The 72089-nt window shown below is 40.1% G+C and overlaps 2 protein-coding genes across 6 annotated transcripts; both read left to right on the forward strand.

Moving 5' to 3' along the window:
* The first annotated feature begins 23760 nt into the window (after positions 1 to 23760).
* Positions 23761 to 46846, forward strand: LOC311285971 (glycerol kinase). Of its 4 annotated transcripts, none has more exons than XM_084401905.1 (20): positions 23761 to 23978; positions 30098 to 30171; positions 30442 to 30548; positions 30654 to 30731; positions 30870 to 30949; positions 33194 to 33331; positions 33833 to 33942; positions 37498 to 37564; positions 38537 to 38572; positions 38800 to 38867; positions 39037 to 39079; positions 39176 to 39256; positions 43377 to 43455; positions 43551 to 43647; positions 43904 to 43988; positions 44383 to 44503; positions 44657 to 44800; positions 45043 to 45129; positions 45712 to 45798; positions 46397 to 46846. In XM_084401905.1, exons 1-20 carry the CDS (start codon positions 23886 to 23888, stop codon positions 46408 to 46410), a joined length of 1689 nt encoding a protein of 562 aa, XP_084258031.1. In that variant the 5' UTR covers positions 23761 to 23885; the 3' UTR covers positions 46411 to 46846. The 4 variants fall into 4 exon arrangements, with proteins under 4 accessions (XP_084258031.1, XP_084258033.1, XP_084258032.1 ...); XM_084401904.1 differs by having other exon boundaries at positions 23789 to 23978; positions 46400 to 46543; XM_084401907.1 differs by lacking the exon at positions 45712 to 45798 and having other exon boundaries at positions 46400 to 46846.
* Positions 46847 to 64672: 17826 nt separating this feature from the next.
* Positions 64673 to 66528, forward strand: LOC311286001 (nicotinamide N-methyltransferase). 2 transcript variants are annotated; one of them, XM_084401967.1, is made up of 3 exons: positions 64675 to 64932; positions 64999 to 65206; positions 65511 to 66528. In XM_084401967.1, exons 1-3 carry the CDS (start codon positions 64773 to 64775, stop codon positions 65929 to 65931), a joined length of 789 nt encoding a protein of 262 aa, XP_084258093.1. In that variant the 5' UTR covers positions 64675 to 64772; the 3' UTR covers positions 65932 to 66528. The 2 variants fall into 2 exon arrangements, with proteins under 2 accessions (XP_084258092.1, XP_084258093.1); XM_084401966.1 differs by having other exon boundaries at positions 64673 to 65206.
* The last annotated feature ends 5561 nt before the right edge of the window (positions 66529 to 72089 follow it).

Here is a 72089-nt window from a genome sequence, read left to right on the forward strand (position 1 = left end):
CACACAGAGACACAGAGAGAGGGAGAGAAAATTCTTCAGAATATCCACATTCAAACCAAAATATCTCTCTTCCTGTTGGTCAGAGATAGTTCATGTAAATTAGAAAGTTGTCCGTCTTGATGAGAACAATACACATACCAAGTTTTGTTGCTGTTGATAAAACTAACCCCCCCACTTATGACTAAAGGTGGCGCTACTGAGCCCCTCACCACGCCCGTTTCTGAAACTTTGCACATGTCTACTGGCTAATAAATGTGATGTGTCTGTCGAGTTTCATCCAATTTCAAGTATGTTAAGAGTCTCAAAAGCATCAAAAAAGAATATTAAAGTTTGAAGCGTTGCCATGGCAACAGTATTAAAGATATCAAAAATCCTTTCACAGGTCTACATCTGCCGTGTGTTTACATTATACACATAAAGTTTGAAGCAAATCGGGTAAAAATAAGAGGGTGATTTCAAAGCATTTTGAAAGGGACACACTTCCTGTTGCCAGTTGGTGGCGCTATAACTTTGACTCACAATAGTCACATCCATGTGATCGACCTCTTACAACGAACACACTGCTGAAGTTTAATCAAGATCAGTTAATGTATGCAGAAGTTATAACACACTTCCTGTTTCCATTATTCGCCATAAATCCGTGTCCTCGCCACAGCCAAACCGTTCGAGATATCAAAAATCCGTCCGCAATTTAGCATCCTCAATGTCTTGACTTCATGCTGACTGAGTTTGGAGGCGAATGGATGAATTCCCTAGGAGGAGTACATTAAATTCCACAGCATGCGTTTCCAAACAACCCATAATAGCCGACTTCCTGTTGGGCTGGCGTAAAAAGTAAAAGTACGAAAGTTGTTTGGCCCGATGAGATCTATATGTGTACCAAGTTTCATATTATTACATGCAAGCGTGTTTGATTTATGGACCAAGTTTTCGGACCCCGTTCCAGGGGGCGCTGTCGAGCCTCCCTGCCACGCCAGTGTCCCAGCTTCAGCCCGGCCCTAATGGCCGCGGGTTCTGACCTGTGTGCAAAGTTTCAAGAGTTTTCGAGCACGTTAAGGGCCCCAAAAGTGCCCGAAAGGTTGAAAAAAAAATAATAAATATATATATATAAATATAGCTGCGAGCAGCGATTACGGGCCCAAGCCGGTGGCACCGCAACCCCGGTGCCTTTAGTTACCTAAAGGCACCGGGGTGGTGGTACCGCCGGCTTTGGCCCTCCATCGCTGCTCGCAGCTATATTTATATATATATATATATATATATATATATATACATACATACATACACACACATACATATATATGTGTATATATATATATATATATACATACATACATACACACACATACATATATATGTGTATATATATATATATATATATATATATATATATATATTATTGTTCAAAAGTTTGGGGTCAGTAAGATTTTTAATGTTTTTAGGAGAAGTCTCTTCTGCTCACCAAGGCTGCATTTATTGATTAAAAATACAAACAAAAACAGTAATATTGTGAAATATTATTCCAATTTAAAACAGCTGTTTTCAATTTTAAAATATTTTACATAGTAATTCATTTCTGTGATCAAAGTTGAGTTTTCAGCATCATTACTCCAGTCTTCAGTGTCACATGATCCTTCAGAAATCATACTAATATGATGATTGATGCTCAATAAATATTCATTATTATTTTCAATGTTGAAAACAGTTGTGTACAGATTTTTTTTTTTCAAAATGCTTTGATGAATGTACAGTTCAAAAGAATAGCATATATTTCAAATATATATATTTTTAACATTATAAATGTCTTTACTGTAACTGTTGATCAGTTTAACTCATCCTTCATAAATAAAAGTACTGATTTATTTTATTTCTTTTCCCCAAAAATAAAATTTTAATTATTACTAACCACAAACTTTTGAGCGGTAGTGTTTAACGTTACAAAAGCTTTAGATTTCAGATAAATGCTGTTATTTTGAACTTTCTATTCATCAAAGACTGTACACAACTGTTTTCGACATTTAAAATAATAATGAATGTTTCTTGAGTATCAATCATCATATTAGAATAATTTCTGAAGGATCATGTGACAGTGACGACTGGAGTAATGATGCTGAAAACTCAGCTTTGATCACAGGAATAAATAACAGTTTAAAATATATTAAAATAGAAAGCAGCTGTTTTAAATTGGAATACTATTTTACAATATTACTGTTTTTGTTTGTATTTTTAATCAAATAAATGCAGCCTTGGTGAGCAGAAGAAACTTCTCTGTTATGTGCGCGCCACAGACTGCACGCACGTCCGCTTAGAGTTCCGCCTTTTGCCTTCCGTCAATATTACGTTATTAGAAAAATATTTTTTTAGAGAATCGATTTTTTGACATTTGTGAATCGATTCAGAATCGTCCACGTCCGCATCGCGATGCATCTAAGAATCAATTTTTTCTCCCACCCCTAGATTTCATACAACAGGTTAATAAACAGTTACAATTAAGTCACTTACATTTTAGATGCAATGTTGACTGTTTTTGTTCTGTTTCAGCAGCGAAAATAGTTAAACAAAGATCACGGCAGAACCATCATTAGTGTTGTTTAAAAGCATCATTCTTTCCCACATGTGTGTGATTTGTGTGTGCAACATTATCATTATTTTTCTTTCACTATTATATTAGCGATTTAAAAGCACCCACTCGTGTCACACGTCGATTAACCGGTGGGAAAATATCCTCAGACACATACCTAATAAATGTATATTTAAATACAATATTGGCCTACCTGGTAAAAAGTTTTATATACTATTTTGATGTCCTTTTGGACACAAGAGGGCAGTATAGCCCTATGTTTGCTTTTTTGTTGAACCAAATAGCCCTAAATAGCCTGTTTTTAACTTTTTCATTCTTCTTGAATTGCAAAAACAGAATAAAATGGGTTTAGTTGTGATATTTGTATACTTTTATATAGAAATAAATGGTATATAATTACATTTTTAGAAGATTTTTACTTTAATCCCTCGCCATAGCAAAACCGTTTGAGATATTTATTATCCATTCACAATTTAGCATATTTAATGTAGTTTCATCATGTTGAAAAAGTTTGGTACGAATAAAATAAATAGTTTAAGAGGAGTGGCTAAAAATTCAGAGGCTGATTTTGCAATGGCCAGAGCTATTGAATGTAAATTAGAAAGTTGTCCGGCTTGATGAGAACAATATACAAACTATTTTTTCTTTACTGTAGTTAAAAGTAACCCCCCCACTTTTGTCAAAAGCATGTTGAAAGTGACACACTTCCTGCTGCCAGTTGGTGGCGCTATAACTTTGACTCACAATAGCTACATCCATCTGATCGGCCTCTTACCACGAACACACTGCTGAAGTTTCATCAAGATCAGTTAATGTATGCAGAAGTTATTCCACTTCCGTGTTTCTCTTTTCTCGCCATAAATTCGATTCCTCGCCACAGCCAAACCGTTCGAGATATCAAAAATCCGTCCACAATTTAGCATCCTCAAAGTCTTGACTACATGCACACCGAGTTTGAAGGGGACACGGTGAATTTTCTAGGAGGAGTATTTCACATTCCACAGCAAGCATTTTCCAAACAACCCATAATAGCCGACTTCCTGTTGGGCTGGCGTAAAACTTGACCGGGGTAAAGTTGTTCGGCCCGATGAGATCTATATGTGTACCGAGTTTCATATTAATTCATGCGAGCGTGTTTGATATATGGATCAAGTTTTAGAACCCCGTTCAAGGGGGCGCTGTTGAGCCCCCCAGCCACGCCCGGGTACCAGCTTCAGCCCGGCCCTGATGGCCGTGGGTTCTGACCTGTGTGCAAAGTTTCAAGAGTTTTTGAGCATGTTAAGGACCCCAAAAGCCCCTGAAACCTTGATTAACAATATAAAAGCAATAGTCAAATCCCCCCCCTCCCCTCACACACACACAGACACAGAGAGAGGGAGAGAAAATTCTTCAGAAAATCCACATTCAAACCAAAATATCTCTCTTCCTGTTGGTCGGAGATGGTTAATGTCAATTAGAAAGTTGTCCGTCTTGATGAGAACAATACACATACCAAGTTTTGTTGCTGTTGATAAAACTAACCGCCCCATTTATGACTAAAGGTGGCGCTACTGAGCCCCTCACCACGCCCGTTTCTGAAACTTTGCACATGTCTACTGGCTAATAAATGTGATGTGTCTGTCGAGTTTCATCCAATTTCAAGCATCTTAAGAGTCTCAAAAGCATCCAAAAAGAAAATTAAAGTTTGATGCGTTGCCACGGCAACAGTATCTAAGATATCAATAATCCTTTCACAGGTCTACATCTGCCGTGTGTTTACATTATACAGATAAAGTTTGAAGCAAATCGGGTAAAAATAAGAGGGTGATTTCAAAGCATTTTGAAAGTGACACACTTCTTGCTGCCAGTAGGTGGCGCTATAATTTTGACTCACAATAGTCACATCAATGTGATCAGCCTCTGACCACGAACACACTGCTGAAGTTTTATCAAGATCCGTCAATGTATGCAGAAGTTATAATACACTTCCTGTGTCCCATTATTCGCCATAAATTCGTTTCCTCGCCACAGCCAAACCGTTCGAGATATCAAAAATCCCCTGGCAATTTTTCATCCTCAATGTCTTGACTTCATGCACACCGAGTTTGGTGCTGACCGGGTGAATTCCCTAAGAGAAGTGTTTCAAATTCCTAAGCATGCGTTTCCAAACAACCCTAAATAGTCGACTTCCTGTTGGGCTGGCGTAAAACTTAGAGCATGAAAGTTGTGCGGCCCGATGAGATCTATATGTGTACCGAGTTTCATATTATTACATGCAAGCGTGTTTGATTTATGGACCAAGTTTTCGGACCCTGTTCCAGGGGGCGCTGTCGAGCCCCCCTGCCACGCCCGGGTACCAGCTTCAGCCCGGCCCTGATGGCCGCGGGTTCTGACTCGTGTGCAAAGTTTCAAGAGTTTTTGAGCATGTTAAGGGCCCCAAAAATGCCTAAATAGTCGTAAGAAAAATAATAATAAATATAGCTGCGAGCAGCGATTGCGGGCCCAAGCCGGTGGCACCGCCACCCCGGTGCCTTTAGTTACCTAAAGGCACCGGGGATGGCGGTGCCACCGGCTTTGGCCCTCCATCGCTGCTCGCAGCTATATTTATATATATATATATATATATATATATATATATATATATATATATATATATATACACACACACACACACATATATATATTTTATTTTGCGATGTATATTTATATATTTTTTTTGCAATGTATTTGGATGCTAAACTATTCTTTATTATAGGCTTTGTACTTCACTCGTGTTCCAATATCGATGGAAAAAATCATCCTCTTCACGCGCGCAAAAATGTGCTTGGAAACATCACAGTGGAGCTCTGCTTACTGTGAATGGTACAGATTGTACTACTGACTATTTAAACAGAGCAGTGTAATTCGTTTATGTTAGGTTGACTATTTTTATTATTATATTGTATTAGGGCTATAATGAATGTCAAGATTGCAATTCTGGAATGTGTGTGTGAACACACATTCCAGAATTTTGCGGTTGAACAGTGGACACAAAAACATAAATAAATGTTTAATTAACTAATGTTTAATTAATAAATTAATAAATTAACTAAAACATAAATAAAATGTTTTAGTTAATTCCTACATCCATAGGAATACATTGAAAATGCTCGCTCTACTCCGCACCATTATCAATGTCTGTGCGGACGTCTGTATTTTACTAGTATATAGTATACTATAGTTAGCGATTTAAAAGCCCTCAGCGGTGTCACATGTCGATTAACCGGTGGGAAAATTTTTATCACAGTCACATCCCTAATATATTTATATATAAATACAATAGGCCTACCTGAAAGAGAATTTTACTTGCCCGACCAAAGTATAGCCTGATTAGAACGTCAATAACAAAAAAATAACTTATCAATTTATTAATAAGTTATTAATAACTTAATCACTAAAACGAGAGATTATTCTAATTTCATTACATTCATTTTAAGTTGCAATCAGCAGTTAATAATAAATGTATTACTGATCAATGGTAACAAGGTTGCACTGCTGAGGCTCATGCTGCTTCTCCAGGAGAATTGTAAATAAATGAGCGCAGCACACAAAAAAGCAACCCAGTTAACAACATACTGACTATAAAAATTACAAATATGGAGTTTTTATATATTTTATAACATATGATAGAGTTAAGCAACCTCACTTGACGAGTAGGCAACTATTTCCTGAATACAATCACAATTGAAACTGTGACATTGATTTCATACAACAGGTTAATAAACAGTTACAATTAAGTCACTTACATTTTAGATGCAATATTGACTGTTTTTGTTCTGTTTCAGCAGCAAAAATAGTTAAACAAAGATCACAGCAACTTGTTTTCTCATTACTGAATGATTCAGCATTTTGAAACGAATCGCTTGACTCAAAGATTCAATGGTCAATCCATAAACATCTGTCTCAATCATGAATGACTCAGTCATTGGAATGAATCGTTTGAACGAATGAATCAATGACTCGCTCATTAAGATGGTCGCCTGGCGACACCTAATGGCGGTTTAGTGTTATGTTTAAAAGTATCATTCTTTCCAACGTGCACCATTATCAATGTCCGTGCGGACGTCCGTTTTTTTACTTTCACTTTTATATTAGCGATTTAAAAGCACCCGCTCGTGTCACACGTCGCTTAACCGATGGGAAAATATCCTCACAGTCATATACCTAATAAATTTATATTTAAATACAATAGGCCTACCTAGTAAAACGTTTTATATACTATTTTGATATCCTTTTGGACACAAGAGGGCAGTATAGCCCTATGTTTGCTTTTTTGTTGAAACAAATAGCACTAAATAGCCTGTTTTTAACTTTTTCATACTTCTTGAATTGCAAAAACAGAATAAAATAGGTTTAGTTCTAATATTTGTATAATTTTATATAAAAATAAATGGTGTATAATTAAATTTTAAGAATATATGAGATGTTTTCTGATTCCTTTTTTGACATTATTTTAATCCCTCGCCATGTCAAAACCGTTTGAGATATTCAATATCCGTTCTCAATTTAGCATATTTAATGTATTTTCATCATGTTGAAAAAGTTTGGTGTGAATAAAAAAAAAAACACTTAGCAGGAGTGGGTAAAAAGCAGAGGCTGAATTTGCAAATAAATCCACATTCAAACCAAAATATCTGACTTCCTGTTGGTCCAAGCTAATGACTGCAAATTAGAAAGTTGTCCAGCTCGATGAGACCAATATACTTACTGATTTTTGTAATTGTGGGTAAACCTAACCCCCCCACTTTTGTCAAAAACATTTTGAAAGTGACACACTTCCTGCTGCCAGTTGGTGGCGCTATAACTTTGACTCACAATAGTTACATCCATCTGATCGGCCTCTTACCACGAACACACTGCTGAAGTTTCATCAAGATCAGTTAATGTATGCTAAAGTTATACCACTTCGTGTTTCTCTTTTCTCGCAATAAATGCATTTCCTCACCACGACCAAAGCGTTCGAGATATCAAAAATCCGTCCGCAATTTAGCATCCTCAATGTCTTGACTTCATGCACACCGAGTTTGGTGGCGATTTAATTAATTCTCTAGGAGAAGTGTTTCAAATTCCACAGCAAGCGTTCTCCAAACAACCCATAATTGCCGACTTCCTGTTGGGCTGGTGTAAAACTTAGAGCACGAAAGTTGTTCGGCCCGATGTGATCTATATGTGTACCGAGTTTCATATCATTACATGCAAGTGTGTTTGATTTATGGACAAGTGTTTGGATCCCGTTCCAGGGGGCGCTGTTGAGCCCCCCTGCCACGCCCGGGTACCAGCTTCAGCCCGGCCCTGATGGCCGCAGGTTCTGACCTGTGTGCAAAGTTTCAAGAGTTTTCGAGCACGTTAAGGGCCCCAAAAGCCCCTGAAACCTTGAAACACACTGAAATCAATTGGAAATTCCCTCCCACCCCTCACACACACAGAGACAGAGAGAGAGAGAGAGAGAAAATTCTCCAAAAAATCACATTCAAACCAAAATATCTGACTTCCTGTTGCTCTCAGCTAATAAGTGTGAATTAGAAAGTTGTCCGGTTTAATGAGAACAATATACATAGCGAGTTTAGTGACTCTATGTAAAACTAAGCCCCCATTTTTGACTAAAGGTGGCGCTACTGAGCCCCTCACCACGCCCGTTTCTGAAACTTTGCACATGTCTACTGGCTAATAAATGTGATGTGTCTGTCGAGTTTCATGCAATTTCAAGTATGTTAAGAGTCTCAAAAGCATCAAAAAAGAATATTAAAGTTTGATGCGTTGCCACGGCAACAGTATCTAAGATATCAATAAACCTTTCACAGGTCTACATCTGCCGTGTGTCCACATTATTCACATAAAGTTTGAAGCAAATCGGGTTAAAATAAGAGGGTGATTTCAAAGCATTTTGAAAGTGACACACTTCCTGCTGCCAGTTGGTGGCGCTATAACTTTGACTCACAATAGTCACATCAATGTGATCAGCCTCTGAGCAAGAACACTCTGCTGAAGTTTTATCAAGATCAGTCAATGTATGCAGAAGTTATAATACACTTCCTGTGTCCCATTATTCGCCATAAATTCGTTTCCTCGCCACAGCCAAACCGTTCGAGATATCAAAAATCCCCTGGCAATTTTTCATCCTCAATGTCTTGACTTCATGCACACCGAGTTTGGTGCTGACCGGGTGAATTCCCTAAGAGAAGTGTTTCAAATTCCTAAGCATGCATTTCCAAACAACCCTAAATAGTCGACTTCCTGTTGGGCTGGCGTAAAACTTAGAGCATGAAAGTTGTGCGGCCCGATGAGATCTATATGTGTTCCGAGTTTCATATTATTACATGCAAGCGTGTTTGATTTATGGACCAAGTTTTCGGACCCCGTTCCAGGGGGCGCTGTTGAGCCTCCCTGCCACGCCCGGGTACCAGCTTCAGCCCGGCCCTGATGGCCGCGGGTTCTGACTCGTGTGCAAAGTTTCAAGAGTTTTTGAGCATGTTAAGAGCCCCAAAAATGCCTGAATAGTCGTAAGAAAAATAATAATAATAATAATAATCCTACCGAAAACAATAGGGCCTTCGCCCTTTCAGGGCTTGGGCCCTAATAATCCTACCGAAAACAATAGGGCCTTCGCCCTTTCAGGGCTTGGGCCCTAATAAATAATCCTTAGAAGAACAATAGGGCTCTGCGCCCTTTCAGGGCTTGGGCCCTAATAATAATAATAATAAATAATCCTACCGGAAACAATAGGGCCTTCGCCCTTTCAGGGCTTGGGCCCTAATAATCCTTAGAAGAACAATAGGGCTCTGCGCCCTTTCAGGGCTTGGGCCCTAATAATAATAATAATCCTAACGAAAACAATAGGGCCTTCGCCCCTTCAGGGCTTGGGCCCTAATAATAATAATCCTAACGAAAACAATAGGGCCTTCGCCCCTTCAGGGCTTGGGCCCTAATAATAAATAATCCTACCGGAAACAATAGGGCCTTCGCCCTTTCAGGGCTTGGGCCCTAATAATAATCCTAACAAAAACAATAGGGCCTTCGCCCCTTCAGGGCTTGGGCCCTAATAATAATCCTACCGAAAACAATAGGGCCTTCGCCCTTTCAGGGCTTGGGCCCTAATAATAATAATCCTACCGAAAACAATAGGGCCTTCGCCCTTTCAGGGCTTGGGCCCTAATAATAATAATAATAATCCTACCGAAAACAATAGGGCCTTCGCCCTTTCAGGGCTTGGGCCCTAATAATAATAATAATCCTAACGAAAACAATAGGGCCTTCGCCCTTTCAGGGCTTGGGCCCTAATAATCCTAACGAAAACAATAGGGCCTTCGCCCTTTCAGGGCTTGGGCCCTAATAATAATCCTACCGAAAACAATAGGGCCTTCGCCCTTTCAGGGCTTGGGCCCTAATAATCCTACCGAAAACAATAGGGCCTTCGCCCTTTCAGGGCTTGGGCCCTAATAAACAATAATCCTACCGAAAACAATAGGGCCTTCGCCCTTTCAGGGCTTGGGCCCTAATAATCCTACCGGAAACAATAGGGCCTTCGCCCTTTCAGGGCTTGGGCCCTAATAATCCCACCGAAAACAATAGGGCCTTCGCCCTTTCAGGGCTTGGGCCCTAATAATAATAAATAATCCTTACGAAAACAATAGGGCCTTCGCCCTTTCAGGGCTTGGGCCCTAATAAATAATCCTACCGAAAACAATAGGGCCTTCGCCCATTCAGGGCTTGGGCCCTAATAATAATCCTAACGAAAACAATAGGGCCTTCGCCCTTTCAGGGCTTGGGCCCTAATAATAATAATAATCCTAACGAAAACAATAGGGCCTTCGCCCTTTCAGGGCTTGGGCCCTAATAATTCTACCGGAAACAATAGGGCCTTCGCCCTTTCAGGGCTTGGGCCCTAATAATCCTACCGGAAACAATAGGGCCTTCGCCCTTTCAAGGCTTGGGCCCTAATAATCCTACCGGAAACAATAGGGCCTTCGCCCTTTCAGGGCTTGGGCCCTAATAATAATAATAATAATCCTAACGAAAACAATAGGGCCTTCGCCCTTTGGGCTTGGGCCCTAATAATCCTAACGAAAACAATAGGGCCTTCGCCCCTTCAGGGCTTGGGCCCTAATAATAATAATAAACAGAGCAATTCCAAGAGGGTCCTCACACCATCGGTGCTCGGGCCCTAATAATAATAAGTTTAAGTACAATATCAGTAAGTTGGCTTTCTCAAGCCAACTTAACTAGATGCGAAAGTTCGTTGAGACAAACTTTAAGATGGCTTGAGAAAGTTTGGAGCAGAAAGTTTTTTGCTTGGCGGATGCTAAGATGTTATGGGTGGTTGCTATGGTGTTGCTAGGGTATTTTGGGCGGTTGCTAGGGTGTTCTGGGTGGTTGCTAGGTGGTTGCTAGGGTGTCCTGGGTGGTTGCTAGGGTCTTCTGGGTGGTTGCTAGGGTGTTCTAGGTGGTTGCTAGGTGGTTGCTAGGGTATTCTGGGTGGTTGCTAGGCTGTTTTGGGTGGTTGCTAGGGTATTCTGGGTGGTTGCTAGGCGGTTGCTATGGTATTTTGGGCGGTTGCTAGGGTGTTCTGGGTGGTTGTTAGGCAGTAGCTAAGGTGTTCTGAGTGGTTGCTTTGGTGTTGCTAGGGTGTCCTAAGGTATTTTGGGTGGTTGCTAGGGTGTTCTGAGTGGTTGCTATGGTGTTACTAGGGTTTTCTAAGGTATTTTGGGTGGTTGCTAGGGTGTTCTGAGTGGTTGCTATGGTGTTGCTAGGGTGTCCTAAGGTATTTTGGGTGGTTGCTAGGGTGTTCCGAGTGGTTGCTATGGTGCTGTTATGGTGTTCTAAGGTATTTTGGGTGGTTGCTAGGGTGTTCTGGGTGGTTGCTATGGTGTTCTAAGGTATTTTGGGTGGTTGCTAGGGTGTTTTGATTGGTTGCTATGGTGTTGCTAGGGTGTTCTAATGTATTTTGGGTGGTTGCTAGGGTGTTCAGGGTGGTTGTTAGGCAGTTGCTAGGGTGTTCTGAGTGGTTGCTATGGTGTTGCTAGGGTGTTCTAAGGTATTTTGGGTGGTTGCTAGGGTGTTCTGAGTGGTTGCTATGGTGTTGCTAGGGTGTTCTAAGGTATTTTGGGTGGTTGTTAAGGTTTTCTGGGTGGTTGTTAAGCAGTTGCTAGGGTGTTTTTGAGTGGTTGCTATGGTATTCTGTGTGGTTGCTAGGGTGTTCTGGGTGGTTGCTATGGTGTCCTGGGTGGTTGCTAGGTGGTTGCAAAGGTATTTTGGGTGGTTGCTAGGGTGTTCTGGGTGGTTGCTATGCGGTTTCTAGGGTGTTCTCAGTGGTTGCTATGGTGTTCTAGGCGGTTACACACACACACACACACACACACACACATTAACTCACATACACTCACACACACTAACTCGATAACACTTACACACTCAGAGTTTATATGCGTTTAGAGTTTATAAGTTGAAATATATATAATTGATAGATAAACACACACACTCTAACTCGCTCACACACTCACTCACTCAGACACATGCACACTCAGAGTTTTTGAGTTTAGTGTTTATAAGTTTAAATGAGTTTAGAGTTTATAAGTTTAAACACACACACACAAGCAGACACGCTCACTAACTCACACACACTCTCTCACACACACTTTCACACACACACACACACACACACACACACACACACACACACACTTTCACACACACACACACACACACACACACACACACACACACACACACACATTAACTCGCTCACACACAGACACGCTCACTAACTCACACACACACAATCTCACACACACAGATGCACTCACTAACTCACACACACTATCTCACACACACGCACATACACTCACACAAGCCCACACGCACTCACACAAACTTTTTCACACACACACAGACACGTTCACTAACTCACTCAGACACACACACACACACTCAGAGTTTATGAATTTAGAGTTTATAAGTGTATAAATTGATGAGTTTATAAGTGTACAAGTTTTTGAGTTTAGAGTTTATAAGTTTAAATGAGTTTAGAGTTCAGAGTTTATTAATTTATGAGTTTAAGAGTTCATAAGTCTATGAATTCATGAGTTTATTAGTTAATTAGTTATTAAATTTAAGTTAATTAGTTTATAAGTGTATGAGATTAGAGTTTATTAGTTTCAATGAGTTTCATTGGCTAATATATATAGAACGGCAGTTTGGTTTAGTCTTCAAGGTGTTTAGATTTGAATTTTTGTCGGTTGGTGAGTTTGAATCTGGATTTGAATTTTTTAGAATGCCCAATGTTAAGTCAATGGGAGTTTTTCCGAGTTTTGATCGTCATTTTTAGGAAAACCGTAAGTCCGATCAGTCTGAAAAGATATAGCACACCGAGTCAGATCTGTTTGAGTGTCTGAGCCGATTTTGGAGTATGTAGAGTTAAAGCTCTAGGAGGAGTTTGAGTCAGATTTTTTAGTATCTGTTTTTTACTCTCTCAAGCCAACTTTTTTATTTTTTTATGAAGTTAAGTGCTCACGGAAGAGATGGGTTTTCAGCTGTTTTTTGAATGTTGTCAGGGATTCTGCATTCCGGATGAGGGTGGGGAGAGTGTTCCACCAGCATGGAACTGTGAATGAGAATGTTCTGGAAAGTGATTTTGTGGCTTTCTGTGATGGAACCACGAGACGTCGCTCGTTGATCGATCGTAGGTGTCTGGTAGGGATGTAGGCTCGTAGGAGTGAGTGAAAGTAGGAGGGAGCTGAGCCTGTGATAGATCTGTAAGCAAGCGTCAATGCCTTGAACTTGATGCGAGCAGTTAGAGGTAGCCAGTGCAGAGAGATGAACAGAGGAGTGACGTGGGCCCTCTTGGGCTCGTTGAAGACAAGACGAGCTGCAGCATTCTTTCACCTTTCTCAAGCCAACTTAATAATAATAAGTTTAAGTACTATATCAGTAAGTTGGCTTTCTCAAGCCAACTTAATAATAAGTTTAAATAGGATTTCAGTAAGTTGGCTCTCTCAAGCCAACTTAATAATAATAAGTATGCAAGAGAACACTAGTGATGCCTTGCTTTCAGCAAGCACCACTAATAAGTATGCAAGAGAACACTAGTGATGCCTTGCTTTCAGCAAGCACCACTAATAATAATAATAATAATAATAATAATAAGTATGAGCAATAACAATAGTGATGCCTTGCTTTCAGCAAGCACCACTAATAATAAGTATGGAGGATAACAATAGTGATGCCTTGCTTTCAGCAAGCATCACTAATAAGTATGGAGGATAACAATAGTGATGCCTTGCTTTCAGCAAGCACCACTAATAATAATAAGTATGAGCAATAACAATAGTGATGCCTTGCTTTCAGCAAGCACCACTAATAAGTATGCAAGAGAACAATAGTGATGCCTTGCTTTCAGCAAGCACAACTAACTAGAATGTACATTTCCTGAAGAAAATGTGATAAGTATGAGCAATAACAATAGTGATGCCTTGCAAGCACCACTAATAATAAGTATGAGCAATAACAATAGTGATGCCTTGCCTTTGGCAAGCACCACTAATAAAAAGTATGAGCAATAACAATAGTGATGCCTTGCCTTTGGCAAGCACCACTAATAATAAGTATGAGCAATAACAATAGTAATGCCTTGCTTTCAGCAAGCACCACTAATAATAATAATAAGTATGAGCAATAACAATAGTGTTGCTTCGCCTTTGGCAAGCACCACTAATAATAATAAGTATGAGCAATAACAATAGTGATGCCTTGCTTTCAGCAAGCACCACTAACTAACCACTAACATGATTCATGTCTGTGTTCCCGTGACTTGTCCCGTGTTTAGCAGTTCCCCGTTATGTTGATTAGTCTCCCCAGGTGGTCAAAGAGTATAGAAGCCCAAGAGGCGAAACTCAATAGAACGCTCCATAGCAACAGTTGCCCCCATGACGTGACAGCGCGGCCGCCATTATGGACTGAAAACTGAAGGAAAACGCAGAAAAATAATGGGAGTCAATGGCACTGAACCAACTTAACATAACAAAAACTTAACATAACTTATTTTTTTCTGGCCGTCATATCTAAATATGAAAACAATTTAGAATTTATGAGGATGACCGACGTTAAATGACGTTAAATGACAGAAAATGTTACGTCTATGTGTTGGTTATGCATGGCCTAATTACCCTTAGGAAAATAGTATTTTGGGACAAAATATTACTATAGAAGTACTATAAGACTACTATAGAAATACTATAGCGGCTCTAGGATATTATAGAGGTATTACAGAACATAACATACTTCTGTGATGTTCTGTAATACCTCTATAATATTTTAAAGCTGCTATAGAATTTCTATAGTAGTCTTATCGTACTTCTATAGTATGTCCCAAATTACTATAGTATTTCCTATAAGATTACTATAATATTTTGTCCCAAAATACTATAAGATTCCTATAGTACTTTTTCGTAAGGGTATATCCCCCACCGAATCGGCTTCATTAGCCTACCACTTACGGTTTGCAAAGATACAATTATACAATTACTGCAAACCTTTAATCTATCAATATTTATGTTCTATTATGCATTTTCCTTGTTATATGGATAACAGAAATTCATGAAATAATATAGGCTATAGGCAGACACACAGTAATAAGATATTTATTCAAATGTTGATTTTGAAATTAGTGAACATCACCATATATATGATTTGGAAAAATAAATAAATAAATAAATAAATAAAATTATAAATTAACATTTCTAAAGACAGTTCATCTTTTACATAGATTATCACAAAAATATTAACAACTTGTTTTTTCAACATCTTTAGTGAAAGTGCACACAGTGGACGTTTCAATGGCAAGAACAAAAACAATCTGTGAATGTCCTATTACAGGCGGAAAGGTACAAAAAAGATGTGCAATCTAGCAAGTGCACACATGAACTATAAACAGTACTAAAATGGAAGTGGTGCCATAAGATCTCAGTAATTAATCAGACACCACCATCTATTGTGTGTGCATTTGTGTATGAGAAGTTTTTTTGTATTTTTTTCTTTTTGTGAGAGAAGAGGCATTGACATAGAATGCAAACTGGCGCTAACGATTTCAGCAGCTTTCAGTCCATAATGGCGGACGCGCCTCCGCAGCACCATCTACAGACTGTTACCCATAACACAACAGAGTTTCGCCTCTTGGGCTTCTATACTCTTTGAGGTGGTTCTTATTAGCTACGCCCCCTTATTATCTTGTTTAGCTTGTCTGTCTGTGTATTTAAGCCCTGTGTTTAGTTCAGTCTTTGTCAGTTCTTATTGTTGCACCATGGTGGTTCTGTTCCCGAGTCTCAGTCCTGAGTTTGTGTTTGTATATGTGAAGTTTTGAGTTTATTTAATAAAAGACTACTGCACTTGGATCCTGCTTCCTCCTCTGCTTCAACCAAAACGTAACAGCCTACCTCTGTATCACTTTGTGCAGTAGGCCTTTCTGTAAGCCTTTCCTCCTGCAACTCATATTGCAGTCAGAAATAATATGTACACAACTATAACTTAAGTAAAGTTATGTATGCACTTACAAGTACTTCCTCCAAAAGGACATTCATCTGAGAGGGTTTCTTCACTGTCCTGTGCAATGGAAACAAATGGGAATTACAAAGTGCTGCACTTTCTTCCCTTTTGATGTAAAGTTGGAAAAAGTCAATTTACTGCACATATTTCAGCCACCACTTTCTTGGGAACAGGTAAAATTCAATTCAATTCAAATTTATTTGTATAGCGCTTTTCACAATACATTATTGTTTCAAAGCAGCTTTACAGAAAGTGCATTTCAGAAATGTACATAGAAAAATACAGTTATTTAATCATGTATTAATTTAGGGCATAACATATCGCCAGCGTCGAGTCGTCTCTTCAAAGGTGTCGAGTCGTCTTTTCACGGGTGTTGGGGCATCTGAAGTTTCCATGAGAGGCTGGATACAAACTGGAGCTTGGCTAAAGAGATGCGTCTTTAATCTAGTTTTAAACTGGGACAGCGAGTCTGAGCCTCGAACAATATCAGGAAGGCCATTCCAGAGTTTAGGAGCTAAATGTGAAAACGCCCTCCCTCCTTTAGTGGACTTAGATATCCTAGGAATGACCAGAAGCCTTGAATTTAGTGATCTTAAAGAACGCGATTTGTAGGGCGATAGAAGTTCTGTTAAATACCCAGGAGCTAAACCATTTAGGGCTTTATAGGTCAGTAGTAATACTTTGTAATTGATACGGAACTTAATAGGTAACCAGTGTAGAGATGATAGAATTGGTGTTATATGATCATATTTTCTTGACCTAGTAAGATCTCTAGCAGCTGCATTTTGGACTAACTGTAGCTTGTTTATTGAGGATGCAGGACAACCAGCTAATAAAGCATTACAGTAATCTAGTCTCGAGGTCATGAATGCATGAACTAACTTTTCTGCATCAGAAACAGATAGCATGTTACGTAGCTTAGCAATGTTTCTAAGGTGGAAAAAGGCTGTTCTTGTAACATATTAAATATGATTTTCGAAAGACAAGTTGCGGTCTAGTATAACACCCAGGTCTTTTACTGTAGTGGATAAAGTAACAGGACATCCTTCTAAATTAAAGTTGTATTGTAAGAGGTTTTGTGGGCAGTTTTTTGGAGCAATAAGTAATACCTCCATTTTATCTGAATTTAATAGCAGAAAATTACACGTCATCCAGTATTTTATATCTTTAACACACTGTCAATTTAGATAATTTAGTGTTTTCATCTGGTCGTGATGAAATATATAATTGAGTGTCATCAGCATAACAGTGGAAATGAATTCCATGTTTTCTTATAATATTACCAAGTGGCAGCATATATATTGAGAATAGCAGAGGGCCTAACACAGATCCTTGCGGCACTCCATAGTTTACTGACATTATCTTAGATTTTTCCCCATTTAAACAGACAAAATGGTAGCGGTCTGATAAGTACGATCTAAACCAGCTTAATGCCTGTCCATGAACACCAGTGTAGTTTTGTAGTCGATTTAAGAGTATTTTGTGATCTATAGTGTCGAACGCAGCGCTAAGATCGAGTAAAACTAGTATTGAGCTACAGCCTTGGTCACAAGCTAGAAGTAAATCATTTGTAATTTTAACAAGCGCAGTTTCTGTGCTATGATGCGGCCTGAATCCTGACTGAAAATTTTCATAGATATAATTTTCTTGCAAGAAAGAGCACAATTGAGCGGGCACAACTTTTTCTAGTATTTTAGACATAAATGGAAGATTTTAAATGGGTCTGTAATTTGCTAGGTTATTATGATCTAATTGTGGTTTCTTAATGAGAGGTTTTATAACTGCCAACTTGAATATTCTTGGAACATGACCTAAAGATAAAGACGAGTTAATAATATTGAGAAGAGGCTCTTCCACTACAGGTAACACTTCTTTCAGTAGTTTAGTGGGTATTGGATCTAATAAACATGTTGTTGGTTTAGATGCAATGATAAGTTTATTTAGCTCTTCCTGTCCTATAGTTGTAAAGCGGTGTAGTTGTTCTTGAGGGGCGATAATTGAGGCTGAATCATAAGACACCATTAAAGATTGTACATTTACAATTGTGTTTCTGATGCTTTCTATTTTCTCAGTGAAGAAATTCATAAAATCATTACTACTACACTGTAACGGAATATTTTGCTCCGGTGATGTCTGTTTATTTGTTAGTCTAGCCACGGTGTTAAATAAAACCCTTGGATTATTTTGGTTATTTTCTATTAGTTTGCGGAGATGCTCAGCCCTGACTGCTTTTAGGGCCTTTTTATAATGTGACATACTGTCTTTCCACGCGATTCTAAAGACCTCTGTTGGAAACTCAGAATCGAAGACCAGGAGACTTTTGAGATCACGTTGAAGAAGTTATTCTTTATTGTGGACTTCGCATTGACGTGGCTGCAGTTCTTCCAAAGTCTGACTAAATGAGGAATAGACACAGTTTCTATATAATGTTCTACATTGGTACTTATATCAATTAAGTTGGGACAGCAACGACTGTGATTTGGACTTTGACTTAGTCATATGGTGTGTAACGTCTTGGAGATGTTGTCCGACAGAAGAGCCGCACCGATTCTGCTGGGATGAAGGCCATCAGCACGGAAGAGCCTAGGTCGCTCCCAGAACAGATTCCAATTATTTACAAAGAGCAGTCTCTGTTAATTTCACCATGACATTAGCCATTCATTTAGAGCAAATAATCTACTGAACCTTTCATGTCCTAGTTGGTACGTGGGAAGCGGTCCAGACACGATGATCGTTGTTTCAGGCGTTGTGCTGCGTACCGTCTCGATCGGTACGCAGCACATCGGTAAAAGTGTTGGGGTATTGTGTAAAACTGCACAAAAGAAGAAAACACAATGGCATTACAATGAACTACACTAGGAAAAAATGTGATCAATAACTCATGGCAAAATATTTTTACATTAAGTTCAGCAGTTTTCACCTTCACAAGTCAAAGCAATTGATCAACTACTCAAAGTTGAGATGACTGTACCAGCCATTTGGATTACAGGCCTATACTTAATTTAATGCAGCAACAAATATTTTACAGTGTAGCAAGATAATTTAAAGCTCATTTACCAGTAATGAAAGTGTTGCTGCTACTGGTCCTTGGCTTTTGGTCTAAGGAAGAGCTGCCCCCAGGGATGCCCTCCACAATGGGTCGGTTCACATTTAACCCAAGGGCCAGCTCTTCTGCCGGGGTATAATGTGGGGGTGCAGGACCACCATCTGTTTTTTTCTGCTCAGCCTTTTTCTTGGTTGCTGTAATAAACAGACAAACAAATCATTTAACATTGTTTTTGTGTAAAAGAGACTAAGAACAGTATTAGAAGAATAGATAACCATTCTGAAGAATATTCTTGCACTTCACTTTTACTTGTTCCTATGTTCTATGGGTCCTGAGGTGGCTCTGACATTAAGCAATTATGAAATTATTAAAATCATTGACAGGTGACAAGTGACAAGGGACGGGTACTATTTAAAATTGTGAATTTCTCTGAATTTACAAATTATTGGAAACATTTAGGATAATGTACTTACACAATTTAATTTAAACACAATTGAAAGAAATATATAACACTGTACAAGTGGTTTATGGATATTTTGATACAAAATTCTTACATATTGTACCTTTAAAACAATTTGAAAGTGAGTAAATGATGACAGAATTTTCATGGGTGAACTACCCCTTTAATAAATGTATTATTGTTATCTTGTTACAGGTCAGTCTGATCTGTTCATTTTGTATCTTAAGTATTTAATTTAATATTGTCGGTATTTTACAATCAAATTTATTTTTTTTAATAAGAAGATACTGTTTATCTAAAGTTAAACAGTTCTGCACTTTTGCATGTATTTGTTTTTTTGTTTTGTTTTTGACCAAAAGCAATTAAAGTGGTTAACTTGTTTACATAATTTATTGCGTCTGTGCAATTTGACATTTTATTACATTTATACTTAAAAGTACAAACTCCAAAGTGTAGATTTCAAAGTGATAGCAATTTCATTAGAAAACGTACTCGGTTACTAACGTAACCTCGGTTCTCTCTAGAAGAGGGAACGAGTACTGCGTAAGATATCTTACGCTAGGGGAAAATCCTTTTTCTGAAATTTCTTGAGCGGGACAGACGCGCCGCAGCGAAACGCGTTCGCTGTGCGCTGAATATCTACCGCGCGCTGTGGTGATAGTCGCGCTATCATGGACAGCGAGTCCAATTCTGTGCCCAGGAAAGATATCTTCTGACTGGGTAACAGAGAGCTCTTCGCCCAATTGACACTGAGACCCAAATCCTCGAGGTGATCGAGTAAAATGGTCGTGTGTTCTATGAGCACTGCGCGAGATTGCGCTAGAATCAGCCAATCGTCCAAATAGTTCAGCACTCGTATGCCTCTCATTCTGAGGGGTGCGAGCGCCGCGTCCATGCACTTCGTAAATGTACGGGGTGCCAGGGACAAACCGAATGGCAGGACTGTGTACTGATATGCCTGGCCCTCGAAGGCGAATCTCAAATATCGCCTGTGACGTGACGCTATCTGTATTTGAAAATACGCGTCTTTCAGATCTATTGACACAAACCAATCTCCTTGGCGAATCTGCACAAGGATTTGTCTGGTCGTGAGCATCCTGAACTGTTGCTTCACAAGCACTTTGTTCAGTTGCCTTAGATCTAGTATGGGTCTGAGACCCCCGTCTTTTTTCGGTACCAGGAAGTATCTGCTGTATAGCCCTCCTTCGCTCTGAACTTGAGAGAGAGGCTCTATGGCCCCTTTGCTCAATAGTTTCGTCACTTCGGCTCGAAGTAAATGTGCTACTTCTGTTTTTACCGTGGTCTCGACGCGCGCCACATAGCGGCGAGGGCGTCGGCGAAACTGCAGCGAATAGCCTCTTTTTATAATGTTCAGCACCCACTTCGAAACCCCGGGCAGCTTTGCCCATGCGTCTGCATGGATAGCTAGGGGTTGAATACGAAGCGTGCTCCGCTCGCTCAGCGATGGAGAGGCTTCGGCGTGCTGCAACACAAGCATCGCGCTCGTGACATTTGAGGCATGGGGCGCGCTGATAACAGCGGGCAGATTGCCCGCGCTCGACTCCTCTGCGGTGGTCAGCCGCGAGGGGGAGGGCTGGGCGGTTCCCGTGGGAACTGTCATGTCTATGTGTGGATGTGGGCGCGGGACAGCGGGCACATTTATCACACCGAAAACATCGTTCGCTTGCGTGAAGCGAGTGCACGTTGGTTTCGTTTTTACAGAAACCGTGAGACATGCACAACGCGGTGTTAGTGGGCACTGGGTAGTGGGCACTTTCACCATGTTTGAAGCGCAACCGATCTGAGTCGGTTTTATGTGCGCGAGCCCTGTGTGACAGGCTGTGCTTGTGTGTAGGGATGGGCACTGGGCAGTGGGCATTCTTACTACACATGAAACACCATCGGTCGTAGCCGGGACACCAGAAAATACACTCTTTTGGGGATTTATCTGGGTAGCCGTGAAAACGGCATTTGTGTGCAGGCAAGCGGGTGACAGAACCGACTTGTTGGCTGCAGAAAACACTGGAACAGTCACATTTGCTGGAACTGGACGAGCGAATAGCTTTGGTGTGAGTCTGGCCGCAGCGGGACTTAAACACCGTCGTTTTCCTAGCTGTGCTAGGACGACTTCGGGGGCTCGGGCTTCACCGTAATCCTAGGTCGCGGGCCACGTGCAGCGGGGCGGCGACCGGATGAGCGGGAGCGCGGTCTCGCGCTTCGGGCCTGGCGGCGCTGTGAAGTGGAGGCAGTGGACGGTGGCTGTGGCTGTGAGCTCTGAGCAGACGGTTTCGCACGGCCTGCTGCAGAGCTGGAGCGCTTCGGGAGGAAGTGCTTCATAGCCTGTGACGCTTTCTGTACCTCTGCGAATCTCTCCGCGAAATCCTTGACGGAGGATCCAAAGAGGCCTGTGGCGGAAAGCGGGGCGTCGAGGAACGCGGTGCGCTCCGACTCGGCCACTTCCGAGAGCGTCAGCCAAAGATGTCTCTCAGTCACGGTGAGAGAGGCCATATTCCGTCCAATGGCTTGCGCTGCAGACTTAGTAGCACGGAGAGCGAGGTCCGTGGCACTCCTTAAGTCCGGCACGCAGATCGCGTCAGGCCCTTCCTCATCCAGCTTACGGAGGAGATCGGCCTGGAAGATCTGAAGCGTTGCCATGGTGTGCAGCGCTGACGCAGCTTGCCCGGCGGCGGAGAAAGCGCGGCGGAGCAGGCTTGACGTCGTGCGGCAAGCTTTAGAGGGTAGGGCCGACTTAGCACGCCGTCCAGCAGAGGGCGGGCATAAGTGGGCCGCTATCGCCTCTTCGACCGGCGGCAGCGAAAGGTATCCTTTGTTCTTGGCATCGTCAACAGCGGAAAATGCCAAAGAAACAGCAGGACGCACTCTAGCCGAATAGGGGGCGTTCCAGGACTTGGCGACTTCTTCGTGTAACTCAGGAAGAAAAGGCGCCAGTCTGGACGCAGGCGAAGCGCGCTCCCCAGGCAGGAAAAATCCATCCAGCCGGTTGTGAGCGGGCTGCTCAGGCGAAGACCACTCGAGGCCGAGGCTCGCCGCGGCCTGTGCGAGTACTCGCGTGAGCTCCGTCTCGATGGACGCTCTCTTGCCTGAAGACATGCGGGCAGGGGGCGCGGGGTCCTCAGAGCCCGCCCAATCCTCACTGCCTGACGCCAGGATAGAGCAGGAATCATCCTCTCCCAGCAGGGCTTCCTCATCCACGATGTCAACGGAAGCGGCGGCAGACGGTGGCCGCTGTCCGTCAGGAAGCGAGGCTGACGAAGCCGGGGAAGCAAGCGGGCGAACCGGCGAGCTTTGGCGGCTGAGGGAGGGTTCCGGGGCCCGCTGGGCACGGCGCTTTTTACGGCGCGACGCCGCGGCGGGCGGGGGAGCAGTCTCGGTGAAGAAGGCTAGGCGAGTCCTCAGAGTCGCCATTGCCATCAGCTCGCAGTGAGGGCAGCCGCCGTCAGTGAGCGCGAGAACTGCATGTTCCTCACCCAGGCAGGAAACGCAAACCACGTGGCGGTCCCCGTCGCTGAGTGTGGCTCTGCACGAGCCGCAGGAAGGCATCTTTAAAAAGACGCTAGCTCTTTTAGAATGTGTGTCGCGGCGGCGACACACACACACAAAAGTACAGTGTAATAAAGGGAAGGATATAAGCGCCGGAAAGCGCAGCAGGAAGGCAGGAAGGCGGCGCGGCCAGCGACTTCAGTGACTCGTCCCGCTGAAGGTGCTCTCTCTCAGACGGCGCGGCTTCTTCTCCGGCTCCAGCGATGCGTGTGCTTCGCTTGAAGGATGAAAAATCAGATAATAGCTGCCTGCGAGCGGTATTTATAGGCCTAGACCACGCCCATTTCGGCGGGACGTGACGCAGCGGGCGCGAAGTGCCCTGATTGGGTCTGGCGTCACGCCAGGCCTCGCTCGATAGGCTGCTGCAGTTGCCGCAGAGCAGCCAATAGGCGCGCGAGCTGTCTCGCCTATGTCTGCATGCTGCCGCAACGTGTTTTGCATTATTACAAAATTAAGGATAATTTTTGGCTTCAATATCTCGCGGAAAAAGGATTTTCCCCTAGCGTAAGATATCTTACGCAGTACGAGAGACCTCTCGTAAGAGAAACACTCCTCCCTCACGGGGCATGTCTACGTCATCATCATGGCGTCAGTGCCGCGGAGAAGCGGGAGCGAGGGCGGAGCGCAGAGGCGAGTGTCCAGTGTTATATTTCTGGCTGCTGTAGTCACTCACGCTCACTGATTCAATGAACGGTATAATGGCTGCATCGTCGAACAGAATTATGCTGGGCCCCCTTGTAGCTGCTATCGACCAAGGCACGAGTTCCACACGTTTTCTGGTAAGTCGCATCTTGAGGACATGTCATCTGGTTGTGGTGGAGCTTACTTAAGTGGCTCGCATACAGACAGAGATTGGAGAGTCCTCCGTGCCCTTGCCAACATGTGCCGGCAGATAAAGATGCCAAAGCCGGTTTAGCAGGAGTTCTGATTCAGCCGTCATGGAAGTTACCTAACTGAATTGCTTTTAGTTTCTGGGTCTGCTTAGTCTTCCGTATGATGACAATTGAACATTAGTTGAATCTTTCTAGTTAGCTTTCTGTTTTACTCGGTAGGCTACTTTGTGTCTGAAAATAAATATTTTAGTGCAATCGAAGCGATATTTTGACACTAGGCAAGTGAACACGTTCATCCCAGATGCTGGTCATTTCTGGCTCTCTGTGAAATGTAACTTGCTAAATTGGTAATAATCTACGTTTTACACAGTTACAATGTTTGGATTTGAGCAGCATTACAAAGTTCAAATGTTTTGCTTAAAACCAAGTTTCAGTTCCCACTTTAATATGACAGCTGTATTTATGATGTTTTCAGAACTTGACTAAATGTCAAAGTCGATCACACGTTGGACAGGTTCTCCATACAGTGTATAAGATATTGTTTGTTTAGTTGTGTTGAAGGATCCTCCTGATAGATCCGCACGTGAGTGCTAGGGGGCTGTGGAAATGTTTAGAAAAAAAAAAGTCTAAATAAATTAATGTAAAAAAAGTTTATAATAATTAATAATAAAATAAATAAATAAACACAAAGAAATAAATATAGCTGCAAGCAGCCATTATCGGGGCCAAGCACAAAAAAGACGATAAGACATGCCAACATGGCTGGGAGCGTCAGACAAACTGCAGCAAGCTGCAATTAAAGACATTTAAAGGTGAATTTAGGCAAAATAGCTGAAAAATCATATACATTAACTAAAAATTTGATATAATGGATTATCACTTTCGACCACTTTCTCCCCAAACAGACAAGGCATTTATACTTGACGAGCTCGCCGTTGTACTATTCTTTGAAACGATAGGGGGCGACTCGAGTAATTGTCCTCTAAACCATCAGGAATCAGCGGTGAGAAGAAGAAAGCTATACACACGTGACAATGTTTATTTTAGTACACCACCACCAGAGCCATAGAGACCACCACCAATACCACACTACAAAAAAGAATTGTGTAAAACCCAGTAAACCCTGAGATTATTACTCGTGACAGTAAAACAAAATATATGGATATGAGAATGTGTATACAACATAACTAAATTAACGATCTCTCACATATTTTCTAATTTCACTAAACATTTCATTAAGTTTCGTGAACATTTTTATTAAACATGGACCTTTATGTTTATTAAAAATACTTTTTATGATATTGTATGCTCATTTTTTAAATGTAAGCAACTAATTTAGACGTGCAAACTGGGTGCCGGTGTGGTGAGAAGTTTGAGCTCGGCCAGATTCGGCTCGAAGTCGTTCATCTTCGGATGCGGAGCTGCGCGCGCTGTTACAAAAAAAGTCGCGCACACCGCCAAGCGAAATGGGGTCTTGCGCACGACCGCCCACACCACAATGACGTAATTTTTGCCGCGCGCACCTTCGCGCTTGTGCGGACACGTCGATTATATATAATAAAATAATAAAATGACATGACAACTAATCGTTATAAAATCATTATTTATTTTATCAAAAGTTAAGAATCCAGGTTTGTTTATCAGTACCATAGCAACGCTAACTTCCGTTGGGATTTTCGGATAGAAACCGTCCGTAGCCTTTCGCAAGAGTTCAATTTTTTGAACGCATCCGGATGGCCAACGGACACGATTTTTTTCGCACCGCACTCGTTCACACCCGGTTCAGACCCATTCGCATGCGGTCTGCGAATCTCCATAGGAAATGAATGACTTCCGGTCGTTTCGCTGCCGTATCAGAACTGATTTCAACTGCCAGTGTGAAGGCGGCGTTAAGCCTTGGTTATACCAGAGCCCGTCTACGGAGAGCCTGCCCACTCCCTATTAAGTCCTATTGTACCGAATTTTGGTTGTAGTACCACCAGAGTTCCACTGGGGGCGATCGCCATGAGTGCAAAATGAATGGGAGTCAATGGGGCTAGACAGCTAAATTTGTCTCTTTCACCCGATTGCAGTTGAGAAATCTCAGATCTGATTGTAGATTTTGCAAGTTCAACATGGGTTTTAGGTCGAAAGTTGAATGAACGAGTACTTATGTCCTTTCGATTTCTTACAGGTTGAGTTGTTGTTGCCCATAGCACGCTAGCATTCTGCTAATGAACGCTGATTGGTCAGTGAAGGACTGATTACGACCAGAGATACTGCTTGATGGCATCGTGGCATCCGAAGCGGGACCAGAAACAAACAAAACAAAAACTCTTCTAGCACGTGTATTTACCTGTGTCAGCTGTGTTGTCGATGCCTCGAGAGAAAAGAAAGTGCAGAGCGCAAAAGCACCAGAGTGACTGAAGGATTGCCGTAAAGCAGTATCTCTGGTCGTACATGTGTATGACGTCATTGACACTTTAAAATACTTTTTAAAGCAAATAAGTGACTCAAAAAAAATCTAACACCCAGCAATGTGTAATTTATTTGCATCTCCTTTCGAATACAACATTCAAATTACTAGACAAAAAATTATATCCTGAGAAAAGTGGATTTTTATTGGTATAGCGCCGTAGACCTCCATTCATTCTGCACTCGTCCTGTGAGCGCCCTCATATGGAATCAGAGAGGAACTGCAACCAGTTTAGAAGCCGGAAGTGTACTGAGAGTGAAACTTCTCGCCTTATTAGACATTCTCTGGTTATACTTTCGCCTGGCTCCGCAGCGCGAGTCTCCGCAGACTGCGCGCGCACCTCCGCAAACGGACGAGGCGTTCATACTTGACGCGCTCGCCGTTGTACTATTCTGTGAAACGATAGGGGGCGACTCGAGTAATTGTCCTCTAAACCATCAGGAATCAGCGGTGAGAAGAAGAAAGCTACACACGTGACAATGTTTATTTTAGTACACCACCACCAATACCACACAAAAATAATCATGTAAAACCCAGTAAACCCTGAGATTATTACTCGTGGCAATAAAACAAAATATATGGATATGAGAATGTGAATACAATACAAATAAATTAACAATCTCTAACATATTTTCTAATTTCACTAAACATTTCATTAAGTTTCATGAACATTTTTATTAAACATGGACCTTTATGTTCATTAAAAATACTTTTTATGCTATTGAATGCTCATTTTTTAAATGTAAGCAACTAATTTAGACGTGCAAACTGGGTGCTGGTGTCGTGAGAAGTTCGAGCTCGGCCAGAAGTCGTTCATCTTCGGATGCGGCGCCGCACGCGTTGTTACAAAATCTGCCGTGCACACCGCCAGGCGAAATGGGCCCTTGCGCACCCAACGCGCGCGACCGCCCACACCGCGATGACGTCATTTTTCCCGCGCGCACCTTCGCGTTCGTGCGGACGCGTCGAGTATAAACCAGGCTTTATTCGGCACAGTCTGGAGATGATACGATTAGATTTTGATGAAAATTGGACAAATGGTCTAGGAGAAGTTCGAAAAAGTTGGTTTTAAAGAAAATAAAGATGGCAGACAGGAAGTTTGGCTGACTATGGCAAAATTGATATCTATGTTTTTGGCATAACCCAAGGAATCTATTAAGACCAGTGTCATTACAATAGGCAAATTTATTCAAATTAAAGCTAGCATTTTAATAAATTTCGTTATAAATGTTTTACCACAAGGTAGCGCTGCCCCGAAAAGTACCTCAAGGCATGGTGCCGATGACTCATACCGAGTTTAGTAACGATACACTAAGGCGTTCATAAAGTATAGTATTATATCACAATACTGTATTGAAGTCAATGGCAATTTCATGTTTTGTTCTATTATAGCGCCAACAAGAGGAACAAGCCCACTATTTTTAGGGGCCAAGCACCGAATGTGCGGAGGCACCTATTGTAATTCTTCTTCTTCTTCTTCTTCTTCTTCTTCTTCTTCTTCTTCTTCTTCTTCTTCTTCTTCTTCTTCTTCTTCTTCTTCTTCTTCTTCTTCTTCTTCTTCTTCTTCTTCTTCTTCTTCTTCTTCTTCTTCTTCTTCTTCTTCTTCTTCTTCTTCTTCTTCTTCTTCTTCTTCTTCTTCTTCTTCTTAGCAGCCCATAGAACCGCTTGCGGGAAAGTTATGAAATTTAGCACACTGATAGAGGACAGTCTGAACTGTCACCATAGCAAATTTGGAGTCTCCAACTCAATCCCTCTAGCGCCACCAACTGTCCAAAGTTTCACTCATGTTTATGCTAATAACTTTTGAATCATAAGGGCTAGAAAAAAAAGTCCCTTTTCCTATGATTTCTTAGCTCAAGCCGATTCGATTGCACTCTACGACAGTGGTATCACATGAGTTAATGAGCTGATGAGTTGAATCAGGTGTGTTTGAATAGGGAGACAAAGAAAACGTGCAGTGTTGGGGGATACTCCAGGAGCAGGGTTGGGAACCACTGCTCTACGACGTAATTTTCCATCATGAAAATTTGTCCACCATTTTGAATTTTCTGAAAAACCTACTTTTTTCTAACTCCTCCTATGCTGTTTCTCCGATTTTCACGAAAATCGAACCAGATCATCTACAGACCATGCCGACAAAAAGCTATGGAATTCATGTCGATTCGTCAAACCGTTCTCGAATACAGCACAAACTAATTTTACGTAGCTCTTGCAAAAACAGACGTAAGGCTGTATCTCTGCAACGCTTTATCGTTTGCTCCAAATGTTCAAAAGACTCCAAGTTTGCTCTGGTGAGTTTTCAGACTGTCTTCTATCAGTGTGCCAAATTTCATACAAGAAACTATATAGATGCCTTTTAAATTTTAGGTTGCTGTCCCTCACATGAGGAAGATCATATTTGAAGACCCCTTTCTTCACAGGTTGTTCTGACCTGAAATGTTACTGTTGCCTCCTGTGTGCCTTGTGCTTTTTGAAAAAAGAATTTTGTTTCTAGCCCTTATGGTTCAAAAGTTATTATCATAAACATGTGTGAAACTTTGGACAGTTGGTGGCGCTAGAGGAATTGATTTGGAGACTCCAAATTTGCTCTGGTGACTTTTCAGACTGTCCTCTATCAGTGTGCCAAATTTCACAATTTTCCCGCAAGCGGTTCTATGAGCTGCCATAGACTGCAAGAGCAGAATAATAATAAGAAGAAGAACGCCAACGGATACAGTAGTGCCTACGCACCTTCGGTGCTTGGCCCCTAAAAAGTAGATTAAAATAAGTAAATGAGGGAATAAATAAATTCATTTTACAGTACAGTACTATAATGAGTAGGAAAAATATACGGCTAATTCAGGAAAACTGGGACATTTTTCCCAGTCATCTGAATGCCAGAAAGTGTCCCAATTCACCCTAATTTATACAAGAAACTATATAGATGCCTTTTAAATTTTAGGTTGGGGTCCCTTAACATGAGGAAGATCATATTTGAAGACCCCTTTCTTCACAGGTTGTTCTGACCTGAAATGTTACTGTTGCCTACTGTGGGCCTAATATGTTACAAACATTAGATCTCATCTGACAAGGTCATGGCACTAGTGGACAAAGCAAAAAATATGTTTTTTTTTTTTTTTTTTGTGCCTTGTGCTTTTGTTTTTTACATTAGGAAGTTATAGACGAATATAAATGTGTTTTTCTGTTGAAATAGGGTGTGCTAGTAATTCCACAGCCTAAAAAACATTACTCATATGTTAAAATGTTGCGGCTGGCATTGTTACTCAATAGAAAAGCTCAGAATGAAATAAAACTCTTTAGTGATTAATGCCTTTGTAATACCTGGAATTTCCTGTTTTCAGCATCACTGACAAAATGACTGCAATACCACACTGAAATGTAGCGGGTACAAGTCAGGGAATTGCTATTCTGGCAATAAATGTCTTCTGGCAGTTAATTTTCTGCTTTAAAATAGGTTAACATTTGGGGTGCCTTTTTGAACCAGTTCATCTGACATTTCTGAATGCGATTATGTTTCATGATAAGTGGCTTTAATTAATGTTTTCTTTATTTTCTTGTTATGAAATTTAACTGACAGACTTGCCATCTTTCTCTTTTCTTTTACTTGTAGGTTTTCAATGCAAAAACCGCAGAGCTTCTCAGCCACCATCAGGTTGAGATTAAACAGAGCTTTCCTAAAGAGGGGTGAGTATTGTGTCCTTTCTGTCATGAGATGATGCTGGTTCAATGGGGCAATGCATTAATAACATAAGAGTACAACTTGTGATTCAAATCACAAGTTCACTATTGGTTCATACTGTTATTCTGGATGAGATGAATAGGATTTCTTCCATTCACTTGGATGGCAATGATGTCATGTGTCAACTGTGTGTAGTGTTCTGTATTTAATTCATGCAGGTGTCATGTGTCAGGTCTGACTGAGAACATTAAAAATTATTTATTGTCTGTTCTCAGCTGGGTGGAAGAAGATCCAAAAGAGATTCTTCAGTCTGTGTATGAGTGTATGGACAGGACCTGTGAGAAACTGACCAAGCTCAACATTGATATCTCAAACATAAAAGGTACCAGGACCACCTGCTATTTCTCCTTGCACATTGCACATGTTCTTACACTATGCTATTATGGTTGTTTATTTTAATATCTTCACTTATTTTTAATCTGTGTAGCCATTGGGGTGACAAATCAGAGGGAAACCACCATTGTTTGGGACAAGGAAACAGGGGAACCACTTTACAATGCTATAGGTAAGTAACATTGCCTCACTTTTATATATAAATAGCACTTTTATCAGAGATTGTATCCATTGTTTTACAGTTCAGAATCTATAAAAAAAAGAAAAAAGAAAAAACTAAATAATTCATAATTTATTTGGATGTGTTTAGTTTGGCTTGATCTGCGGACCCAGTCCACAGTAGAAAGACTTATCAACAAAACTCCTGGCAGGAACAAAAACCACCTCAAGGTGAGAGTGCCAGTGTTCCCTTGTAAACAAGACTGAAATGATCTTGAACAGCTACATACACAATCCATTATTATATAAAATAATTTACTAAATATCTGTGAGGAAGTCTTTATTTTTTAAATCCCCATGAAATCAAGAAGTTTTGTGGCTTTTAGTATGAATATCTATAAGCTGGCGTGCTCCAAACCATGACAAAATTAACATTTAGAAGATACATTCAGAATGTACATTTTGATTATACCATTATGCACTCTTTTCTGTCCAATCAAATGCTCTCTAGAATCTGACATTACAAACAACATAAAAACACGATAAAGCTTCTTCAGTGCATCTGAAATGGATCACTTTTCTAAACTGTTTTTTTTTTATCTAAAGGGGGAATCTATTAGACTTCATATTTTATACAACTGTGTTTGTCAAAAGCTCACATGGACTAGCACTTCAATATGGTGCTTTTTTATTTTTTATATTGTGAATTTTCACCACTTCAATATGATGACCAACATGCTGATTTTTTTCTTTCTTTTTTTTCAAATGGAATTGTCAAAGCTTTGAGGAAAAACTGCTCATCAAGCCACTTCACTGGACTTTTAAGTTTATTCATAATTGTGCTCAAGCAGAGGTGTCAAGTAACGAAGTACAAATACTTCGTTACCTTACTTAACCCTCAGAGAGTCTTCGGTCACTTCTGACCGAATAATTTTCTGTTTTGAATTTTTAAAAATCACAGCTTCATCGGAATGTTACGAAACTTGGTGACTCTTCTGACATTAGGTATGTGAGCACAAAAAAAAAAATGAGTTCATGATCCGAGCATGCTAAGTGGTCATAAAAAAAATAGTCACACTCGTGGTCTTCGGTCAAAAATGACCCCCATAGGAAATGAATGGGAAATTGACAAAAACACAAAAATTCTCTACAAATCAGCCACGATGCAGAAAAAAAGTGCTCAGCAATGAAGGGGTGAAACTCTAAAACATCAAGAGTGAAAAACATAACATAATTAATAATTATAATTTAATATATATATATATATATATATATATATATATATATATATATATATATATATATATATATATATATATATATATATATATATATATAATTAATATAATAATTATTAAAATTATTAAAATAATAATTAATAAAATGTTATAAACCTTGGCAAAAAGTATTATTTGAGAATTTCTAAAAAAATACATTCAATCCACATCTTAAAAGTAAGTAATTTGGTCCAAAAACAACTAGAATTCACAAGCATCTCCATTTAGAGCTATACAGGCAACTAGTGGTAAACCCATGCAATAACATGATTTATTTCATTTTATGTTTAATAAATTGATTTATTTTTATTTTTTTTATTTTTTTTCTGAAAGCCTAGTCTCTATTTTAACCGAAAATACTGTATAAAAAATTGAAAAAAAAAAAATTAATCATTATTTTCAATGGCAAAAAATGGACTATAAATAATGCATAAATATTAATAAGTTCAATCAAATTGTCTCAAAATACTAAATTAAAAAGAATAAATATTATAGAACAAAAATAAATTGCATTGGTTTTTACTGGGATGGAGGAAGTTTCATTTTTAGGTGTCCGGTCACTTCTGACCGGGAAGGCACTGAGTGTGACTGCTAAACGAAGACTCTCTGAGGGTTAAGTAGAAATTTGGGGTATCTATACTTTACTGGAGTAATTATTTTTCAGACGACTTTTTACTTCTACTCCTTACATTTTCAAGCAATTATCTGTACTTTCTACTCCTTACATTTTAAAAATAGCCTCGTTACTCCTATTTAATTTCGGCTTGTTTTCATTCCGGCTTGTCGTCGTAAAAAAAAAAAAAATTGGCCAATTACACAAACGGTTTAGATCTGAGTCCCGCCTCCTGAATACACATCGCTAAACTGAATGGCGTTGTGGTGTCTTTCTAACTTGTGAGAGGCTGTAGTCATATTTGGTTGTGCGCAGCGCTCAAAGTCCTGAGAGAGAATTTTTTTTCCTTACTTTACTTTTATACTTTAAGTAGTTTTGAAACAAGTACTTTTATACTTTAACTTGAGTAAAAAGCTTGAGTTGATACTTCAACTTCTACAGAAGTCTTTTTAAACCCTAGTATCTATACTTCTACCAGAGTAATGAATGTGAATACTTTTGACACCTCTGTGCTCAAGTTATATGTCATATATGTTATATGTCATACAATTGAATAATTATTGTTACTTCTCTTGCCTTATAAAGCACAAGACTGGCCTCCCCATCAGCACATACTTCAGTGCAGTGAAGTTACGCTGGTTGATGGATAATGTGGAAAAGATCCATGAAGCTGTGCTCTCCCACAAGGCAATGTTTGGAACGGTTGACTCCTGGCTTATCTGGGTAAGAGCGGTGGCAGTGAGGTATCTCTTATGTGATTATATAGTGACTGTGTATATGAGTTTGGGGTTAAAGTGTAAAAGAAGAAATTTGTGCATGGCTTTGTGGCAGTCCAATCCCATTAGGCTTCTAAATAATAATGCTCATGCTTGCTGATACTGCAAAATAAACTCGTGCTTGCTGATACTGCGAAATAAACTCAAGCACTTAGTCATGGATTAAATCCACTGGCTCTGATGAAGTGATCATGATGTAAATATTTAAGATTGTTAAAATAATAGGTGATAACCAGAGGTGTAAAGTCCAGGGGTCAGAAAGTAAAAGTCCTGCCATATGTTTATTCCACCCATGAACTCAGCCAGCTGATTTCACTAGTTAGTTCTATCTCCTGGCTGAAAAACTGTGCTAATTAGCAAATCCAGGTGATTGGAACAAAATACTGAGGAGGACTTTTACTTTCTGAACCTGGACTTTATATCTCTGGTGATAACCCCTTACTTTCAGTGCTTGACAGGGGGGAAGAAGGGAGGTGTTCACTGCACAGATGTGACCAATGCCAGCCGGACCATGCTCTTCAATATTCACACAATGGACTGGGATCCAGAGCTCTGCACGTAATTATACATTTGTTTGCGTCGGTTTTTTTTTTTTTATAAATCTTTCTGGAGTAAAGCTAACTTGCATATGCAGTAGCTAGTCAAAAAGAATGTGACTTAAAGGTGCCTTGTGTAAAAATAAATAAATTCATACTCCACATTCCATACCAGATGGGGGCAGTATACCTCCAGAAAGTGAGTTGGTCTACTCTAGAGTATGAATATCTTCAAGCTACTCCCCTTGACCTTTACCAGTGAATATGTTCATATTCGTTTTGTTCATATTACATTTTTATTGTTAGTTTGAATTACATTAATTTGACAGACAGCATTCGCTGATGTTGACCAAGCTAGCGCCAACGTAACCAGAGCTTCCAACTCTCACGCATTAACCGTGAGACACGCAAACACTTTTCACACGCTCTCACCCCACACATCAATTTTCTCACGCACAGAAAAATCACGAAGCAAAGAGGACACGGAGACCAACAGACTAGACAGAGCAGGTTAGTTATGATATAAAAAAATCTCAGCTCTCAGATTCTGTCAATTTTATCACGCAATTCAAACAATAAATACCGTTTTGGCGCTTGTAAATGTTACACGATAGATCCCTAGCGCACGTAAACCGAACATCTCTACTAGCTAATAATAGTAAAAAAACACGAACACTGAAAGATACAGTTAGGTTAGGCTACAACTTACCAAAATGTATTCCTCATACATAAATATCGACCAATCAGTGTTTTGTATCAGCGTGAAGAGGTCAATAACACAGCTGGAGAACAATTATGTCAGATTTACCTCAGGAAAGCCATTTAATATACATAATATAGGTCACGTAGTTGGCAAGAAAAAAAAGAGCAATAGAGATTGTGCTATGTGTACTATATTACAATACTGTATTTATGAACGTTATATACGTTTATCGAACAGCCTTCGATACATTTCTATGTTATAACTTCCCGAAAATCTACACAAACATATAAAACAAACTTCTAACGAAATACTAACAGCATCTTACTTACCAATCCAAAAGAAATGTTGCAAGTTCGGAGTCAAACCTCATTTTTTTCATGTCCATTAGTTGTCTCCAGCGATGGAAAGCAGTGCCAATGTTTACTCTGGTTCTGTTCCTTTTTTATCAGATTTTATTTGAATGTAGTAGTGGGGCTGTAGGCTACTTTCCACACAATTGACATCAGGTTCAAGTACGCCCACAAGCCGTGCGAGTTATTCGTGTATTGCATGTTTGGCTGGTGGTTATGTTGCCCGCATACCGCCTCCCATGGCCGAAACTGGTATTACGACACCTGTCGGGCCGTGGCTAGTAATGCTAATGCTAATTTAGGTTGATATCTCTGCAGCACTATAACTTGACATTTTTTTAATGACATCATCGCCCTTATTTCTTCTTATTCTTTTGATGCGTGTAGCTCATTTTGTGGATATTTTTACCTCAATTTTTACACATGGCACCTTTAAAGGGATAATCCACCATTTTTTTTTAAAATCCTCTTATCATTTACTCACCCTAATGCCATCACAGATGTATATAACTTTCTTTCTTCAGATGAACACAAGATTTGTAGAAAAATAATCTCTGATCACAATCTCTGCGAGTACAAATAGTACAAGTGTACCCCATTGTTGACACGACAGAAATCCATACGACCCCAGTGGGGGAATCGGTGACTTCTAAAGCAAAATGATAGTGTAAGGAAATGATAGTGTTGTTTTTTTGTTTTTTTTTACTATAAACCATAGTTTCTGGCTAGCTACACGGGTTCATGAGTTTATGCTTGACATAAACGTCAGCACATTTTGAAGTGTGATTTTTAGCACGCTGTGGAACTCTGAAAGAAGTGATGTCCTCTGTGGTTCTTGCTTGAGCTTCAGAACACATTTACGTCACACTTCACAGTGTGCTGACGTAGCACTTAACGACACTCTCATGAACCCGCATATGACAGTTTGTCGGAAGCTAGGTTTATAGTAGGGATGCAATGATACCGATACTGCATTTATGTACTTGTACTCATTAAAATACTCCAATACCATGCAGCGTGTACAGTACAGTGCTTGTGACAAAGAAACACAGACAACAGAGCAAACAGAAGGTAGAATGGATAAATCAGAGAAGGATGTCTATGAAGTAAATTTGTCGAATTAATAGAATGTTAAACAAATTAAATATTTACGCCTATATAGCTGCAGCGGCACAGGCGCGCAAGATTGTTGAGCTGACTTCCCTTTTTCATAGACATCGCTGAAAAGTTTGTAGTTCGGTCGGATATGGCAATAGTAAATAAAATAAAATGAGAAGCATATTACTAACATTAACTGACGTAAAGAGAGAGAGTTCACTTCTGTTGCATGCACTTAATTGTTGATCGTTCACTCAGCACACATGCACCATTTCAATTAAAACGAAGTAAAAACATGAACTGTTACGTGATTTATGTATAATGAGAGGTTCCCTACATTATTACAGGAAGGCGGTACAGTAATCACATGACGTTTTTAAGAAGTTTTCAGTGCACAAATATCCGAAGCGCGGACCCAGAATGCTCCTCCCTCTTAAACTGCGCACGAATAGCCTATTAAATAGAGTTCTATTTCATGTCATCTTGTTCAACAAATTAACAAAAAATTATGTCAAAATGCCTTTATAGGCAAGTATCCTTGTTTAACATAGTTGGTTATGTATTAAGTGAACGTAAACAGTTGAAAAAAAAAGAAAAACGCGTGTGTAACTATGTTGGATATGTGCAGGTCCTAAAGTGACATCAGCCTTATAACCTACTGCTGTCTTTGTCCTTAATTTTAATCTAACAACAAAAGACAGAGAAAACCACTCGCTTCTCTTGACTGGTTGAGCCCTGCTGGAGCTGCTCTAAATATTCACTGTGCTATTAAATTAAAGATAAATTATGATATGCAATAATATGAACAGTGAAAGTAACAGTAGTTCCTACAATACATTTTAACAGGCATAATTAGGCATGAAAATAACTGAAGGAAATGTCTATTTGCTAAACCAACTAATTTGTTTCATATTCTTCTGCTTTCCCTCCCCAAAATTTGAATACATTAAAAATGCAATGAAAATACAGGTATCGGTACTCTGATAAGTATTAAAAATAAAAGTATTGTACTATACTCGTTCTGGGAAAAGTGGTATCGGTGCGTCCCTAGTTTATAGTTAAAAAAGTTCAGGGAAGACTTGAGGTTAAGTAAATGATGAGAGAATTTACATTTTTGTGTGAAGTATCCCTTTAAGGCTGGAATACACTACACAATTTTAAAATCTGAACGCTTGTCGACTTGTAAATGTTTACAGAGGAAAAACTGGCTATCATACAGGAAAACTGAGTATAACTGAGTTTTCTGCAAAATCTGTAAAAAATCTAATAAAACCATATCTCCAGGTTGGCTCTGTCTTTTGGCAACTAGCATTGATGCGTCCAGACTGCAAACTATGCAGAAGTCTTGGCAAAACAGTGTAATGTATTACAGCCTTCACCGATTCCAGCCTTTAAGATATATTTATAACATATATTTCCTAAATAGGTATTTTGATATTCCAATGGAAATTCTGCCAAAAGTGAGAAGTTCTTCAGAGATTTATGGTTTGATGGTAAGTGTTTGACACCAAAGAGAAAATTTTATTTCTGTACTTATGTTACATAATGCGTGATAAATTGTCACACTGCTTTAAAATGTGTCCTACTCAGGGTGAAATAAAAATATTTATTTGCATGCTGTGCAAGAGAGAAATGATCTTTGCTCCAGAGCAGTGCTTGTCAAACAGTAACTGTTTTCCCTTTGTACTTTAACTGTACACAAAATCCACAAGCCCGAAAAATGGTTTCCATCCAAATTTGAACTTTGCTGTGGAGCAGTCATTTCACCCTTTTGGATAGTTTAGTATGTCCCTCTTTATCATGATTATATTTTGTGTCCTGTGATCTCTTTGGGCTGACTGATAGAAAATCAGCTCTAATCAGGTGAGTATTTCTCTAGCTGTCTACACACTGTCATGTCTGAGACAACTTTGCTATGTCCTGTCATCACAGAAGTTTGTGCATTTCCAATATGGCGCAAACATGGTTTTCCTATTGGTTATAAATGCAATTTATACTTCGTAGGGGTCTTATTGGAAATGTACCGGATGTTGATCATCATTGTTTGAAGTTTTTATCCAATTTAGAAACTTTTTTTTTATATATATATATTTGTTTATTCATTCTCTATGGCTTAGGACGCACCATCTTGTGTTGCAGTAATGAAAATGAAGCTGCTCAATTACTCAGTTTTCAAAACATACTTGTAGAGTCACTGTTTCCTCTGTGTGGTTTTACCATTTGTGGGGTATGTCTAGAGAAAAAAAACTTTACAACACACAGCAGCAGATGATTTTGACAGTGCCAAAACTCAAACACTTGAGCTAGGTTAAAAATTATAGTCTACTTTTAGAGCATCTTTGGCATAAGCAGGGAGTGGTGTAATGCATGTTAATTATTAAATTAATTTGTATAATACAGTATATTACTGTATTAATTTCTTCCCCTGTTGTTTTACTTTTTAATATTATATTTTGTTCTTACAGAAATCTGGCCCTTTAACTGGTGTCCCCATATCAGGGGTAAGATTATTAGATTATTATTAGAACAATAACTGTTTCTTTCTGTCATCCTCTTATTTAGCCAATGTCTTTTAAAACTTTTGATTGTATACATTTCTTTCTTTTTTTTTCTTTTTCTTTTTTTGATCATAATGCATAAAATATGATGTCTTCAGATCCTCAAGGATAACACTGAAATTCATAATCCTTTCTGTAGTTCTTTAAAGTAACTTTACATCTATTTACAGTGTCTTGGTGACCAGTCTGCTGCGCTGGTTGGACAGATGTGCTTCAAAGACGGACAAGCCAAAAATACGTATGACTTAGTTTTGTTAATCTGTCTTTTATGTTATTATGCAGCAGGATCACTGAGCAGATCCTGTTGCTATTCACACAGGTCAACATCCAAAATTTTTGAGACTGAATGATGTTATTAGTGATTGTATTTATTTTCTCACATTATGTAAATGTTATGTTATTTACAGTTATGGGACTGGTTGTTTCCTTCTTAAGAATGTAGGAACAAAGGTATTCAATTTACATATAGCTTTTAAAATACATTGTGTTTTTTTTATTTAATCTGCCTATGTTTTTTTTGTTTGTTTTTTTGTTTTTTTTCTGAAGCCTGTAATGTCGGACCATGGACTTCTGACAACAGTCGCATATAAACTAGGGCGTGACAAGCCAGCCTACTATGCTCTAGAGGTAATTTCTTTAAATGGTAACGATCCGATACTAATGCATTTTGTTTTCTTGATCATTATAGAATATATATATATATATATATATATATATATATATATATATATATATATATATATATATATATATATATATATATATATATATATATATATATATATATATATATATATATATATATACCTCTGTGTGAAACTGATAATCAGTCTTGTGTTAAACACAGCCCACTAAATACACACTAGTTCATTATAGAGAAATACAACAAATGATTAAAAATATATAATCTATAGCAAAAATAAATTGTAAACTTAGTGCTTGGATCATTCAGCAGCAAAAGTATTTATTGAAAAATGCACAGTAATTGTATAAAATATAAACATTTAGTGGAAAAAAAACAGGTGAATTTAAGTGTAGTGCTAAATCTGATAAATTGTTAATATGTTACGTCCCTCGTTAATTAGATGTTATTTGTCTAGGAATATTATTAAACGTAACAAAAGTTTTGCATGTGTGTGTCAATACAGTAACGGGAATTGCAATTGAAAAGGAACAGACAACAATCCATAACTTAGTTGAAAGATTTTAATTCTTCAACTGCAATAAAGTGAAGTAGTAATAAAGGAATAAAGTTATGAAAAGTAATGAATATTTACAATTCGTACAACGTAACAAGAATAATCAGATCAACAGACAATCTGGGGGAGAGGAAAGAGCAAGAGAGTGGTGCTTAAATCAAAAACTGAATATAACAAAAAGCCCCTTTAACTAAAGTTAAAGAACTAAACTAACTATCAACAAAAAAGGTAGAAAGAAACATCTTCAGCGTACGAGACGCTATAACTAAACTATACTAACTAAAACAAAAACATACAGAATTAGCACCACTCCTAACACTACTGCGTCTAATACATCTCATAGAAAATGTAGGTCGCAACCTGCTTACCTGACTCACAACCTCTCCCCGTCAGTCTACACAGTGTTGGACGGTGAACAGATATGAAGATTTCATGACAGCAACAAACATTTAGCAGGCACCTCCAGCACGTATCAAGAGCACAAACACATTCGAGCACAAACAAAGAGAACTGATCTAACTGCCAGATCATAAAAGCAGCGAACCCCAGACACTGATCAGTCTCTCAGACTGGTCTCTCGAACGAGAAAACCACCCTCACAGAGTGTGCATACTTTTTCCCAACCCCAGAGTCTGTCTTGACTGTCGCCATTGAAGTTAGAGCCATTCATAAACTGCACGGCGACAGGCGATTGGTGGCGCGATTCCAGACGTCAGCATCCTACGTCAGCAGATTGACAGGCTCCAATCGAGCTTCACACCTGAAACAAATAAAGTACACAGACATACACGACACGCATATGCAGCAACATACGCAAGAACAAAAATTACGTAGCGCGGCGTACGTAACACTCACCCCCTTAAAATTCAACCTGAAGCAGTATTTAAGCTCTAGATAAGGTGTCAGCAATGATATTTTCTGAACCCTTTTTATGCTTTGATTAAGTTATAATTTTGCACAATCAACGACCAACGCATAAGACGTTGATTGTGATTATATGTTCTGGACAAGAACACTAACGGATTGTGATCCGTGTACACAGTAACAGGCAGAATGGATGAACCCACATAAACCTCAAAGAATTGTAATGCCAGAATTAGACCTAAAGCTTCCTTCTCAATGGTAGAATAATTTCGCTGATGTCGGTTGATTTTTCGAGAAAAGTAACTAATTGGATGCTCAAAACCGACATCATCTTCTTGAATAAGAACAGCTCCCATGCCTAAAGCACTAGCATCAACTTCCAATTTAAAACAACGTGTAAAACAGAATTTTTATTCTTTATAGAATACATTCATGAAAATAATTTGTAGAAATTACTATAAAGTTAAAGGTCCCATTGCATGAAAATTTCACTTTATGAGGTTTTTTTTAACCTTAATATGAGTTCACCTAGCCTGCCTATGGTCCCCCAGTGGCTAGACGTTTTGATGGGTGTAAACCAAGCCCTGGGTATTTTTGAGAAAATGAAAGCTCAGATGGGCGAATCTAGAAATCTTCCCCTTATGTCGTCATGAGGGGAAAGGTTACCTCCCCTTTCTTTTCTTTGCCAGCAAAAAGAATTTGGCCCGCCCATGAGAAAATGAGCTGCGCGAGCGCGATATTGGTTTTTCCTCGAGAGACATCATGGCTTGCAAACGAGCGAAGCATGGCAGTTGCTCATTGTTTGGATGTACAAATGAACACAAAAGTATTTTTTTAGTTCCTTCATCCGAGCCTCTGAAGAACTAGTGGGTTATGTGAATTTCTGATGTGTAATTGTTCAAGTTCAGACAGATAATCTTTCTCTCAAAGTCGTTCAATACTGTTTATGCATCAGTAAATCAAGCCAGTGACTAAACGATCAACTTCACGTCGTTTCTCTTAGTAGGATGAAAATAATCTTATTTAAACTGTGATTAATATACAGAAAGCGATCAAAGAACAATCCCTTTCCAATCGCCCAAGCTGTCAATCACACAGCGCGAGTTTATCTGGACACTTGCCAAAACTCGTTATGAAATCAATGATGCTGTTACGCTGAACAACGAAGCTCTTACTGTACTTACCTTATGTTTGCAATTGCATCGGTGAAATCATTAGTGAGAGTGCAGAAACTGCGTTGCAATGATAAGATCTTCATTCATGCGATCAACAGGCTGTCAACAGGCTGTCATCTGCTCAATGCTCATCACTGCAACCTTTTATGTGATGGGAATAGATCTAAATACTTAAAAAACTTCTCACGATTCATTAATCCCGGTAGCTGTAATAGTAAAAACGTATAATAGCTGTAATAGTAAAAGTTTTTGAGAGAGTTCCACATGTAATGTTAGATATTTCATATGCAAGCATGTCAGCCAATCACAGCAGTAGGCGTTTACACTGAAGTCTCGCAGCAGACACGCCCCTTCAAACAGAGCGTTCAAATCAGAGGCTAAAAGCCTTTAAGATGTTTATTTAAATTTATTGAACCGCTTTTAATGGGGTGACAAGATATGATAGATATGACAGAACATTGCAGGCTATACTATAATACTCAAAACTATCATGATATGAAAGTCTATGAAGTACAGAGTTGCACAAATCGCTTTTGGCATTCCGGGTGCAGAATGATGCGCTGGAGGAACATGAAGTCACAGTGAGTATTGCTTCTCATTGAGAAGTTAAGGGCACAAAGAGAAGAGATATTGTGTGTACAGCTCCTAGTGTATCTATCCAACAGTTTGAGCCTTTTTTCTTCACAGTTTTAAATTCCAGTTACTGTGCGCATGATGCCAATGCATAGTCCTCTGACCGCTCTACTCCAGTGTTGTGATCTAACAGACTCCGAGTACCGCATCATTTAGAAACCGCAATAAACTCCAGCAAGAGTCCTCTTATGCACAGTGCACACAGACCTTTATTGCAGCATCTGAGCTGATACCGATATGATCAGCTTTTTCCCCATACTGGCGTGATAAATCCGATCTTCAAGCAAAAGGAACTGGATTAAATATTTAAATGCTACCGATCCACAATCTGATTTGTGACTTGTGATGCAGCCTGAATCATAATCACTCCATGTTCGGTCATTGGCCAGAGGAGAACTGGACGCCCGACTGAGCCTGGTTTGTCCCAAGGCTTTTTTCTCCATTCTGTCACCTGATCTGACTGTACTGACGCTGTTGTATGAGAACTGAGCTGGACAACAACATTACTGTTCTCCTGCAGAACTGCTTTATAGATAAAATTAACTCATTTAATAATTTATGATCTTAACAACGGAACTGAATCAACCCTAAAATGACTTCAGCTGAACAATGACACTATTTTCTTTTAGAGCTGCTGTACAGCCGAAATGAACTGTTTGCGTCATTGAATAATTTTCCTGTTATCCCTGTAAAGTTGCTTTGAAACAATCTGTATTATAAAGTGCTATATAAATAAATGTGACTTTACTTGACCGATTCTGAATATCGGATCGTTTTTTTTTTTTTTTTTATCTATTCATTTCTCACAATTACTTTGTGATTTAAAGTGATATAGCCAATCGTTTAACCTTATTCATCTGCAATGCTTTTTTATAGGGTTCTGTTGCCATTGCAGGAGCAGTTGTGCGTTGGCTGAAGGATAACCTTGGAATTATACAGACCTCTTCAGAACTTGGTGTGTTTTTATAGAAATTATATTTATACCCAATATAAAAGCATTCAACCCAGTTTTGGAATATTTCAGTATAAACACTTCACTTTTCACCTCAGAAAAATTAGCTGCTGATGTTGGCACATCATACGGCTGTTACTTTGTCCCTGCGTTCTCTGGATTATATGCGCCATACTGGGAACCAAGTGCCAGAGGGTAAGTAACTGATCCGTCCTTTTAAAAGATCATTTTCGGATGATCTCTGTAAGTGACATTAAAACACTAAAGCCTTAGTGCAATGAGCATAAGGCACTATATTTTAATTGTAAATTTAAATCTTATTGCACATTTTATCATGCGAGAATACTTGTGAAATTAATGCATTTTCTTTCTTCCTTTAAGTCCAGTTTCAGTGCTGTGTTATTACATATGAAATGTACAACATTGAACCTCTGCCTCTTGCTTACAACAGAATAATCTGTGGTCTAACACAGTTCACCAATAGGAGTCATTTGGCTTTTGCAGCACTCGAAGCTGTCTGCTTCCAGACACGAGAGGTATCTTCCATGAATTGGCATGGGTCTGCATGATTGAATGTCCTAATTAAAATAATTTCTGACGGATGAGTATTAACCGTTGTCCAAAGCGTTTCTGTGGTCTCTACAAACTAGTAAAATAATTTCAACTCAAATCTTCATTTGATGTTCATTTGATTTGCAAATGAACGTAATAAGCAGGTCAGTGTAGTCAGCCACAGACTTCATGTCCTGATTACCCTGTTATTTTGCAGCGTCTATTTTATTGTACATAATCCCTTACTTTTATTTTCTTTCTTTTTTTTTACAATCTTAAGGCTGTATTTCTAAATTTGAGTACTGTATGTTGTGAATAAATAAGTGACTATAAAAACTGTTTTTGTAGGATGTTAAAGGATGCTAAAATTTGTTTCAGATTCTGGATGCAATGAACCTGGACAGTGGTATTCATCTGGCTCAGCTCCAGGTTGATGGAGGCATGACATCCAACCGGTTACTGATGCAGCTGCAGGCCGACATACTGTGTATCCCAGTTGGTAAGATGCGCTTTTCAGACCCTTTGTATGAAAATGTGTATCACTTTTTGAAAGGATGAAGTATAATTGATTTACTGGTACATCTCTATATGAGGATGTACATAAATGCTTAGAAATGGGCAGATTTGTGATGTAAATTGTATTTATTTACAGTAAAACCATCCATGCCTGAAACCACAGCTCTGGGTGCTGCCATGGCAGCAGGAGCAGCTGAGGGGGTCAGTGTGTGGAGCCTGAACCCAGAAGATCTCACAGAGGTCACTTCAGAAAAATTTGAACCTCAGATCAACCCAGAGGGTAAAGGAATCTAAAATCCAACACCCTACAGCTCATAACTGTGATGTAAATTGTATTTACAATATATAGGTTTTGCATTAAATTAATTGTTTATTTAATTTGTAACCTTGTTCAGTGTAATACTGACAAACTTTTTGGAACCTTCCAGCCTTCACATTGTGTTGTAATGTGTGTAATAACTAACTGTTTATTAGCACTCTAGTTGTAGATGAAACTTTCCTTTTTTTTTTTTATACACGCAGAGAGTGAACTGCGATATGCTCGCTGGAAGAAGGCTGTACAGAGGGCTATGAACTGGGAAACCACTGAGCCAGTCAACAATGGAAATGGTGTGTGTGTGTGGGTTTTTCCTTTCTTTTTTTGACTCAATTGTAAATTTGATCAATCAACTAATCAAAGAAACACTCTGCAAATGCAAGTAATTCAGTAATTACATATTATATCTAAATGAGTAAAAAAAATATCTGGAAATTTATCTGATCTCTTTTGCTCAAATTATTTCAATGTTTTTTCCAAAAAAAAAAAAACACACCAAAAAATACAACCAGGCCCACACCAGTAGTCAAAGATTGATTTAGGGTTTGTAGTAATAAATAACTTGAGGTATTGACCCAGAATGTCCAAAGTCGGGGAGAATGGATGTTCAGAACTTTGCAAGAACACAAAGCTTGTTTGTTTTTGCTTTTTTTTATCAGGGGTCAAAGTCTTCCTTCTGGTGATCTACTTTTCTGCAAAGTTATTGATTACCTGGTTCAGTTAGAACTAAAAAGGTTTGCAGTAAAGCAAACCTCTAGGAGAAGTGACTTGTTTTTCGGTTTCAGAAAATCAGTAGTTACTTAATTGTCCCACTTGTTTTCTTTTTCTTTTCACTGTCTTGCATAACATGGACCTGTTTTCTGGCCAACCAACAGAGGAGACTAGTATCTTCAGTAGTGTACCCTTGGGCTTTTACATTCTGGGTAGCATGTTTATGTTAATTGGAGCAAAGTACATTGCAGGTCAGTGTGAGAGCGAGTGAGAGTGACTGTGAGATGGTGAAAGAGATAGATGCATGTTTTTGTATGCGTGTCCTTCTGCTTAAAGTCCATCGGCCTGGGAGAGAGCGGTGAACATGAGCATACTTACATTGCAACATTTCAGGATAACCACCACACATTAGTTCTCTTTATATGATGCAAGTAGATGTCTTGTAGTATGAATGAATGTCATAGACTAGCATTTCAATTAATGTGGGTCTGTAAGGAGGAAATTATAGAACAGGTCCTGTGTGATGAGATGTACTCATGGCAGCCGGAAAATAATCATTCCACAGTTCTCATTTTTTGATTAATTGGAGAGTGCCATGTTACTGATGGCTGTAAATATGTAGCTTGGTTTGGTGAATTTGGTGATGGAAAAAGGTACCTGTTCTAGGAATCTCCCTGTCTGCCCCAAATGTGCCTTTACTGTCACTATCACTTCTTCAGTCTCCAGTCATACTTGTCACACTCTCTTCAAAATTACCAAGCATGCTGAAAAACGTAGACACTTTCTGCTCATCGGTTAAGCAAAACATAGTGTCTGCTGTTCTAATTTTTTCTCTCTCTCTCACTAAAGCAGGGCAGAAGTAGAATTGAACACTTCCACATTTCAGAAGATAGGAACAAAAGAGGGTCCGTGGCTTACCCCTTCAAACTCAAGATGTGCTGTGGCTTTGGCAAACTACTCCCCCCGTCTAAAGACATTCCAACTGAAATAGAGGTTGTTAATGTTTCCTGCAGACATAGAGCCTCCAAATTATACATGAAACTTTCTGCTACATAGCCAGAAAAGTCTTCATTTACCATATTTGATATGACATATTACTGTAGTATCCCCACACTGTTCACTAGAAGGAAGTTGCACTGGCTCAGTGTTTCTAGCATTTTGTCTGTACAGTAAATTCTATTGGAATTTTCATTGATGGGAAGCAGCTCTCAATTGTGCTCATCAATCTTTGTCAAATTTTATTTTTTTAATTGTGCTAACAGTCATAGAAGTGTGTCTGTGCATGGTTGTGACATTTATTTTGAAGTTCGAAAGAGCAAGATATAATATTAATTTAGTTACTTATGAAACCTATTCAGGAGACCGTTTTAGTGCACTTTATAATGTATTATGCTGTTTTGTGTATAAACTGTAAGGGAACCATACAATCGCATGTAAATAATGTGACGTCTTTCCTCTTTTACTATTTCATTTGCATTTGTCTGTTGGAAAAGTTTGTCATATTGTTGAAAGAAATACTGTGCACATCAAGCTATCTAGTCAAGAAATCAAGTTATCTAGTCCAAAACACTGTGGCCCAGCTAGATTGAAGTTGCACTACTGCATAGCTTCAGCCTTTGGATTTTGTTTACCACTATGAGAGAGACCATTAAAAAATGACGTCACTTAAAGATTGTATCAGCGATTTCAGGCCCAAACATAAAATCTTTCCTAACGATCTGCTAGCTGCCCGCCCCATAAGCATGCCGTCAAAAAAACGCGTCTCTGTAGGCAGCCTAGGCTCTGTGAGATCTGCACACAAAAACAGTTGGTTTCACCACCACTCAAAACCAAAATAAATTGTCTTCCAACCAATCACCGACAGGGGTGGGTGTTGTGAGGTTTTGCGCTCGTGCACAGCTGCCTATCACGGCTGCACGCGAAAACCTCACAAGTCACAACACCCACCCCTGTCGGGCAGCTAGTGGATCGTTAGGAAAGATTAGATGAATGTGATCATTTATGTTTGGGCCTGAAATCGCTGATACAACCATTAAGCAGTGTTGAGTCAATATCGAAAGAATTACTGATAAGGTTTGTGGAATTATATTTAAACAAACATGCTGTGCCTATTTTCTCATATTTCGAAATCTCAAAAGATCTATGACTGACATTTTGAATAAAAAAAATATGAATTGTTATTTTCATGTGCCAAAATTCTAATAATACAATTGCCAATTTAATAGTTTTGTTTTGATGCTTTAGTTTGTTTTAAAGAACAAATTTGTTAGCATTTTTAAAATGTACTCTGAAAGGTACTTCCTGCATCCATGAATACTTGAAATCCACTAAACAAAAAAATGTTTAACAAAAAAGTTGCCAGTATTAAATTTCAGTAATTTATATTCTTCAGTGTATGTTGCTTTGTTTTTTTATATATATATTTTTTTATATATTTTTATTAGAATTTTGTATACAAGTAAAAAAAAAAAAAAAAACCAGACAGAAAAAAATACAGAATTGAAACCACAAGCAAAACAGAAAAAAAAACAGGGCATATTTAAAAACAACAATAATTAAGTACACTGCTGCACCGCTGACACTAGAATCTCAACACAAGTACAGAGAAGGTAAAGGTGGTTGGCACTCTATGAACTCCCTTGCTGGTCAAAATCAGTGTTGTATTTGTCAAGGTGAGCCAAAAATGGCTGCCAAATATCTGAACATTTATTAAGATTGTCCATCATGCCATAGCGGACCTTCTCCATATGCAATATACCAATGAGCTCACTTAACCAGATCCTAAACTGAGGAACAGTATCTGACTTCCAAAGTTTTAAAATCATTTTCTTTGCAACTACCATTCCATACATAATTGTGCTTTGCATCGAAACTCTGTGTTTAAGTAGAGAAGGAGAAACCCCAAACAATGCAATCATTGGGTCAGGTTCAAATACACAGCTGTACATGTCAGAAAACCACTTAAATATGTTACACCAAAAATTATACAGTTTCGGACATGTCCAAAAGATGTGAGTCAGAGAGCCCTCTGCAGATTTACATCGGTCACAAAGCGATGAAATGGTGGGAAAGATTCTGTGCAATTTGGTCTTTGAGTGTTGCTTTGATTGTTGAACATTTGCAAAAAGTAACATTTGGGTTGTGCATGCATATGGGTTAGTGCATGCATATTTTTTTCTTTCATTAAAAGTTGTGACATTCATTCATTCATTCGCACATACTACGTCTGCTGCATCTTGCATTTCAGTTCTTTCCACCCATCTTGAAGTAAACTTCAAATAAAATAAAATAAAATTCTGCAATTTATATAAAGTTATGGGCCTACATGAAAGTGAACTTGCTCCCCTGTCACTTCAAAATACAGCGAAATGATGAAATCAAGACATAAACCAAATAAATTGTGAGTTGCCTTTTTGGCTAAAAGGTTTAGGATAAGAAACAAACTCCTTTACCCCTGCAAAATCTAATAACTAAGGGTTGTTGTTGTTGTTTTTTGCCCTCGGTCGTGTAAATAATGAGGTTTGCCTTGATCAGGGTTGTGAAATCTCAGTGATTCACCATTTGGGGACGATCTCAGTGTCTAATTTTATCTGATCTCGAATCAGTTTTATAAAGATGTAGACATTTGTAATGTCACATTTGTATAATAAAAATAAGAGAGGGCCCATAAAACACCTAACAAATTAATAAAAGAGCACATATTATAGCCTACAGACACTTTTTATTTAATGGTATTTAATTATTTGTAGATTCCATTTAATAGATTAACCTTTCAAGAAAATATTTGCAATTGGTTTGTAAAGGGTGTTTTTATGCATGTTTGGACTTTTTCCTTACATTTACACAGTTTTGACCAGCAGGTGTCACCAGCATTTTTCAAGCGCTTCGAAACTGTGAATCATTTTGCGAAGCAATTATTTCAGTTGATTCAGAGTTTCGAAAAGCTTTGTTTCTCCCATCACTAGTAATGACATCACAATACGTGAATTATCTCTCATCTTGACAAATCACGTGTATGCAAGCAGAGTCGGTCTACCCTATCAGAAGTTCTTTAATGATGATAATTTGCATATGCCAGCAATGCACAAGAAGAGTAGCCTACTGGCACTTTTTTTCCACCACTTCAATCACTGACTTGTTCAGCAAGTGTTCTGGATTCTCCTCCTTGTTTCTGTTATACTGAAGTGTCCATTTTAAAACCTGGGGCCAGTTGCATAAACTTAACCACTATGTTAAAGGCACAGTATGTAAGTGTTACCGCTAGAGGTCGCTTATTCAAAACAATACCAAAGGTGTAGCCAGAGGTGGACAGTAACAAAGTACATTTACTTGAATACTGTATCTAAGTACACTTTTTGAGTATCTGTATTTTACTTGAGTATTAATTTTTCTGGAAACTTTTTACTTTAAAGGGTAACTCTCGTCAAAATGCAATCTGGGGTCTTAATGCAACGTAACAGGGAGCAGAGTAAAGATGGAAAGCTCCTAAAGCTTAGTTCCATATAAATTCACGGATAATTTTTGTCGTTAGTGAAAATCAATATTGACCTTGTATTTGAAAAAGGATCCTCATATAAGAAACAATACTAAAGTTCAGAGTCAGTTCATTCGCATTCGGAGATCGACTATTTTTGACTGACAAAATGCCGGCGGACACAGCTACAGTGAGTTGTTCAAAATCTTTCTTTTTAGTAAACTCTGTGTACACAAACAATGTTCTCAATGCTCGAGTTCATGTGTAGAGCCCCTGGTGATACTTCGAGCAAAGTTTCATGTTGTGTGGAGCCTTCTTAGTGTTTTAAAAATAGCGATTTTTGATGCTATCATAGAAGTGCTCCAAGCACTCCCATTCAAAAGGCAATTTAACCGAAAACGAAAATACGGTCAAACTTAAAAGTGGAGTTTACATTCTAATTATGCTTTTAAACGAAAGTTTGCCTCGGGTAGATTAACAAAAAGACCCTAGGTTTCATTTTGGCGAGAGTTACCCTTTAACTTCACTACATTTGAAAGACAAATATCGTGCTTTTTACTCCACTACATTTCAGTAGTTTTTTTCATCTCTAAAACGTGATTGGTGACAGACAGCCTATCAGTAATCACTCTTGTAGGGTCACGTGTTGTGAAGTACGGCGAAAAATGAACGCTGTCTTTTTTTGTCAATTCAGTTGTTTAATTTCTATAGGTTTTATAACATTCTAAAAGCTCTTAATTCCACAGATGATACTAACTGGTAGGTGTATTCACCACCACAGCCAATGGAAAGCAATCAGATGGGAAATCAGTACTCAGGCAGAAATCATGTTCATGGATGAGCTAATGTATTAAAGTTTTAATAACGTTACTGTTGTATGAACCTGGGCGGCGCAGAGAGCCTGGGACATTTCACGTTGCTGTTTTTATTATGCTTATATGCCACAGTTGGCCTCTGATGCTCCTTTCGTTTTATTGTTAATGTTAATCTTACAGATCTTACAGAAAAGTTACAATTAAAGTTACGTATAACATTCGCCTCCTTCTCTGAACTTGAACTTTGTTACAGTTATGTTTGATCATTTAAATTCACATTATTTTATTTCAGCCACAAGTGCTGAATTACTGGGGGAAATTACTTGGGGAAAATCCAGAACAATCATACTAAAAATACATTTAAGTGTGTTGAAAGTTATGTTAACATTACTCTGTGTCGATCGCTCAGTGGCTGGTATGAGTCACTTGTTGCACATTGCAGTAAGCTAGATCGGTATTAGAATATCATATTAATAAAAGCTAAATGTTGCTAAATGGCATGTGATTCATTTTAAAACATTGAAATATACAGAAAATGCTGTATTGTGTTACTACAAATAAAGTTCTTTCTAATTACACTATTTTATGCACTTGACAAAATTGTGTTGTCTGATTTACTTTTTGTGTACAAACATGTTACTTGCAGTAAATCAAGAAAACAAGAGATTCAAGCAATAAGAACCATGAGATATCTAACAATGATTCGTTTTCAGTCGATAAAGGTAACAGAAGCTCACCTTTCTAATAAAACACATAATATTAAAGCGTCTTTTGGGTTTTCGTGGTGTAAAACCGGAAATCGAGGGCAATGCAGATATGACGTCAGTGACAGGCGACACAATGGCATGGGACATTACAAAATAGCTGATTTCTCTGGATTTAAACATTGTTGGAAACATTTGGGATAATGTAATTAGCAGACACAAGTCAACAAAATAGACAGTAAACAGTGTTCTAGTGGTTTTTGGATCATTTAAATCTAAAATCGTATTATGATTATGATTATGATTAAATCTTAGCATATTATGCTTTTAAGACTGTGTTTGACTAACTGGCAATTAACCAAGGGGCAATTAGTATTACTTTTTCAATTTAAATTAGACCGAGCTACCTTTTTATGTACCTGACCATAAACAGTTAGGACCAGTTTTTTAAGATTAGTCTAAGCAGTTTGTGCAACTGATTGCCAATGTGTCCTGCAGGATTTCGTCATTCCTACAGGATACCCCCAAACATCCTGCAGAAAAAAACCTGCAGGATTTTTGTAAGTGATAATACCAGGTGTACCGGTAACATCTCGCTCGCATGATTTCCGGTATATTCGCTCAATTTCCTCCTGATCCCCCTGTGGAAAGTGAATTTCATTGAGGGAGCTAAAAAAAACATTTAGAAGCCTTTCTGTGTTGTGCGGCCCCAAGACAGCATTGTGTGCCACAACACCAGTGGATTCCAGGGACATTGACTGTGGCAGAATGTTTATACTGAGCTGAACTCTCTGCCCAGCTTCTATCAAGGAAAGACCATAATTTATGACAGTCAATTAAGGTAGCTCTGATTTCATTTGAAACTCGTCTGTACCCTATCCTTCTACCTCTCCTCCCTCCTCTTACACCTTGCTCTTCCCTTTCCTCTGTCCATATCTTCTTATATTTTCTTTGCTTGCTCTTTACACTAATACCATTGCCTTCCACTCATCTCTTCTCCCTCTACTCCTCTTTCTACATCCTCAGCTCTTCTTGCTTCTACATCCTCAACTCTTCTTGCTCCATCTCCTCTTCCTATACCATCTAAAATTTGCATTCCCTTTCGCGGTCACTACAAGTTACGTTGTGATGACGAATGGGGTTTCGCTTAGAAAGCCTCTCACCTTCGAGAATACAAAACGAGCCAATGGCAAGAAAATGCCATGGGTCTACGGAATTTGCACAGCGTAACTCAGCCCCACCTCGTGGGCATATAAGGAAGCAACATGCAGTTATGTTTTCGCTTTGGAGCCAAGAGCATTCTTCACTCCACAAGCCATTCTGAGATCTTCTCTCTTCACTCTTCGAGACGAGCTACTCTCCAGGTGTTGGTGTGATGGCGATCTCCAGCGAGTTCACATTGCCTGCTGATCTGTATCTGCCAGTCGTGTGTTCTCCCTGGTCGCTTCAACACTCTGCAGAGTTTTCCCCTCTCACAAAAGAGCTTGCGCATGGGCACGTCTTTTTAAAGATGTCTCGCCCGTGCACTTCTGGTTGCGGTCGGACTGTTTCTCAGTTTGATGGGCACAATCGCTGCCTTGCGTGTTTGGACTTAGATCACGCTAAGGCAGCCTTTGTGGATGACTCATGTTCTCATTGCGGGAACATGACCATTGCGACACTGCGGTCGAGACTCAATGACCTCACTAGAGCGAGAGTTCCCTCATCCACACCCCGACCTACCCCCTCTTCGAGGGGTGGTACTTTGGTTGGTGGACAGGGTGACCTGAGGGTGACGGTGTGGAACAAAGCGCCGACAATACTTCCTCGGCTCACACCCCTCTCTTGCGTGCCGCAACCCGCGGGCGTTTCCTCTCAGAGACGGGACACCCTCTGGCACCCTCGTCCCATTCTATGGAACCTACATGTGTGGCTTCTAGACGGGACGAAGCAGGTTTGAGTACCCTACCACCACCGGTGGTGGCTACCATCACTTCCGCTAGAGCATTGTCCACGCGACATGCCTATGCGTTGAAATGGAACCTCTTCGTCACCTGGTGCTCTTCTCGCCGCGAAGACCCCAGAAAATGCCTGATCAGTGTCGTGCTTTCCTTCCTGCAAGATGGGTTGGAGCGAAGGCTATCTCCCTCCACCCTCAAAGTGTATGTTGCCGCTATCATCGCACATCACGATGCAGTTGAAGGTAAGTCAGTGGGGAAGCACGACCTGGTCATCAGGTTCCTGAGGGGAGCGAGGAGACTAAATCCTCCTTGCCCTCCTCTCATACCCTCTTGGGACCTCATAGTGGTTCTATCCGCCCTGCAGAATGCTTCCTTTGAGCCCTTGCACTCAGTCGAGCTTAAGTTCCTGTCACTGAAGACAGCGCTCCTGGTTGCATTGGCCTCCATCAAGAGGGTAGGGGACCTGCAGACATTTTCGGTTGACGAAGCGTGCCTGGAATTCGGGCCGGCCTATTCTCACGTGATCCTGAGACCCCGGCCTGGTTATGTGCCCAAGGTTCCCACCACTCCCTTTCGAGATCAGGTGGTGAACCTGCAAGCGCTGTCCTCGGAGGAGGCAAACCCAGCCTTGGCACTGCTCTGTCCAGTACGCGCCGTGCCCTCTGTGCCTACGTAGACAAAACGCAGTGTTTCAGGACCTCAGACCAGCTCTTTGTCTGTTATGGTGGGAAGCTGAAGGGAAAGGCTCTCTCCAAGCAAAGGTTGTCTCACTGGATAGTGGACGCCATTGCTTTGGCATACCAGCAGCAAGGTCGACCATGCCCCCTTGGTGTGAAGGCACAATCCAACCGGAGTGTGGTTTCCTCTTGGGCTCTAGCGCATGGCGCCTCACTAACAGACATCTGCAGAGCTGCAGGCTGGGTGACACCTAACACATTCGCGAGATTCTACAATCTCTGAGTGGAGCCAGTATCCTCCCGTGTACTCGCTTCAACTAGCCGGTAACTAGGTTCTACTCAGGTGTCTTCGCTTGCTCGCCATTCCACTCCTCGGACTGGATACGTGCGATACTCTCCTCAGGTGAACTTCCCCGAGAAGCCCATAGTTCCTCCAGCACTGTTGACGTCAAGTTGACTGTTTCCTGTGTTGTGTGTATTACTAACTCAGCAGGTATTTATTTGGGGCTAATTGAGAACATTCCAAGTACAATTGAGAACTCAATAAATTACAGAGTTTTGTTTGTTGACACAAAATGGTACACATTGCACAAATGATTGTGATTTTTGTAAAATCAATAAAAAGAGAAAAATGATGCATGTGATTTGTAATTTGCATGAAATTAAGGAAAATTTACAACCTGATTAGGACAATTACAAAGTGTGAATTTTTGCCAATAATCATTTTCTTTATGTCACATTCAATCTTGTGTTCATATTTACGGTCATGTTATTCAAATAAACGTTGCAAAAAAATCGCTAAAGTTCGTTAACAATATGACGCGTGTAAAAAGCAAAAGTTTGAAGCGAAGTGGACGCGCGAATGAGGCGAATTCGCGTCCGCCGCGCTAAACGCCTCATTCGCGCCGCAAGACCTCCAGACGCGCGTAAACGCGTCTTAACATTGAAATCACTCGCGCCAGACGCTCTATTCGCGTTTGGTGTGAACGCAGCATTAGGCGTCGAAGATATCGTCATCTCCGTTGTTTTCTGCGAACTTCAGAAGAAAAATGCAAAAAAATAGCTGTAACTCACGCAAGACTACAGCTGACGACGGCATCTTGGAAGTTTGTGATAAACATTGGCGCATCTCCTGTGACGTAGGCGCTAGCAACGACGTATAATGACGTGTAACGGTGTAGTAGTGGTGTCCCATTTCTTAGGGGAATATTTTCACCCCTACGCCTTGCCACTCCGTTTCAAGGGGCAAGGGTAAGGCGAAGGGTTAGGGGTAGGGGTAGGGGAAGGGGTATAAAATAGAATTGGGATTGGGCCTAAATCTTAGCAAAAGATATCAGCAGAGGAGGATTAAACAACTCCACAAACAGCATTACCAGCTTCACTTATTACTAACCAGATTCACTTTATTTCTGTCACACGTCTACAGAAGTTCTTATTAAAAGGTGTCAGAGGTTTAGATGGAATTTTATTTTCATTTGATGTTACCATGATGGAGATCAGTGTTTGCTTTAGTTGGGCTCTTGACCCCTGACTTTTGAACATTAGTTTTTCTTTGGCAGCTGTAGCTGTGTCTTTAAAATACATTTACTATGGCAAAAAAACCTGAAAGAAAACAGTATGACAGTGACTATTTATTAATTAATCTAGTGGCTCGATTCACTGTTCTCTTTTATTGTCTAATGTATTTATATGGGTGATGTTTTGTATTTTTGATTATAGAATCATTGTGATTTTACAGATTGAGATCTATCCGGGTTTTGACATCCAGAAAACATGAAGGATTTTAAAAAGTTTATACTCTGAACATTTTCAACTTCTGGATCAGCCAGACACACACAGACATCAAGAATTGGCGTATGAATCTCAACAATGGTGACAATCAAAAGTTTCATGCTGCAATGCATGTTGGGTACCAGCATAGTACAAAAAAATCGTCCATGACTCCCAGCATGCAGCCTGAATAAATTATGCAGCTGAATTGTCTGGTTATTATCTTTCATTTTTACTTTTTGCTTTTATTTTTGCTGTTGGTTTTGTGTTGACTTTTAGTAGCGTGTTTTGTGATGTTCAGATTTGATGTTATCTTTTTTGTTGATTGTCACCATTGTTGAGATTCATTGGCTGATTCTTGATGTCTCTGTGTGTGAAGCAGTAGTAAAAAAAAATTAGTGAATGATGAGCTTAAAAAATCCTTCATAACTGATTGTGCAGCACTGCTTGAACTTTTGCTGTAGTTTCACAGTGTTGTAATATAAAATTAAGCTGTATTAAAACAACACATTTTTGATCAGGGATTAGACACAGAATGAGATCGATGATCCAAACATTATGTGATGACATCATAATCAGCAACACCTGATCTAATTTTTGATGGCTTTGTTTCTGCCACAACAAATGTGTCTTAAAGGTATAGCGGAGGATCTTTCCGAATTTTAGATAAGAACCGCCCTCTCCACTTTTTGAAAAAATGCACATGCGCAACACTCTACCTGCTCCCGAGAGGGAACGCCTATTAAACGTGTGCGAGGTTCTCCTCGTGCACGCTCTGTTTACAAGTTGCTGTCGGCATCGCTCATACAAGATTACTTTCCAAAAGAAGATTTGCACTTTTTCTCCAAATAGCATGCCAAACTTTACCTGTCGAGTAGAAACTTCGCGACTGAGGCATCAGTGGGAAGCCCAACCTGTGTTTTCAGCACACGCCATCGTGTGAAACAATCTCCCAAAAACACTCTGATCTTGTTTCTCTCTTCTGAGGCCTTTCTCTTCTTCTCATACAGTTCGTACAAACTTTTTCTCTTGCGACCCTCAGACATTTTCAAAGGACCCGGTGAAACGGCGAGCTTCAATGAATGGATGAGCTCTAGCTCACCACACATAAACACCTGAAAGTGCGCATGCGCAGAAAGCGAAAACTAAGGGACGAGCACGTACGACGGCCTTACGTAAACATATCACCAGAATGATTGACACTTAGGTGGACCAATAGTTTACACTACCCACCCGGAAAAAGAAAATCCTCCGCTATACCTTTAATAACACACAGTTACAGCAGCCAAAGAAAAACTAATGTTAAAGTAACGGGTCAAAAGCCCAACTAAAGCAAACACTGATCTCCATAATGGTAACATCAAATGAAACAAAACAACATCTAAACCTCTTTTAATTTTCAATAGGAATTTCTGTAGACGTAAAAAAAAAAAAAAAAAAATTCATTCTGGTTAGTAATAAGTGAAGCTGGTAATGCTATTTTTTTGGAGTTGTTTAATCCTCTGCTGAGATCTTGAGAGATTTAATGTCTTCTGTGGCTGAAGTCAGTTGTAGTTCTTGTGTTTCGCTTTTTTATCTTCTTGTTGTTCCTCTGTCCTTCAGTGATTCTGCTTGTTAACATCAGGTGTTCATCACTAATGTTCAATCATCAGTTAATTAATCACTGAATTATAACATTAACTTCAACACTGTTTCAGTGTTACTCCAACACTCTGTAGTGTGGACACACAATTGTTCATTTATAACTGAAGATTTTGGAGTGGGGTTAAAAGGGTTAAATGTGCCAAATAAAAAGAATAAAGCGTAATTTAACAGTAATCTGTCGTGAGGCCTGGAGTAAAATATGAGGAGGACTCAAATGCAGTGAGGAGAAGTTTATTAGAAAACTTAGTGAACAATATAATAAATTCCGTGACACAGTGAGTAATCGTGAAGCCTCTCCGATTAGCGGTTCCAGAGAGAACAGGCCACAATCCTGCAGACGTGAAGAGAAGTAGAGACCAACGTCAGACAGAGAGAACCCAGGAATGTCCAGCAAAGACGAGGACAGGAACCAGCAGGTGAACTGTCCTGTACCGATCTTCACGTCTAGGAATCCTGAACACAGATCACTGGTAAGTAGCACAGCTAACACCAACAGACCAGAAGCACACACGCGACATAAAACAATCCACTGACAAACACTGGTAGACACAGCTGGGGATATAAAGGGTAGAGGAAACGAGTGACAGGTGGGGAAGATCAGCTCGTGATTGTGCTAATTGCCACCCTCACGAGCTGCAGAAATGACAGGACCAAAACAAACAACAGAGAGGGACCGGTGACACACCCTGACCCGTGACAGAACCCCCCCCCCTCAGGGACGCCTCCTGGCGTCCCCGGAGGACTCACCATGACGCCGATGGAATTGGTCAATGAGAGCGCGGTCCAATACGTCACGAGCCGGAATCCAGCATCTCTCCTCCGGACCATAACCCTCCCAGTCTACCAGATATTGATGACCTCTACCCCTCCGTCTCACATCAAGAAGTCTACGCACCGTGTAGGCGGGCAACCCCTCGATGAGTCTGGGAGGCGGCGGAGCAGAGGTCTGGGGCTGAAGTGGGGAGCGAATAACGGGCTTGACCTTGGAAACGTGAAACACCGGGTGAATTCTCTTAAATTGGAGGGGTAATTTGAGCCGAACTGTCACCGGGTTAAGCACCTTGGTTATCATGTACGGTCCAATAAATTTGGGTCCCAGTTTACGTGCGGGAAGTCTGAGGGGAATGTCCTTGGTAGACAACCAAACTTTTTGCCCACACACGTAAAGTGGGGGCCTAGACCGGTGACGGTCCGCCGACGCCCTGTTCCTTTCGCCAGTCCGGGAAAGGGCTTCTCTGGCGAGCCTCCACGTACGAAGGCATCTCTGAATGAACGTCTGCGCGGATGGAACAATGGCGTCGGTCTCTTGGGAGGGAAATAACGGGGGCTGGTAGCCTAAACAGCACTGGAAGGGCGACAATCCCGTAGACGAGACCCGGAGTGAGTTATGTGCGTACTCGACCATGGTTAATCTAGAACTCCAAGTCGACGGTTCTGCCGACGCCACACAGCGCAGGACTCTCTCCAAGTCCTGATTAGCTCGCTCAGCCTGACCGTTAGTCTGCGGATGGTAACCAGAGGATAAACTCGCAGTCGCCCCCAACTGTCGACAGAATTCTGTCCAAAATCTAGACACAAATTGGGGACCCCTGTCAGAGACCACGTCCACCGGGAGGCCATGGATGCGAAAAACGTGGTCTAAGACAATGGCCGCTGTCTCCCTCGCTGAAGGTAATTTGGGGAGGGGAATGAAATGAACCGCCTTCGAGAACCTGTCGACCACCGTGAGGACCACGGTATTGCCACTAGATGGGGGTAGACCTGTGACAAAGTCCATGGCTATGTGTGACCAGGGTCTGGAAGGGATAGACAGTGGCCGGAGTAGCCCTGCTGAAGGTCGATTCGAGCCCTTACCCACCGCACATATCGGACAAGCCGAAACAAACTCTTGAGCGTCCCCCGCCATCGAAGGCCACCAGAACCGTTGCTTGATTAACGAACATGTTCGAGCAGCTCCCGGGTGGCAAGCTAGACTGGATGAGTGACCCCACTGAAGTACGCTAGTTCGGACCGGCTCCGGCACGAACAACAAACTCGCTGGACATCCCGCGGGAATAGTGACGTTGCGTAGCGCCTCACGAACCCTGGACTCCACCCCCCAAGTAACCGCCGCGACCACCCGGTTGGGAGGCACGATGGTTACTGGAGAGGTGGATCCAGCTTCTACTTCAAAAACCCGTGAGAGCGCATCGGGCTTACCGTTCTTACTACCGGGGCGATACGAGATGTTAAAATCAAATCGGCCGAAAAATAATGCCCAGCGAGCCTGTCGAGAATTTAGTCTCTTAGCGGAACGGATGTATTCTAAATTCTTATGGTCGGTCCAAACTATGAATGGAACCCCCGCGCCTTCCAACCAGTGACGCCACTCCTCCAGCGCCAACTTAACAGCCAGTAACTCCTTATTCCCGATATCGTAATTCCGTTCCGAAGGAGTTAGACGATGAGAAAGAAAGGCGCATGGGTGTATTCTGTCGTCCGAAGGGGATCTCTGAGACAAAATTGCCCCCACTCCTACCTCCGACGCATCCACCTCCACAACGAATTGACGAGATGGGTCAGGGTTGGTGAGAATGGGAGCCGAAACAAAGCGACTCTTTAAGGTTTCGAACGCCTTTTGAGCCTGCGTTGACCAACAGAATCGAATTCGTGTGGAGGTGAGATTCGTCAGCGGAAGGGCGACCTGACTAAAACCCCGAATGAAACGCCTGTAAAAATTGGCGAACCCCAGAAAACGCTGGACCGCCTTGCGATTCTCTGGGGTGGGCCAATCCGCAACCGCCTTTACCTTGGCCGGATCCATTCGGATGCCTTCGGGTGACAGAACAAAACCCAGGAACGGAACCGACCGTGCGTGAAACTCACACTTCTCCACCTTGGCAAATAAACGATTCTCGAGCAGCCGCTGTAACACTCGCCTGACGTGCTGGACATGGTCGCGCTCGTTCTGGGAGAAGATCAGGATGTCGTCGAGATACACAAATACAAACCGGTCGACCATGTCTCTGAGCACGTCATTAACGAGTGCCTGGAAGACCGCCGGGGAGTTTGAGAGTCCAAAGGGCATGACCAAATACTCAAAATGACCTGTGGGGGTATTAAAAGCGGTCTTCCATTCGTCCCCCTCCCTCATCCGAACCAGGTGATAAGCATTGCGCAAGTCCAACTTCGTAAAGATAGTCGCCCCCTGCAAGAGTTCGAACGCTGAAGACATCAACGGCAAAGGGTGGCTATTCTTTACCGTGATGTCATTCAGCCCTCGAAAATCTATACAAGGACGCAGCGACCCATCTTTCTTCCCCACGAAGAAGAACCCCGCCCCAGCTGGAGAGGAAGAGGGTCGAATTATACCGGCTCGCAGAGAATCGTTGATGTATCTTTCCATGGCCTCCCTCTCAGGACCGGAGAGCGAGTATAAGCGCCCCTTAGGTGGAGAAGTGCCAGGAAATAATTCAATCGCACAGTCGTACGGGCGGTGCGGAGGGAGAGATGCAGCTCGGGACTTACTGAACACCGCTCTTAAGTCATGGTAAACCTCCGGTACATCCGCCAGGTTCACCGGTTCCTCCTGTGGGGTAGAAACAGACATTAACGGAGATGATGCTGACATTAAACAATGAGACAGACAGAAAGGACTCCATGCCAACACTGAATTAAGAATCCAGTCAATGTGCGGGTTATGCTTGACCAGCCAGGTGTGCCCCAACACCACTGGAGCGGAAGGAGAGTGTATAAGAAGAAAACGAATCTCCTCGGTATGATTACCCGAAATAGTCAGGTTGACCAGCTTAGTGGACTGGGTAATCTCAGTAAGTGGGGTACCACATAGGGTTCTGGCGGCAATAGGTTCAGCCAGGAGAGAACGTCTAATGCCCAAGCGGTCAGCTAGTTCAAAATCCATAAAATCACCCTCCGCTCCAGAGTCAATAAGTGCCGACACTTGGTGGTTAACCCCCTCCAACTGTAGAAAAGCCGGAAGAATGGATTGGCCAACAGATGGCAGTTGTGTGTTGGTGACGCTCACCGTCCTCTGTCCCTTAGACGTAGAACGTCGTCTCCTTCTGGGACATTCCGCTGCCATGTGACCCGCCTCTCCACAGTAGAGACACAAGTTATTGGTCAAGCGATGACGGCGCTCTATAGCGGTTAGATGGGCTCTCCCGATCTGCATGGGCTCCTCCTCCGGGAGTCCCCAGTGTTGTGAAGCAGCCCCTCTCGTGACTGGTGTCTGGTTGATGACGTCCTGAGGAAAACCCACCCTCCGAGTCTGGGCGCGGAGGGAGATTCGGTTATCGACCCGAATGGCGAGATCAATCAATCCGTCGAGTGATGTGGGCAGCTCCAAGGAATAAATCTCATCCTTGATGTACTCTGCTAAACCATGAAGAAAATGGTCCCACTGTGCCTTGGGATTCCACCCACAGGACGCCGCGAGAGTACGGAACTCAATAGAATATTCCGATACGGACCGAGTCCCCTGTTGTAACAGCGACAACGCTCGGGCCGCCTCTGTCCCCAACGCTGACCGATCAAAGACCTTGCGAAGCTCCTGAGCGAAATCCTCATAGGATCTACAGCACTCGTTCTCATTGTCCCACATGGCTGTTCCCCACTCTCTCGCAAGCCCTGCCAGGTGCATGATCACAAACGCCACCCTGGATCTCTCCGTTGAAAAACAGGAAGGTTGGAGTGAAAAAGTCAATGAGCATTGTGATAGAAATGAGCGACACGAATTAGGCTCACCAGAATAGGAAGCAGGTGGGTTGAGTCGAGGTTCGGATCGGCGAGGTGCTATCCCTTCAGAGTCAAGTGGGACAGGTCCAGTAGGAACCACTGGAGAGCTGGTCTGCAACTGTTCAAGCCGATGAGTAATCGCCGCTAGCTGCTGTGACATCTCTGACATGGCCTGGCGGGAAGCCGCTAATTCCTCCTGCTGTCGGCCCAGCAGAACTCCCTGTTGGGCCAGGGCCCGACGTAATTCCGTCTCCTCTGCTGAGTCCATGATGGTCAGTGGATTCTGTCGTGAGGCCTGGAGTAAAATATGAGGAGGACTCAAATGCAGTGAGGAGAAGTTTATTAGAAAACTTAGTGAACAATATAATAAATTCCGTGACACAGTGAGTAATCGTGAAGCCTCTCCGATTAGCGGTTCCAGAGAGAACAGGCCACAATCCTGCAGACGTGAAGAGAAGTAGAGACCAACGTCAGACAGAGAGAACCCAGGAATGTCCAGCAAAGACGAGGACAGGAACCAGCAGGTGAACTGTCCTGTACCGATCTTCACGTCTAGGAATCCTGAACACAGATCACTGGTAAGTAGCACAGCTAACACCAACAGACCAGAAGCACACACGCGACATAAAACAATCCACTGACAAACACTGGTAGACACAGCTGGGGATATAAAGGGTAGAGGAAACGAGTGACAGGTGGGGAAGATCAGCTCGTGATTGTGCTAATTGCCACCCTCACGAGCTGCAGAAATGACAGGACCAAAACAAACAACAGAGAGGGACCGGTGACACACCCTGACCCGTGACATAATCAATTTATGGCATAAAACTGTAGAAAAACAGTAATTTACTGGCAACGCGGCTGCCAGTAGATTACTGTAAAATCAAGGAAAAACAGTAATATACTGTAAAACATAACAGTCAGATTTATTAAACGAAAAGTTAATTTAACTGAAATATTAGTGAAAGTTCATAGAAAAAAGTTATGCGAAGTCAGTAACTGATAAGGAGAGTAAATATTAAACTAAAGTGTTTTATGTGTTTTTGCACAAGATGATATAAGAGAGATCTGTTAGTTTAATTAATTGGAGAGTAGAGCCTGTGCTTCAGTCAAAGATGAGCAGAGAAACACTGATGTTATGCTGCCTGTTGCTTTATTTAAAGACAGTGACTGTGTAGTTGCTGATGCAGTGACAATCTCCTTGCTAAGTACTTTAGCACATACATGCATGTTATTGTTCGCTAAATACGAACTGCAAAGATTTTAGTTAAAGTCATGTTTTTAATTAATTCACTATTACACATTATGTGTTTGCAGTTATTAAGAGATATTCATTTTCAGTGGACTCACATGAAGTAAGTTTACAGTACTATCAGTATAAAAATACTAGTTTTTAAGCTCGAACTATTAGAAGCAATCGGTTTCCCAAATTATATGATTTACCTTCCATGGTATTTTTACGGTAACATATTGTAAAAAAGGAGAGCTGTAAATTAACGGTAAAGGGATGTAAATTAACAGTACATTGCTGGCAACCACAGCTGCCAGTAGATTACCGTTATTTTACAGAGCAATTTTTTACAGTGCCGCCTTATTTTGTATGTTTTAGTTAAAATTATGATATAATTAACACTTGAATAGTTTTTTTTTTATTCTTTTTTTTATTAAATGATTTTATAATTCATCATCATCATAAATAGCTTTTGAAAATTGATGAAATACAGTAGGCTATGTTAGTAGGCTGTCAGTGTACATTTTAAAATGAATAATACATATTTTATTAATAGTTTTATTGGTGGAAGGAGGTAAATTATATGATACTGTTTTAAATAAAAGTTGGTCATTTTTAAATTAATAAAATTAGTTTTGAGACATAGAATATGTTTTTCAAATGTCCTCTCTATTGTTGTTGTTATATTCATGTTCTCATGTGTGTTATTCATACCATTTGCTCCAAGTAAATGTTTAAAAAAATAAAATAAAATTCAGACCAAACAATGAGATCTATTGAAGCACTTTTTATATCGTTGATGCATGGTGTCCACTGCAGTGGACAGATATGTTACTCCCTCAAAATAAAATATATTGAAGAAAAAAAAGTTATTGGCATGATTTTCACTTGTTTAAAAGTAAAAACAAACCTGAAAAAAATATTACTTTGTGATTCAATAATTCATGCATGAAATGGTTAAATAGAGGTGATTTATTTAAGAAACAATTTACATGTTTAAATACAGGAAAAAAATACATTATTTTCATTAAAGTAATATTTTTGAGTGCTCTTGGTCCTTCCAAGCAATCCGCCCCTGCCCCAGCATGTCTATACGCGCACGCGGATGTCTAGCGTCAATTGCGCAAGTCTGGAAATCCCATTTGCGCCTCTTCTGCTTCTGGTCCACTAAGGACAGGACAGTTTACTCTTAAAAAACAGCTACTGTCGTCGTCAACACATAGGCGTGTTGTAATCATGAGTGAATGCGTGAACTTCACTGAGGGAGAGTTCTATCAGTGGCATTTTGATTCGCGTGCATATGTTAAAAATTTTTATTCCTGCCCTCGCGGTCACTCTGACGAGAAGGATTTTCTTACTTTCGTTTTAAGATGCCTTAGCCGAGTTTTCTCCACGGGTAAGGAAGCAAGTCTAAATGTTTTATTTTTAGTAAATAGATTTAACACAAATATTTGTTTTAAAGGAGAACATAGAGGTCAGAGGCTGGTTGATGTGGGCAGCGGACCATCTATCCACAGCGTCTTAAGCGCGTGCGAACACTATGACGAGATTGTGCTGTCTGATTTCGCTGATAACAATCGAATGGAAATTGAAAAATGGTTGAAAAATCAAGAAGGCTGTTTAGATTGGAAACCTATTTTGCAGCACATCTGTGAACTGGAGGGAAAAAGGTAAGGTTAATTAACCTAGCCTATATGTAGGCTATATTTGTGTGTTTATTCAAAGGCAGTTTTTGGAACCTAACTATAGAACCTAACATTATAATAACAGCGGTATAGGCTTTTAAACAATTTTGGAATTAACTTGCAGGCTAAATGGCTAATCCATTTGTAAAACTATGTAGGCTAAGGATGAAACAAAACAAAAAACACCCATTTATAAAATTACAGAGCCAAGCCTATCATGATACCATTCTTCTTGGTATTTTGTTATAATTTATTTATATCGGTTTTCATTCATCTTTTAACTATTCAGCCCGTCTGATTTGGAGGCTTCACTTAAACAACGAGTCAAAAAGGTTTTAAAATGTGATGTCCGGTTGGAGAATCCGTTCTATCCACACACATTGGATCCAGCTGACTGCGTCATTACATCTCTGTGCCTGGAAGCAGCGTGTAAAGACATTCAGACATACCGTCGCGCTTTACATGGGCTGACCAAACTCCTGCGTCCTGGTGGACTTCTGGTCATGGTAGGTGTTCTGGGTGAGACCTTCTACAAGGTGGATGAACAGTCCTTTTCTTGTCTTAGACTGAGTCAGTATGATATTGAGGAAGCGCTCAGAGGTCTCTCTATCCAAGAGTTTAATATACTGCCTGTAGAAGACCAGAAGAGCAACTCAGTGTCTGACTTTGAGGCTGTTTTTCATCTTGTGGCGAGAAAACCTTCCGACTGAATTGAGGAATTTATAATAATAAAGCAAAATCGGTTGTATTTAAAACTTGAGCATGAAATCAATCCTGTTTTATAGCCTATGATTTTTCTTGTTTATTAATAAACAGCACAAGATGAATATGGAATGCATAACTCTTACAACTATATACACACATATAATGTTTGATCAACTAACTTTTTTTTAAACTTTATTACAGCTTTTATTTACTAATGAAATAAACATTGGCATACTGTGAAATCAATTTCATGACTTGTGTTCTTTACATAAAACACTTTAAAAGAGAGCTTTGCCTTGATGAACCATTTTAAAAACAAAAAGCCACAACATATGGGAAATAACCAAGACACTTAAGCCTTGTATTATTTGAGGAGTCTTTTGGTGACAGACAGTGGGGAAGACCAAGGTTGGTTACCTGGGTTGGTTGAAAATATGACCTACATAAAGCTTGGCCTTGGTGTATTCAGTCATCACTTAATTATTAACAAATATATTGCCATTTAATATGAATCATGTCTGCAAAGTTAATGTGTTACATTTTTACAAGGTGTAGTTGTACACATGTGGCATGCTTCATATTAGAGTAGGCATGGAAGACTCTGGATAAAAAAAATCTTAATGAAAACAACAAGAAACAGCATTAATAAATTATTTCTCTTTAGCAAAAATCCTTGACTCTCAGAGACTTTAAAAAATATATATTTTATAGCTTGTTTGTCACCAAGATGCATTGGGGGTAAGATGTCCCATGCATATATATTTTTAAATGACTGCGGTGGCTCATACCAACTTACTAACTACAGTTTTTTTATGATCGCTACGACAATTTTTTCAATACTTAAAAAAAAATTCCTAAACTCTTATCAGCATAACATCCGTCTGTGTAGGCTATACAATTAACATTTATTGTTGCTTTGACACACAATGGTTAATACAAATTTAAAATGCTTGAACTCCTTTTACACACAAGTTCAACCAAGACCAAAACAAAGGATTTTTACTGCCAAATTTACAAATGCTTTCACACTGAATGTCAGAACAGATAACATCATGTTATAAACCTAACTTATAGGCTAAAGTAAAACTGAACAGCTGTTCATATTGTGAACTGAAACAAATATACCGTAAAACTTCAAATAATAGCCGAGTCCCAAATAAACGCATGTCTCCTTTAAACGCCTGGTGTGACGACAGGTTTGGGTAAATAAAGGCCGGTCTCAAATAGAGGCCTGGGGCCTCATTTATAAAACTGTGCGTAGGAACCTTACTAAAAGTGTACGTACGCACAAAAATATTCAGACTTATAAAACCGTGCGTACGCCAGTACCTCCGCAGAATTCACTTTATAAATCCCAGTCAGCGGAAGATTGTGCGTACATGCGTCTCCACCCGAAATAACCATATATGGAGCTTACAACGCCTAGTTTTACTATGCAGATCCCCATCTACATATCATTTGCATATGATTATTCATCCACGTGATAACTTAAACGTTATCACGTGGATGAATAATCATATGCAAATGATATAAACGGTACAAGAAACATTACATTAATACAAATCAAGTAGTTATCCTTGCCTTGTTTTTGAATAGCCTACATAAATCAAATAGTGTAAAATACATTTCAGAGAAAGTTTTTCTCAATCTTTTCCACTTGCCGAATTGTATTTTTAATTGATTTATATTTTTAATGGAAACAGATAGGCCTTGGGCATTATTTGCACGAAACTATTTTCTCAGACAATCTGGTATTATCATGATAAGCAATTATCTCTGTGGTTAAAACATTAAAACGCAGCACGCCACAGGAAAAGTGTTCAAAAACAATCGCATCCACAACAAATATTTCTATTGATTGAATTGAATATAAAAAAATGTTGTAACTTTTCAGTATGATTTCATGTTTAAGTGTTTAACTCCATAATTTGAATGGCATATTTAATCTAAATGTTTATATCAGAAGTAAAACATAGTTTACATCATTATTTTATTTATTTAAACTGCGTCAGTTTCACTAAACGGCCCAACGCGCTCGCTGGCGCGGACATAAGAAGGAATGGATATTTGCTTCAAGTGACAGGCTTGGTGAGGGAAATTATATTTGTATTATCTTTCTGTATTATGTTTAATTTTAATTCTAAATTCTAAAAGTGACCAAAAAGACATTTAACTCCAACTCACCATCGGTGTCGCCAAACTGCTCCGTCTCCAAAATGTGCGTACGCATGGGTCAGAGTTTGCGTGCAGGTGCGCATATTTTCACGTCAAGTTTTTCTTCATAAATCCCACCTTTTGCGCAGGAACTGGCGTACGCATGTTTTCAGCCCCGTTTTGTGCGTACGCAAGCTTTATAAATGAGGCCCCTGGTCTGTTTTTTAGTATCGGGTTGTATTTGATCTTCTCAAACCCGTCAGATCGTCTGTTCTATGTTTTGATTAGATTTCACGTGACAGACACAACAACAGTTCATGAACGACTCATCACTATGGCAACATAACAAAGAGGTTAACGAACTTTCTTTTATTCTTCAGTTTTTCTTAATTCTCTCAATACCACCATGGAGACAAAAAGAAAAAAGTATGATTTGACATTTAAGCTGACAGTTGTCAAATTTGCCGAACAAAATTCGGGAGAAGCAGCGGCAAGACATTTCTCGGTTGATCCAAAGAGAGTGCGAGAATGGCGTAAAAATAAAGCTGAACTGCAACGTCTGTCCGAGGAAGACGACAAAAGGGCCAGACTGCGAGGTGGAGGGAGGAAGAAGGCCAGTGAAGAGCTGGAGGTGAGCGTGTGTGAGTGGATCCACAGCATGCGGGCAAAGCATCTCAGAGTCTCACGTAAAATGATCAGGGCCAAGGCAAGAGAAGTGTATGCAACAGTGAGTGACGGCAGGGATGAGGAGAGTTTTACTGCGAGCGCTGGCTGGCTGGACAAATTCCTGAAGCGCAACGACTTTTCAATCAGAAGACGCACAACTGTGGCCCAGAAAGACGCCAAGCACTTAACTGAGAAACTGGTAAATTTTGTCACCTATACAACGCGGATTATTAAGGCAAAGAAAATACAGCCGAAAAACATTATAGCCATGGACGAAACAGCGGTGTGGTTTGATATGGTGGGCTCTACAACGGTGGATGCATGAGGTGCACGCAGTGTTCCACTGAAAACCACAGGCCATGAGAAGAGCCACTTAACTGTGGTGTTGGCTGCGAAAGCAGACGGGACCAAATTGAAACCTTACATTGTCTTCAAAGGGGGGATCAAGGAGGTGAAATTAATGCAAAATATCAGTGGGGTGGTGGTGGCCACGTCCAAAAATGGATGGATGAACGAGGAGCTGACTGCAGACTGGCTTCAGAGAGTGGTGGGAAAGCTCAACTTCGCCCCTCGTCTCCTAGCCTGGGATTCATATCGCTGTCATATCAGCGCAGCGACCAAAGCTGAGCTCAAAAGGGGCTACAACATAACCACGGCTGTGATACCCGGTGGCTGTACAAAGTACATACAGGCCCCTGACGTCGTATGGAACCAACCATTCAAAGCCAGCCTGCACGAGTCCTATGACAACTGGATGGCAGGGGATGTGGACAAAGAGTACACAGCTGGAGGAAATATGAGGGCCCCAGCTCGTCGCTTGTTGGTTTCCTGGGTACTTCAAGCGTGGGAAAAGCTGGATACGGAGCGGCTGAAAAATTCCTTTAAGGTATGCTTGCGCGCGCGTGTGTGTGTGTGCGAGGGAGAAAGAGGAGATAATATATTTCATTAACTTCGGAATGTTATCCTTAGGTATGTGGCCTGACAGTAGCTTCTGATGGAAGTGAGGATCACCTTATCCATTGTTTCAAAGAGGGAGAGCCGTGCGCATCTGGGCGGGAGCTGTTAGTGCAAGCAAGGCAGGCAGAGTTAGCGGAGGCTGGAGAGGGAGAAGTGGAGGAGAGCGACGTGGAGGAGGAATTCGCCAATGAACTTGTAATTGAGGATCGCGGGGATGATGATAGTGATGAATAGAGTAATTTTCTATCACATGATTGCAGTTGTTTTACAGGGTAAATCATTCTTTTTTGTTGATATGTTTCGGGCAACAAGTTCATATGCTCGATGGATTTTAGCGGTAACTTATATTGTTCTGCCCTGTAGCAACAATGACATCTGCTTTTCGCATTAAGTGGATCATGTGATGGCAAAACACATCGTCTTTGTCCTTGCTGGTTAATAATTGCCTCACGAGGACCAATTTACCAGCACCCATGTGACTCGTATCCCCCGACTTTACAACCTCATGACACACACACACACACACACACACACAAACACCCTTTTGTGTATAACTGAGAATAAGAGAAATATCGTTTATCCCGTTCAGACCTGAATTATGTTTTAGGTTTCTGAAAAATATAAAAGTACATTTTCCCAGCTCATGAGGCTTCTATAAATGAGACCAAATAAAAACAATTAAAAAAAATGTTTTGCTTTAATTGTAATTTTTTTTGTCCATTTCAATGGACGTTACGTCAAAACAGGTGTACTTCACAAAAATGTACCAACATAAAATTAAATAATAAACATAAAAATTGTTAGTATATACTTAAAGCTTTTTCTCAAGGTCAAAAACTTTTCAACAGTATACCATTTCAACTTTAATTTTGAGGTTTTTGTTTTACAGATTGCACATTGTTTGTAATAAACTAAATATCTTAGAATCAATCAATATGGTCATGTTAGAGTCATTTTCTTTGCGAATCTTTCTTTTTTAGATCAAAAACTTGAACATTACAACATTTCAACTTTAATTGTAAGGTTTTTGCTTTATAGATCGCACATTTGTTTAATCATAACAAAATAAACCTAGGAATCAATCAATGAATTCACGTTAGAGTAATTTCCTGTGTGCATCCTTGAAACAATTTCTCTGTTAGCGATTTTCTTGTATTTCTACAGTACATTACTGGCAGCACGGTTGCCAAGCATGATGCATGTATTTCGATTTCCAGTAACTGTACTGTAATTCACTTTACAGTACACAAGATCAGTACTGTAAACTACCAAATAGTACTTTACTGTATTTGTACTGTATTTCGTAATTTGATCTGCTTTTGCTGTAATTAATTATACGGTGTTGTAATATCTATATTGAGAAATTACTGATAAATGTTATTATAATTTTCAAAATAATTACTAATAATGATAATATTATATCACAATAATATAATATGTAGTTATTAGGAAATATAGGCTATAGTAGGAAAAAATATGGAAATCAATGGCTATACTGTCAACTGTCTAGTTACTGACATTCTTCAAAATATCTTCTTTTGTGTTCAGCCGAATAAAGAAACTCATACAGATTTGGAACAACATGAGGATGAGTAAGTGATGACAAATATCATTTTTGGGTGTACTATACCCATAAAGGGATAGTTCACCCAAAAATTTAAATTGGCCCATGATTTACTCACCCTCAAGCCATCCTAGGTGTATATGACATCGTTCTTCTTTCAGACGAATACAATTGTAGTTATATTAAAAAATGTCCTGGCTTCCAAGCTTTATAATGGCAGTGAATGGTTGTTTCTGTTTTGAAAGTCCATAAAAGTGCATCCATCCATGATAAAAGTGCTCCATGGCTCTTGGGGGTAAATAAAGGCCTATTGAAGCGAAGCGATGCGTTCGTGTAAGAAAAAATAATTCATTTTCAAGTTACGCTTTCGATTTATGTCAAATCCTATGTTTCGTTTGGCCGGAAGCTAGTCATTTTACTTTATAAAGTTTTAAATACGGATATTTTTCTTACATCTCCATCTTCCTCATCATCACTCCACATAAAGTCAACATCTGAGATACTTCCATCAGCTATATGTTCAAGCACTTCAAGAACTATATATTCTGCATATGAAAAAGTAAAAAAAAAAATGCATCGGTACTGTGATATAGATTTTTATATAAGAAATTTCAATCAGCATTACTGGACTTCAATTACTGGAATGTGATTTCAGTAACAGGCTTTTGAACCCACTGTCCATTCTAATGGACAGACACATTTGAAAAAATCCTGATTTAAAATGTGAAATTCTACAATCGATTTTTAACTTTAATTAATAAGTTCAATCTTTCTATTTTACATACAAACTATGAAATACTGACAAACATATAAAAAAATGTA

The sequence above is a fragment of the Rutilus rutilus genome (assembly GCF_951802725.1).
Source record: "Rutilus rutilus genome assembly, chromosome: 2".
NCBI lineage: Eukaryota > Metazoa > Chordata > Actinopteri > Cypriniformes > Leuciscidae > Rutilus > Rutilus rutilus.

Excerpts from the sequence above, each read along its gene's own strand:
- LOC311285971 (XM_084401905.1), top strand. The coding sequence starts at position 23,886 with ATGAACGGTATAATGGCTGCATCGTCGAACAGAATTATGCTGGGCCCC. Across the intron at positions 30,172-30,441 it reads CAGAGCTTTCCTAAAGAGGG|CTGGGTGGAAGAAGATCCAA; the intron begins GTGAGTATTGTG and ends GTCTGTTCTCAG. Across the intron at positions 39,257-43,376 it reads CAGCCTACTATGCTCTAGAG|GGTTCTGTTGCCATTGCAGG; the intron begins GTAATTTCTTTA and ends GCTTTTTTATAG.
- LOC311286001 (XM_084401966.1), top strand. The coding sequence starts at position 64,773 with ATGAGTGAATGCGTGAACTTCACTGAGGGAGAGTTCTATCAGTGGCAT. Across the intron at positions 65,207-65,510 it reads TGTGAACTGGAGGGAAAAAG|CCCGTCTGATTTGGAGGCTT; the intron begins GTAAGGTTAATT and ends TTAACTATTCAG.